This window comes from Gasterosteus aculeatus, chromosome X, assembly GCF_964276395.1.
Source record: "Gasterosteus aculeatus chromosome X, fGasAcu3.hap1.1, whole genome shotgun sequence".
In the NCBI taxonomy this organism is placed as follows: Eukaryota; Metazoa; Chordata; class Actinopteri; order Perciformes; family Gasterosteidae; genus Gasterosteus; species Gasterosteus aculeatus.
The window spans coordinates 16,955,272-17,016,219 of NC_135698.1; the positions used below are offsets into that span (position 1 = coordinate 16,955,272).

At 45.9% G+C, this 60,948-nt stretch overlaps 7 protein-coding genes across 19 annotated transcripts; 5 read left to right on the forward strand and 2 right to left on the reverse strand.

The window, feature by feature from the left end:
* Positions 1 to 3,484: 3,484 nt before the first annotated feature.
* irx5b (iroquois homeobox 5b) lies at positions 3,485 to 8,827 on the forward strand. Its single transcript, XM_040163788.2, has 3 exons — positions 3,485 to 4,296; positions 5,120 to 5,531; positions 6,649 to 8,827. The coding sequence occupies exons 1-3, from the start codon at positions 4,102 to 4,104 to the stop codon at positions 7,173 to 7,175; spliced, it is 1,134 nt and encodes a 377-aa protein (XP_040019722.2). The 5' UTR covers positions 3,485 to 4,101; the 3' UTR covers positions 7,176 to 8,827.
* A 3,959-nt stretch (positions 8,828 to 12,786) lies between these two features.
* rbl2 (retinoblastoma-like 2 (p130)) lies at positions 12,787 to 23,101 on the forward strand. The gene is made up of 20 exons (XM_040162748.2): positions 12,787 to 13,118; positions 13,657 to 13,787; positions 14,332 to 14,532; positions 14,619 to 14,683; positions 14,824 to 14,952; positions 15,464 to 15,624; positions 15,713 to 15,777; positions 16,927 to 17,253; positions 17,390 to 17,502; positions 17,602 to 17,705; positions 17,929 to 18,066; positions 18,141 to 18,305; positions 18,390 to 18,717; positions 18,790 to 18,998; positions 19,292 to 19,468; positions 19,576 to 19,647; positions 19,826 to 19,913; positions 20,236 to 20,459; positions 20,656 to 20,829; positions 22,513 to 23,101. Exons 1-20 carry the CDS (start codon positions 12,981 to 12,983, stop codon positions 22,678 to 22,680), a joined length of 3,177 nt encoding a protein of 1,058 aa, XP_040018682.2. The 5' UTR covers positions 12,787 to 12,980; the 3' UTR covers positions 22,681 to 23,101.
* Positions 23,102 to 23,439: 338 nt separating this feature from the next.
* On the forward strand, positions 23,440 to 26,836 carry snx20 (sorting nexin 20). 8 transcript variants are annotated; one of them, XM_078083145.1, is made up of 5 exons: positions 23,442 to 23,550; positions 23,888 to 24,017; positions 25,454 to 25,520; positions 25,608 to 25,750; positions 25,976 to 26,836. In XM_078083145.1, the coding sequence occupies exons 3-5, from the start codon at positions 25,466 to 25,468 to the stop codon at positions 26,639 to 26,641; spliced, it is 864 nt and encodes a 287-aa protein (XP_077939271.1). In that variant the 5' UTR covers positions 23,442 to 23,550; positions 23,888 to 24,017; positions 25,454 to 25,465; the 3' UTR covers positions 26,642 to 26,836. The 8 variants fall into 8 exon arrangements, with proteins under 8 accessions (XP_040018694.2, XP_040018689.2, XP_077939271.1 ...); XM_040162760.2 differs by lacking the exon at positions 23,888 to 24,017 and having other exon boundaries at positions 23,440 to 23,550; XM_078083143.1 differs by having other exon boundaries at positions 23,467 to 23,550; positions 25,454 to 25,750.
* Positions 26,837 to 27,657: 821 nt separating this feature from the next.
* mphosph6 (M-phase phosphoprotein 6) lies at positions 27,658 to 32,053 on the forward strand. Of its 3 annotated transcripts, none has more exons than XM_040163560.2 (5): positions 27,658 to 27,878; positions 29,374 to 29,486; positions 30,560 to 30,650; positions 31,078 to 31,181; positions 31,261 to 32,053. In XM_040163560.2, the coding sequence occupies exons 1-5, from the start codon at positions 27,831 to 27,833 to the stop codon at positions 31,307 to 31,309; spliced, it is 405 nt and encodes a 134-aa protein (XP_040019494.2). In that variant the 5' UTR covers positions 27,658 to 27,830; the 3' UTR covers positions 31,310 to 32,053. The 3 variants fall into 3 exon arrangements, with proteins under 3 accessions (XP_040019494.2, XP_077939275.1, XP_077939274.1); XM_078083149.1 differs by lacking the exon at positions 27,658 to 27,878 and adding an exon at positions 27,993 to 29,017; XM_078083148.1 differs by lacking the exon at positions 27,658 to 27,878 and adding an exon at positions 28,413 to 28,674.
* Positions 32,054 to 33,107: 1,054 nt separating this feature from the next.
* Positions 33,108 to 42,170, reverse strand: gpia (glucose-6-phosphate isomerase a). Of its 2 annotated transcripts, XM_040163561.2 has the most exons (18): positions 41,208 to 42,170; positions 39,702 to 39,792; positions 38,546 to 38,614; positions 36,564 to 36,683; positions 36,405 to 36,488; positions 36,174 to 36,320; positions 35,837 to 35,908; positions 35,475 to 35,519; positions 35,227 to 35,280; positions 35,057 to 35,117; positions 34,869 to 34,912; positions 34,616 to 34,768; positions 34,315 to 34,444; positions 34,160 to 34,236; positions 33,952 to 34,080; positions 33,749 to 33,824; positions 33,449 to 33,515; positions 33,108 to 33,366 (listed from the first exon to the last, which is right to left on the reverse strand). In XM_040163561.2, the coding sequence occupies exons 1-18, from the start codon at positions 41,324 to 41,326 to the stop codon at positions 33,243 to 33,245; spliced, it is 1,662 nt and encodes a 553-aa protein (XP_040019495.1). In that variant the 5' UTR covers positions 41,327 to 42,170; the 3' UTR covers positions 33,108 to 33,242. The 2 variants fall into 2 exon arrangements, with proteins under 2 accessions (XP_040019495.1, XP_077939272.1); XM_078083146.1 differs by having other exon boundaries at positions 36,174 to 36,488.
* Positions 42,171 to 42,463: 293 nt separating this feature from the next.
* lsm14aa (LSM14A mRNA processing body assembly factor a) lies at positions 42,464 to 49,820 on the reverse strand. Of its 2 annotated transcripts, none has more exons than XM_040163568.2 (9): positions 49,422 to 49,820; positions 48,082 to 48,245; positions 47,857 to 48,010; positions 45,861 to 46,181; positions 45,339 to 45,521; positions 44,922 to 45,084; positions 44,793 to 44,831; positions 44,467 to 44,707; positions 42,464 to 44,215 (listed from the first exon to the last, which is right to left on the reverse strand). In XM_040163568.2, the coding sequence occupies exons 1-9, from the start codon at positions 49,540 to 49,542 to the stop codon at positions 44,195 to 44,197; spliced, it is 1,407 nt and encodes a 468-aa protein (XP_040019502.2). In that variant the 5' UTR covers positions 49,543 to 49,820; the 3' UTR covers positions 42,464 to 44,194. The 2 variants fall into 2 exon arrangements, with proteins under 2 accessions (XP_040019502.2, XP_040019501.2); XM_040163567.2 differs by having other exon boundaries at positions 42,464 to 44,218.
* Positions 49,821 to 49,914: 94 nt separating this feature from the next.
* On the forward strand, positions 49,915 to 60,458 carry LOC120809620 (transcription initiation factor TFIID subunit 4). 2 transcript variants are annotated; one of them, XM_040163562.2, is made up of 15 exons: positions 49,915 to 51,315; positions 51,669 to 51,835; positions 51,944 to 52,018; positions 52,204 to 52,383; positions 52,472 to 52,594; positions 53,840 to 53,929; positions 54,315 to 54,491; positions 56,103 to 56,169; positions 56,251 to 56,356; positions 56,805 to 56,974; positions 57,087 to 57,217; positions 57,309 to 57,434; positions 57,799 to 57,855; positions 58,732 to 58,854; positions 59,247 to 60,458. In XM_040163562.2, exons 1-15 carry the CDS (start codon positions 50,313 to 50,315, stop codon positions 59,421 to 59,423), a joined length of 2,772 nt encoding a protein of 923 aa, XP_040019496.1. In that variant the 5' UTR covers positions 49,915 to 50,312; the 3' UTR covers positions 59,424 to 60,458. The 2 variants fall into 2 exon arrangements, with proteins under 2 accessions (XP_040019496.1, XP_040019497.1); XM_040163563.2 differs by having other exon boundaries at positions 52,207 to 52,383.
* The last annotated feature ends 490 nt before the right edge of the window (positions 60,459 to 60,948 follow it).

The following is a 60,948-nucleotide window of genomic DNA, read 5'->3' on the forward strand; positions in this document are numbered from 1 at the left end:
GCCGTGATGCCAGTAACAGTAATGCTATCCCCTCACCCCGAAGAAACACTGGAAGTTTTTTTTTCGTGTTTACAATTGTCCACTCCTCGCTGCGCGCATACACACAAGCAGGCAGGGAGCGAGTGTCCCTCTTGGTTTAATGCACTTATTATAATTCGTTAAACAAACACAGGACTTTCACCCAGGAGGCCGATGACAAGACGTATGTCATCAGGTTGGTAGACAGAGCAGAAGAGCATTAGTGTTATTGGTAAGGTTTCTCCCTAAGGAGCAGATCTAAATGCACCTTGTCTCGGTGCGATGACCTCCAGTAGCCCCCACTCCCCCACTCCCCCACTCCCCTTTCAGTGCAAACTCAGGCCTGTAAATTTGTGTTCATCAGCCACTAATACAGAAGCCTAATATTTGCATTCATATTAGTCCCCCCCCCCCCCCCCCACGGTGTGAGCCGAAGACTTATTTGAATCCTTCTTAGGGGTAAATAACATTATGCATGGTGTCTGTATCTTCATAATTCACATCACTAAAGTCAATTTGGTTTATGTGCTGCTCCAGAGATGTCTGGGAGAGAACGAGTTGGATGGCTGAAACAAGGAGAGAGACTCTCATACTGCATTTCATAATGTTTCTACTTCCTGCTTTGCAATTGGAATATTACATACAATCATACATCTCATATATATATATATAGTATATACATGTGTATTTAAATATATATACATGCACTTTATTTTTTTATATTTTTTAACTTTAACTAACTTTAACTTTATTCTTATTTTATACTAACCCATAGCCTTATTCTACTAACCCATTGCATTAGCATTTCATTTTATTTTATTACTTGTGCACTGCTGTCTTGTTGTCTATTGTTACACTGTCTACTGTCACGCACAAACCGCCAAGTCAGATTCCTTGTATGTTTGACATATTTTGGCAATAAATGTTTCCTGATCCTGATTCCTGATATATATATATATATATATATATATGTATGTATGTATATAATATATATGTATGTCGCTGGTTTCTGACAGAGAAGAAGAAAGTGTGCAGAACAAAGAGGGTATCTCTGGTTCTGCTGCTTCCATTTAAATCTGTTAAAAACTGTCCATCAACTCCATTTTTTTGATTATTAAATAATCAGATCATAATTCTTACTTGCCCAGAACTCAAAGACATTCAGAAGACTGAGATATGAAACGATGGAGAAGCTGGAAGCAGCAGATGTGTTTGTTTTTTCATGATGAAAATGAAGTGAGTTCCAGCATGAAAAGGTGCTGATGAGAGATGAAAGGAGAGGAGAGATTTAAAATGCAGGAGGTTTGTGATAAAAGTGATCGTTTCTCCTCTCATCGCTCACAACACATTCTTTCTAGGAAGTAGGAATATTTAAAACAGTTCACAGTGAAGAAACCGACGTCTCTGGAAAACCTCCGAGTGACGTGAGGAATAATTACCTCTCTAAACCCACAGACCCGGAGCGCCGTCAGAAAAATAAAGAAGGGTTTTGAAGAAGCAAAGAAAAGAGAAAAGGTGTCAGTGTTATGAAAAAGAAGCTGTCAGGACATTGTCTTTGAACCTGATCAGAGACATCATTTACTCACATAACACAGGAGACGAGACAAAGGGAGCAGGACTCCTCCATCTGTCTCTGCACCCGCCTCCGCCTTCGCCTCCGTGAAGGCCGGGACCCCGCCACTGGACTCCCCCGCTGCCTCCTCGCTGGCTGTATGAAGGTCCTTGTCCGGATTCTGCTACTGTTTCTGGCAATGGTACTGGACCTGGTCCTGTATTAGTTTCTGGTCCCGGCATCTGGTACTGGTCTTTTACCTGATCCTGATCCTGTATTGGGTCCGAGTCCTGTATCTGGTCCAGGTGGGCAAAGGTGTTTCCCTGATTCTGGACTCTTTCCATTTTCTGAGGTGAAGCTTGGTAAAATCAAATCAAAAACAAGAATACTTTACAATCTAAACAAATCAAAGTTGAAAGAATGAGTCTTAGTAATGTGTTTTCAGTGTTATTAACAGATTATTAAGACTGTTCATTTGTCTAATTGTCCAATGTATTCACCCCCCTCAATGACAAATTCTTGCTCCACCATACTTGGAAATAAATGGTTCTGTTTCTTATTCTGATTTTGATTAATAATAGTAACAATCACACAGAGTTGGTAACAAAGTAGGCCAGATAAAACATGTTTATTCGTTGAGTCTAATCATGAAAGATCCTCAATTCCACTTTAAAAGTTCAATTCCACTGTAAAAACAGACCTTTATTTTGAAAATCCATTCTTAAACATCCGCTCACCTCTGGTTCTGAGTAATACAAATATTCCCTCTACAGTCTAAACACAATCACCTCTGGCCCTGGACCTGATTCCAGCCCAGGCTCTGCTGAGTTTGTGACAAATCCTCAACTGAAGCCCTGCTACATCCTGCTGGATTCTGGTCTGCTCTCTGACCCTCTAGCAGGTCCGGAGGTGGAACTTGAGCTTGATCCTGGTCTCGACGAGAGAGAAAATCCAGTTTGGTAATCTGACGATCCTGGTGTCTGTACAAGTTAAGGTCTTGTATCGAATGCATATCTTCACCATTGGAGCACTGAAGCACGTCGTCCAGAGAAGATTCAGGTAAATCTTCCTCCATTGTATTGTGGTCTTCCTCAGTGTTCTTCATCTGCAGTCTTGCTACATAGTCTTCTGTTCTGTTGTCTTCTTTCCTGTCTTTTCTACTGTGTTTCTATTATAAAGATAATAAAGTTATCCACCCTTTGATGCAGCCTGGATGTTGCCTGTGATTATTGATTATTTATTTGTTATTGATTATTGTGACAGTAAAGGGTTGTTTCTGGTAGAATAGAATAACTTCTGTCCCTGTGAATTCTCTGCACGTCTCGATGTCCCACAGGTGTTAATTACAGACAACGTGGATCGCATTTAATGCGATTTTCCAATCAGTTACACATATCGTCTTTCGGGGACCTCCGGACATTCGTGCTAAGCTAACTCACAAGCTACCAAACGAGCGCTCCATTTATCTGGAAACCTTCACAAAAAAGGAGGAGAACATCTTCCTAAACATTCTACTTTGCTAATTGTTAACATTGGTTTTTGATATGATGAAATTATCTGCTTCTGCTTTGCCCTCCCGGCGGTCTCAACTTCCTTGGAACAGGAGGAATAACCCTTTATCTGAAGTCTATACAAAATGCCTGGGAACACAGGAGAGCAGGATTCTGCAATGAAGACATGGAACAAAGACAGAACGAAGACAACAGGAACAAAGACCACATAAAGAGACTAAGTACCCGGCCAGGAGACCAGAGACAAAAATGTTTCAATACAGTGAGGAGGACAGGTGATTACAGTAAACACAATAGGACACTCCTACTTCTCCTCTTATCTTCCTCTTTTCCTCCTCTCCCTCCTCCATCTCCTTCTCCTCTTCCTGCTCCATCCTCCTCTATCTTTCTCTTCCTCCTCCTCTCCATCCTCTTCCTTCTTCCTTCCCTGCTCCCTCCTCCTCTTATCTTCCTCATCTCCCCCTCCTTCTCTCCCTCCTCCTCCTCCTCTCCCTGCTTCCCCCTCTTCTTATCTTCCTCTACTTCCTCCTCCTCCTCTCCATTATCCTCCTCCTTACCTGCTCCCTCCTCCTCTTATCTTCCTCTCTCTCTTCCTCCTCCTCTCATCTCCCTCATCTCCTCTCCCTCTTCCACCCCATCCTCTCCTCCTTCTCTCCCTGCTCCCTCCTCCTCTTATCTCCCTCATCTCCTCTCCCTCTTCCTCCCCATCCTCCCCCTTCTCCTCTCCCGTCTCCCCCTCCTCTTATCTCCCTCATCTCCTCTCCCTCTTCCACCCCATCCTCTCCTCCTTCTCTCCCTGCTCCCTCCTCCTCTTATCTCCCTCATCTCCTCTCCCTCTTCCACCCCATCCTCTCCTCCTTCTCTCTTTGTACTCCTTCTCCTCTCCGTCCTCCGTTCTCTAACCCCCCCCCCCCCCCCCCCCCCCCCCCACACCCCTCCCTCCCCCATCCCGTCTCCCGTAGTTGCCCGCCTTGTCTGTCCGGTGTGAGTTGGTCCGTGCGTAATACTCTGCGCGCTGTCATGTCTTTTCGGGGTTTCATTTTCCCGCCGTCCGTGTCTCTTTCTCTGAGCCCGCCCTTCGGTACCGGAGTTCTGTTGGGACCAAGGCCGGAAGAGCTGGGTCGGTCCTCTTCGGGATCAGCCTTCGCTCCGTACTCCGGATCCGGGTCCTCTCCCGGTTTCAGCTCGCACCTCCCGTACGGCAGCTCCTTTGTGGTGAGTGACCGGAACGGGACCGGAACCCGGAGTAGATGGATCGGTCCGGAACTGGGACCAGGCCAGCTGCTCCGGGTCGGAGACTCACCCGAACACACTTCTGGTGCCTTTGAGGTTTACCTGGGAGCCGCTTGACGAGTTTTATCTTCGGACGTTTGGGTGAAAACATTTTTTTTTCTTTACTTACTTAAAAAAAATGAATCCAGGATATAACAAGGATTTAAATTAAATGAGAATGTATGTTAAAGTGAATTAAAGAATTAAAGAAAGTCATAAAAATAACGAAATGTGAATTTAAGAGAAACACAATAATAATAAAAATGATAATAATTGTAATGGGAATGATAATAATAATGACCTAATCCTTATTAATATTATTATCATTATTTTGTTAATAACAATGGAAATTATAATAATGATATTAGCTGAATTAAGGAATCTCACACCACAAATTAAAGCTGCACCAGTAACTTTCACTTACCAGTCACTTTAGATTTAATTAGATTTAATTGTTTTGGGTAATGGGTGAATAAATTATAAATAGACATTTAGTAAAATCTTTGTTTCTACAATAAATTTATTTTACTCTGAGGAATATAATAATAACAAATAACAAACTAACAAAACTGGAAGCTTTCTTTCTGGTTGTGGATTTACAGCTACTATTTTTAGATGAAATTCTATTTGTGTGTTTTAATGAAACCTTTATGTACCCGGAGTGTCCTTAACCGGATGAAGATGAAGATAGAGAGATTAAGATTAGGAATCAGAGGTGCACAAACAGCCATGAGGTCTCAGCCGTTCTCTTCTTCCGGTCTTTCAGAGTCCCGGTTACAATCCGTCCTCGGGGGTCTCGGGCTCTTTGGACTACCACCCGTCCACCACCCTTGGGGCCCTGGGGCCCTACGCCTACGGAGAACCCTCTTACCGGAAGAATGCCACGCGGGATGCCACAGCGACGCTGAAGGCCTGGCTCAATGAGCACCGGAAGAACCCCTACCCCACCAAGGGGGAGAAGATCATGCTGGCCATCATCACCAAGATGACGCTCACTCAGGTCTCCACCTGGTTCGCTAACGCACGCCGGAGGCTGAAGAAGGAGAACAAGGTGACCTGGACCCCCCGGAATAGGAGCGAGGACGAGGAGGAAGAGGACCACGTCGAGCTGGAGAGGAACGACGAAGACAAGGAGACCGTCAAGGTCAGCGAGGAGCCCGAGACTGGGAGCCAGGCCGGTGAGTGGGAGGAGTCAGATCAAATTGATCATATTGATTATTGATTAATATGTTAATTCATTTTTGAATTTGATTTATCGGTCGTTTGTCATTATATCAGAAAAAGATTCAACTTTTTATTGAAAAAACCCCAAATGATTTTATATTATTCGATCAATTAATGAACAATTAGTCTTAATAGTTTTATTTGGTTTCTGTGTTGTTATTTCTATTGATTATTGTTAATTAATCATCACAATACTGTAATCATCGGTGGCAGCCGTACGCATGTGTGTAGCTGCCCGTCTACCAGCCTCCGTAGGACCTCTTGTGTGTTGTGTGGTTGTTCGTTGTATAAGGGTGTATTTGTTTGTGTGTGTATCTTTGGGCGTGTTCACATGTGTACGTGTATTTATGTGTGTGTGTTCCTGCTGCACACATGTTCGTTGTGTGTGTGTTTATGTACAGTAGATGACCTATAATGTGTGTGGTTTTGCGTGTATGTTTAATTGTTTGTGTTTAATTGTGTGTATTTGTTTGTGTATAATCCTGCTGCTGACCTGTATGTATTCTATATCTGTATGTCTGTGTGTTCTTCTTCTTGAGGCAAGAAAAAAAGATGATTAATCATTACAGGTCATTTAGCTGACGCTTTTATCCAAAGTGACTTACAATGCATTTTTAACTCATCGCTTTTTTTTTTACATTTTGGCCCATTGAGCAATTAGGGGTTAGGGGTCTTGCTCAGGGACACAGTGCAGCCAGGGCTCGGACCGCCAACCTTGCGGTTCCCGGCATACCCTCTCTACTCCATGCGCCACCATCGACCCTAAACGTCAAATCCTAATCGTCTTCCAGAATATAGTAGGCCTTTTACCCTGAGGCCGGTGGGGAACTGCGTCTGGGGTAGAACCACCCGTCCAAGACTATGCCTCTCGATGGCCTCCGTTTGGCTGCACTTAGCCATGTGGGGCACTGCTCGCCGGCTGGGCCATCACACTGTGTGTTTGTGTGTTATCTGTGTTTTTGTGTGTGTTCCTGCTGCTGACCTATGTATTCTGTGTGTGTTTGGTGTGTGTTTATGTGTGTGTGTTTCTGCTGCTGACCTGTGTGTGAGTGTGTGTATCTCATCTACCAGCCTCTCTGGGGACCCCCTGCGTTTTGCTGTATCGTGAGGACAGCGGAAGCAGCAGTGACACGGACCGAAGCTTCACCGATCCAGACTTCAAGAACTCGGGGAACCAGAGGCTGGCCCTCGTCCCGGGCCCCGCTTCTACAGCTCACCCCCCCCAGACATCACCTATAGGGTCATTTGTAGGGCCACAGCAGGAGCATAAAGAACCCGTAGACTTGATTCGGGGATCAAACCCTAAACCCAAACTCTGGTCTCTGGCTGAGATCGCCACCTCTTCCGATAAGCAAAAAAGACCCAGTGACACATCTCAGACCCAGTTCCCACACAGCCCCGTCCTGGCCCGAAATCTCTACACCACCTCCTCCTTCCTCCCTAGGTACCCCGGCTTTGGCTCCCTGGGGGCCCCCCAGGGCGGCTCACACCTGAATGGATTACACCACACGATGCTGCAGAGGGCCGAGGCCGCGGCCAGAGCCTCAATAGTCCAGAACCATAACCTGCTGGACCTGCATGAGCTGAACAGAAGCTGAAACTCTTTTGTCTTTGCTGCTGGACTCATCCGGATATCAAAACTCTGACGCGAACGCTCAAGTACTGGAGAGGGTTTTATATGTTCATGAAACTGTCATGAATTAAAGGATAGTAAGACAGAACCAGATGTTACACTCTCATTCACCTAACACCGATGCTGAGGGAAACATGTGGATGAGCAGAATAAAATGGTCCAAAAATACAGACAATTAAAAGAACTATGTAGGGAGAGAACATTAGAGTTATCACATTTAATTAGAATTGTGACCTCAAATACCAATGTCATGATTAATAATGTGGATTCATATTTAAATGAATGGTTTTAAATTGTTTATCAAACATTTTAATTAATTTTGACATCAGCTTACATTTATTGCCAATTGCAAACTCTATATATATATATACAGTATATATATGGATTAATTGGAAAGATTATTAATTACCTAATGAAAATAAATAAATTAAAATTCATTTAAAGTTAATATCTGCTGGTTCCGGATATACAGTATCTACAAATGCATATAAACAGTATTTTACAGTAAAAGAACATGAGAAGTCATGTCAAAGGTGTTTTTCCTGTTCCTGCTGATTTTATTATTATATATGACGATCATATTCTAAAAACATCTTAGAGCACCATTTCAACAGAACTCAACGTCTCTTAAAAAGATTTTTGAAAGTGATAAAATTATTTTTTCAATTCTAAAAACATCACTGTGTTGTAAAATATGAAACCAGCAGCGTGGTGTTCACACAGGTTGAAACAACTTTTCCAGTCATTTAAAAGAGACTTCAAGGACTTACCCATAACCCGAGCGCTCACTGCTCATCTTCATTGTCCTGACGGCAGGCTAATGGCCCATTAGCCTGTTGGCTCGTTAGCTGATTCAAATCACATTTTAATAAAAACTCAAAATTTTAGTTTTTCTAAAATCAGTCTGGTGCGATGTGGACGATTGAATATCCTGATCCTGTAGAGCCCCAGGTTCAATGAGATAAGATAAAAAATAGCCTAATACAACTAACTTTGTTTTTTTAGGGAGGTGTTATGGTTATGGTCTTTTATAATTGTTGATGATGCTCACAACCAATAAATATTGTTATTTTTGTTTTTGCTTTTTGCTCCAACGGATTTTTGTTTTCACAACTGTCCCGAAAAAGTTTAAAACATTCCCACACTAAAAGTGTTGCACTTTCCTTCATCATCTGGTTGTCATTTGCATCATCTCATCTCATCTTCAACTGCTTATCCGGGGTCGGGTCGCGGGGCAGCAGCTCTGACTGGCGTTTCCAGGCCAGTGTAGAGATATAATATCTCCACCTAGTCCCGGGTCTTCTTCCCAGCTGGCAATGTCTGGAACACCCCCCTAGGGAGGTCTTTAAGACCTTTAGGATCTTATGAGCGGAGCAGTTCTTTATTTTCACGTCAGTATTAGTTTAGTTTAGCTTCTCTTTTGATTGAAATGTACTCCAGAAGAGTACTGGGGTATTATACAAAGCATTAATGCTTTAAATGTACTCTAGAGGAGTACACATAAAGTGTTTATATGTGGGACAATTTTCCTTGTCTACATTTAACTGGAATTATTAGTTTTATTTTCATATGTTATAATTAAAATATGTGATAATAAAATAAAAAACAGTCTTTTAATCCAAAGCTTTTTTATTACGTTATACATCTGATATCTAATGTCTTATATGAGTTTTCTAAATGTATTTTATATATTTTTTAGGAATTTTGTGTATTTTTTGTTCTTTAATAGTATTTAATATTTTGAAGTATTTTATTTGTTTTTATGTTGAAAATGGGCGGGACGTAGTTAAGGTGACATCAAGTATTTATATGTAGATGCTCAGAATGATCACATTTTATAAACTGTCATAATACGTCCTTATGAAAAGAAGCAAATCTTCAAGGATGACAGACCCCCCACCCTGCTTTCAGCAGCGTGTTACTACCAGATACACTGCCAAGGGGCCGGGCCGCCACCCCCCACTATAGGCTCACTCAAAAGTCAACATGCAGTGTCCCCAGAGAAGCTGGGAATTTGACCCGCTGGTCCTACAGCCTGACATTTACATTACATTACATGTCATTTAGCGGACGCTTTTATCCAAAGCAACTTACAATAACTGCATTTCAACCATCAGGGTACAAACCCAGAAGAACAAGAAAGTGCAATTTCATCAAATAAGCCGATTTACAACTTGCTATAGATAAGAGCCATTATAAGTTACTATTTGTTTAGTGATTTTTAGTCGAGGTAGAGTCTGAAGAGGTGTGTCTTCAGTCTGAAGATGTGAAGGCTCTCTGCGGTCCTGGTGTCTTCAGAGAGCTTGTTCCACCATTTCGGAGCAAGGACAGCAAAGAGTCGTGATCTAGTCGAGTGTTTTGCTCTCAGTGAGAGAGGGACGAGCAGTTTTGCAGATGCAGAGCGGAGAGTGCGGGTCGGGATGTCGGGTTTGACCATGTCCTGGATGTAAGCTGGACCCGATCCATTCACAGCATGGTACGGGAGCACCAATGTTTTGAACTGGATGCGGGCATCCACCGGTAGCCAGTGAAGAGAGTGAGGAGTGGAGTAGTGTGGGAGAATTTAGGAAGGTTAAAGACCAGTCGAGCTGCTGCATTCTGGATGAGCTGCAGAGGTCGAATGGCGGTGGCAGGGAGACCTGCCAGGAGGGAGTTGCAGTAGTCCAGGCGGGAGATGACAAGAGCCTGAATCAGTACCTGCGCTGAGTGATAACGGGACGTATTCTCCTGATGTTGTAGAGCGTGTATCTACAGGATCGCGTTGTCGCGGTGATGTTGGGAGTCAGGGAGAGTTGGCTGTCGATTGTTAAGCCGAGGTTCCTAGCGGTTATAGTGGGCGTTAACACGGAGTTGCCAAAGTTGACAGTCAAGTCCTGGGTCGGAGAGTCTTTTCCTGGAAAGAGAAGTAGTTCAGTCTTGTCAGGGTTGATTTTCAGATGGTGGGCGGACATTCACTGAGAGATGTCAGTCAGACAGGCAGAGATCCGTGCCGCCACCTGGGTGTCCGAGGGAGGGAAGGAGAGAATTAGTTGGGTGTCATCGGCATAACTGTGGTAGGAGAAGCCATGCGAGCAAATGACAGCGCCGAGAGAGTTGGTGTAGAGCGAGAAGAGAAGGGGACCCAGGACGGAACCCTGAGGAACTCCAGTAGTAAGAGGACAAGGTTCCAACACAGATCCTCGCCAGGTTACCCGGTAGGTGCGGCCGTCGAGGTAGGACGAGAGAAGGGAGAGAGCAGAGCCTGAGCCACCAAGTTCCTGAAGGGAGGAAATAAGGATCTGGTGGTTGACTGTGTCAAATGCAGCAGAGAGGTCCAGAAGGATGAGGACAGAGGAGAGAGAGGCGGCTCTAGCAGTGTGGAGTTGCTCTGAGACAGCAAGGAGAGCAGTCTCTGTGGAATGGCCTGCCTTGCAGCCTGACTGGTGGGGGTAAAGGAGGTTGCATTAGCAGGTTGGATAACGCCATGAACTAGGGTGTGTGTATCTGTCTGTGGTGTGTGTGCCTGTATGTTTGTGTATGTGTGGATGGGAGTATGTGTGTGTGTGGTGTCAGACTAAATGAATCTGGTAGAAAATGCATTTTTCTTTTTAAGGATTCTTGTACTTTTATACTTCTCCCCCTCCTCCCTAGCCCTCCCACCCCCTCCTCCTTCTCCTCCTCCTGGAGACAGATGGTGCCATTAGCTCTCCTTCCTCAGGTGATTCTCACTGTTTAATATCAAACAGCGGAAAGCTGCTCCTTATGTTTGAGTCGGTTTCCATGGAAACTGATTTTCAAGCTGATCACATGTAATGAATAACTATAATAAAACATCAATACAAATCTGGATCAAACCGATCACACAGGAAGAGAAAGATAATGATTTGATGTAAAGCGTTAATTACTTTTATCAACAAGTCTTCCAATTAACTAAATTACCCAAGTTAAGTTATAAGAGGATCACTTATATATAAATCCTTCATTATACAGATATTTATTTAGTTATTTAGTTCTTCAGTCTATATCTCAAAGCCACATATAGATTATTGATCTGCAGTAAGCATCAATAAGGGAAGACTGCAGATCCAAAGGTAGAACCCAAGAGACAATGGTAAGATACATAATAAGTATCAAGTTAACCTATAAACCATCAATAGAAGTTACACAATGTCTTAACAATAAGTCGTCCACATAAGCTATTCTATGATGTCATAACCATAACTCCTCCCCAGAAGACATTTTATGATGTAACTAGCTATTCTATGATGTCTTATATAAACAGCTTCCTCCAGCCACACACTGGTATCGAGGACGTCGCCCCCCCCGCAGGGCGACCTTCCCCACAGCAGACGGCTAAGGCCTCCTGCTCCACCTGAGTCAGCCAGATGCATGCTGGGAACAACATGTCAACAACATGATGTCAGAGTGCAAACATCAACACCTCCACAGTCTCTAACATTACTGATACCACCATGTACAAATATTATGTTATAGCTAAAGTACTAATACTAATACTCTGTTAGTTACTGTTCACGTAGATATGATCATTTATAGTGTTAACACACAGATGTATGACGTTAGTATTGATATTGAAAGCTCCGATGGGACCAGCAAACCAGTACATATGTAGAATAAATAAACAATAATATATATATATATATATATATATATATATATATATATATATATATATATATATACATACTAATATTTAGAACCAGTCAAAATTCACTGTAACATTTCTATCGGAAGATATTCAAGTGTATACTATTACTTATATTTAAAAGTGAACTCCCACTTTCCCCACTGCTGCTCACTTGTCTCCATCCAGAAGAAAATACCATCTTCATTGACCCGCAATGCATGATGGAATATGCTAGGCTGCATGGGATAGATCAGATGTGTACTCTGGTAACAGTCCGCATTAGCAGGTTGGATAACGTAATGATCTGACTCCATAATAGTGGTCATGCTCCTCAGGTGTACCACTATCCACTGCTGCCCCCTCCTGGCTCGTGGTGGATTTGTCTGAGCACTGTACCACCTAACTACCAGGACTCCTCCTGTGAATCACATAATCACAATATCCCGATGATCATCAAATCCCCCAAAACCACAAACAACTAAGTCGGTAACAGGTGGAGCAATGGCGAGACACCGCTGCTCCTTTGTCCTGCGAAAGCGCTGCTTCGCCACAATCCGGCAATGATGGCTCCACTGTGCCTTAATCCACGAAATCGATCACTCTCTGGAAAATCCTGGTACCTGAAATCCATTAGACTCTGACTGCATCTACCTGTCTGCACACTTCAGGTAGACTAATGACATAATACCTCACACAGGTAGACTAATAACATAATACCTCACACAGGTAGAATAATATAATAATACCTAACAAAGGTATAATAATGTAATAATACCTTAGACAGGAAGACTAATAGCATAATACCTCACACAAGTAGACCGACAAGATGACCTGTGAAGACTGGACCTGGTATTTATTGAGAAATGGACATATTTCTGGACAAGTTTCAAGTAGTATTTTGAACTTTAGTGAGTGGGCGGGAGCCGCTATTCCCTACGTAGAGTTACGCAAAAAGTGACGTATGACGCCGCGGCGAGTAGCTGTCAGTGAAAGGACCTTTAAATGGCCGCAAAGCACGGAGCCTCCGATTCGGTAATAACCGGTAATGACGCTTTTACGAAGGTATACGGTTAATGCATGAACGCCGTATTTGATTTGTCCAAACCAATATTTTAACCATTTTATTTGTTGTAAAAAATACCTAAAATGGGCGACGAGGACGAGTCTGTGCGGAAAGCTAGAAGCGGGTTTGAGGACTTGTGTCGGGCTTTAAATATGGACGAAGAGGCGAGGGACGATGCGTGGAGAAGCTACGAGATAGCGAGCAGGAACTTTACGTTAGAGGTGAGACCTGTCTGCCTGTCTGTCTGCCTGTCTGCCTGTATGTCTGCCTGTCTTTCATATGAAACCTGACACCTGTGTTTATGCTGCTTTATAACCGGAACCTCACTAGCAGCAGTTAGCTAACGTTAGCTTCATCTACCGCTGCTAACCATACTAACGCCTCTGTAGCTGCCCGTCTCCGTGTGGCTCTGTGTCTCTGTGTGTGTCTGTGTCTCTGTGTGTTTGAGTGTGTTTAAGTGTGTGTCTTTATGTGGTCCCGTGTGTGTGTGTGTGTGTGTGTGTGTGTGTGTGTGTGTGTGTGTGTGTGTGTGTGTGTGTGTGTGTGTGTGTGTGCGTGTGTGTCTGTGTGCGTGTCGGTCTATCTGTCTCTCTGTCAGTCAATAATTCACATTGTTATAATAAAAAATCCTAATAATAATTATGATAATTACAAGTAGCACATAGAAGTAGGATTCTCAACATGGCACATTCAAACTGACACCAGCAGGCTGACTAATGCTCACTTTCTGCTTATTTGATGTGTTTATTCATGTTCCAGGGCAGTGACCTCCACTGGTTGGCCTGCTCTCTGTACGTGGCCTGCAGGTCTTCAGTGCCGACGGGGGGTAAAGGAACCTCTGGGGGGAACTATGTCTCCCTGACCAGAATCCTGCACTGCTCAGAGATGAGGTAGGCCCACAATGTACCTGTGCTCTCACCTGAATCTCCATCTGGTGACCGGTCTACGTGGGCCTCCGTTTTATACCCAGAGGTGGAGGAGCTACTCTGATCTTCTACTTCAGTTAGAGTAGGAATACTTCAAGTTACAGGGAAGTAAGACGGTAGAGGAGTGTGTCTCCTCATGGGGTTCTTTAATGAAGTAGAAGTGTGTGTGTGTGTGTGTGTGTGTGTGTGTGTGTCTTCATGTTTTTTTTAATGAGGTAGAGATGTGTGTGTCTCTTCATGTGGTTCTTTAAGGAGATAGAGGCGCTTTTTAACTGCTTCTACACGTTCATTTGGGTATCAGGCATGTCTACCGACCCCAAAACTCTGGAAAAAAACGTCCTTAATATTGTGTCGTCACAATGTAATGGTAATCTCTCTTACATGGCCTTTAAATGATCCTTGTGGTATACAGACATTTCATTAAGACCCCAAGGAACCATATCAACTTGTGATAGAATGGGCATATGATGGGTCCTTTAATGAAGTTGAGATGTGTGTCTCCTCACAGCCTGATAGTGTTCTTTAATAAGATGAAGAAGTGGCAGGACATGGCCGACCTGCCTCAGGACTTCCGTCAGAGCACCAACAAGCTGGAGAGGAACTTCACTGTGTCGGCAGTCATCTTCAAGAAGTACGTCCCTATCTTCAAAACCATCTTCAGGGCCCCGTCGGAGGATCCACCCCGAGTTCACCGCAGCCGCAAACAGAGGTGACCTTTGACCCCTCCCGAGGTTCAATTATGTCTGAATATTGTTGTTTAATAAAGGTAACTCTCCTGCGGCCCTCTGTCTCCAGACGTCATCCCTGCTCTGTGACCGAGGTCTTCAACTTCTGCTGGGTTCTGTTTGTCCACGCTAAAGGTAAGCGGCTCGTTTTGTAAAACACAAGAGAAAAGTAATCTGTTTGTAAATAGAAAATTAGAGGAACAAACAGGTGGAGCTCTGAAGTGCCTTTCTCAAAGGAGGGGAAGAGTTTCATGTCTTGTCTTACGTCTTTCCAGGGAACTTCCCGATGATTAGTGATGACCTGGTGAACTCCTATCACCTGCTGCTGTGTGCGCTGGACCTGGTCTTCACCAACGCTCTGCTGTGCAACGCCAGGAAGGACCTGCTCAACCCGAACTTTAGAGGTTGAACCTTCACCCCCCTCACACTGAAGCACATCATACCAAACACACATGCGCTTTTAAGGTCCTACCACTGTGAAGGAAGCTTGCTTATCGGCTCTGTGCTGCTCTACATCAACTACAGCACATGAGTGAACCTGTCTTCCTGTTGACACCTGGTGTTTCCTCTGCTCCACCCGCCTCCACCTCCCTCTCCTGGCATGTAGCTGAGAGGAAACGGCTGCATCCACTCAAGAAACAAGCGCCTTCCTCCTCTAAACTCCTGTTCGAACCACTAGATCACACCGGAGAAGTTAAAGGGACAGTAGTGGTGTTTGTGTACGGTTCTCCTCCACAGTCATGATTTCACTACAGCAGATGGAGCAATGAACTTTAATACTGAACCCTGATAACGTATAACGTTACACCAGATTTATCTCCCTTTGAGATTGAGAAAGTTTCTTCGAAGGAACCAGAATGTTTGATCAGTTCATTGCAGCCGTTGTTGACAGTGACTGTGTGCATCGTCCTCCAGGTCTACCAGAGGACTTCAGCAGTAAAGACTTCAGGCCGTCCTCGGGGCCGTACTGCTTCATGGAGCAGCTGTGTGAGCTGCATGATGGTCTGGTGCTGGAAGCCAAAGGGGTCAAAGAGCACTTCTGGAAACCCTTCATCAAGAAGCTCTTCCATAAGAGGGTGAGACAGGCTATAGACTCATTACAAAGGTCTTCTACCAGAGAGTGAGACAGGCTATAGACTCATTATAAACCTGTCTCTTCTACAGATTGTCAGAGGAAAAGAAGACGCTCTGACTGGCTTTCTGGACCCGATGAACTTTGGAGACAGTTTGTGAGTGTTGACTGTTACTGATCATAGGGTTAGGGTCATGGTATGTATCGGATGTACTATACCTACTCTACTATACCCCACACTACCCTAATATATTATACTGTACTCTATTCACGTGGTCTCCGCACGGCATGTTCTAAAAATATCCCTGGTCACCACGAAGCTCTAAAATATTTTGTTGTCAGTCTTTTTAACTCAAAACACTTAATGTCTGTAGACATTAAAATGACAATATTTAATATAAATGTTAAAAACGAAAATGTTTTATCTAGATGAACTCTGACAAAGTCAAAGTTCAATCTCGTGTGCATGTCAAACCGACAACATGTCAGGAAAGCGAAAGAAAACGTACTATTTTTTTTTACTACAGTTAAAGATAAATGTGTGTGTCTCATTTGGGGGGCAAGTGTTGCGACGGCGAAGCGGCACAATGTGGAAAGACGCTTCAAAACGTGTCACCAAAGCTACGATGCTAGCTACCATGCTAGTTACCCTCCTGGCAGCGCACCGCGGACAGAAAAGGCCCGTGACCTGAAAACAGCTTTGGGACAACAACAGTCTTTTTTCACGAGGCCGCTGATAAAATCACAAAAGGCGACTGAAGCTTCGTTTACAGCCGCACATTTTTAAAATGAAGAACAAGAAAGCCTTTTCTGACGGGAAGGTCTTGAAAGAAACAATGATGCTAGTTGCAAACACTGTGTTTAAAGAGTGTTTAAAAAAAAAAAAAGTGCAGCACATTCCCTCCAGTCCGTGTTGAATGAGAATGCTCCTGCATCTGGGGCTGTTGACAAAGCTGTAGAAATGTACTCTCAAGTCATAAACAGACTAGGGCAGGAGTTTGAGAACAGCAAAGTTGCTACATATTTGATTATTAGTAATAATGTATGTATAAAAGAGATATGATACCTCTGACTTTCAAATATTGAAATAGATTAACAGAAATACATGTTCTACGTTTAAATATACCTGTGTTTCCTACTATCATTGTTGTGGAAATTATTGTTAATAATTATTGTGGGGAACATTTAACATTGATATAACAAGTAGCCCTTCGTAGTACTCGGTATCGTAAAAGTACGGTAGCTCTTGAGTTTCAGAAAGGTTGGTGACCCCTGCTCTATTACATTCTACTCTCCTCTCCTCTAGTCTGTCTCTCACTCGGGTGTATGAGGAACACGTTCTGGCCACCGGGGGTCTGGATGAGAGGATCTTCACCGGGGAGGGGGCGAGTGAAGACATCGGTACCCCGGGACCCAGTGTGTGTGGTGGTTTGGAGAACCAGGACAAGGCCGCCTACAGGCTCCACGCCGCCTCTGCCTTGAAGGTGTCCACCCCTCTGACCGGGAGGAGGTACGTCCAGGAGAACATCAGGTCGTCTCCTGTCTCGTCCGCCATGAGGAGCGTCGGCCGTCTCCACACTCTGCTGTCAGGGACCAGACAAGGGCCGAGCGCAAAGCTGGCCAAGACTCTCAGGTGTGTTCTGTAAAACTGCTGACCTGTGTCACCAAAAAGTCAGATGTGAGCATCATCTCAAGCACAAGTCACATTTTAGCAGAAAGTCCCACCCCTTTCTACATGATGATGTTTACAACCAATGGTTTTCATGCAGGAGCTGTGCCAGAGACCCCAGTGATGTCATCAGCAAGCGCCTGAAGGACATGTTTGAGCTCCTGTGTCGCCATTACGAGGCCGGCAGGGCGGAAGGTCACTCGATGGAGAGAGGTACACACACACACAAATGAGAATCATAAGAAGTCATGCCTAAGAGGTATCCCAAGGAGCTTGACATGATAGACTAACTCCTCTCTGAACCCCCTGTAGACATGGCAGTGAAGTACTTCCACCTGGCCGAGGCGCTCTACTACCGGATGCTGGAGTCCATCATCGAGAGGGAGAAGATGATCCTGGGAGACGCAGACTTGTCCGTGAGTGTTCTGATATTATGCGTGAATGTCTTAAAGGGACAGTAGCGATGTTTAGCTTCTCCTTCATGTTCAGTGTTTTATTAGCAGGCGAGCAAATCCCTCTGTGCTCTCTTCAAAGACACCAGACACAAAAGCAGTTGCGTCCTTTACCTCCTTAATTTTCAATAAAGATGAGCATGAAGCGCAGGAAGTAAATGTGCACGCGCGTGTGTGTGTGTGTCAGTGTATCCTAGAGCAAGACGTCTTCCATCGCTCATTGCTCGTCTGCTGTCTGGAGATCGTCATCTTCTCTAACAGACCTCCAGGAGATTTCCCCAACCTGATGACCATCTTCCAGCTCCCTGCGTATCACTTCTACAAGGTATGAAGCTACTGATCACCTCTTTATCTACGTACCCGTGGACCTGAGAAGCTCAGATCTACATACTTGTGCAGGTGATCGAGGTGCTGGTGCGGTCGGAGCAGGGTCTGTATCGGGAGGTGGTGAAGCACCTGAACCAGGTGGAGGAGCAGGTCCTGGAGAGCCTGGCGTGGACTAGCGACTCCCCGCTGTGGGAGATCCTACATGGGGCCAAAGACCAGGTCCCCGCCTGCAAGCAGGTCTGTGAACCACAACACATGTAATTTCTGTTTGTAACTGGTCTGGTCTTGATGTGGTCTCTTTTTGATCTGGCTGTGGTTCAGGTGATGCCTCCTCAGTATTTGGAGCAGAGCGATGAGAGCAGTGGTGTTCCCCAGACAACCGTCAACCTGGGACCAGAACCTTCGGCCGTGTCCCCCTCCCCCCCCACCTTGTTGGACCGGTACAGCTCCCCCCCCACCGGCCCGTTCCGCCGCCGTCTTTTTATCGACTCGGTGGACAGAGAGCCTCGGACCGCCACCGCCACAGCGCCGACGGCCATGACCAAGGCCGGCCTGGTTGCTGCAATTGCGGCCGGGCAGACAGTGGTCTCCATGGCGACCGCCACGGTCACAGCCAACAACGGGCAGACGGTCACCATCCCAGTGCAAGGTGAGGTACCGACCAGCTTACACACAGAACGATGAAGACGAGTAACTGATCTCTGACCTCGGACCTCCGCAGGGATAGCCAACGAGACTGGGGGCATCACCTTTTTCCCCGTCCACGTGAGCGTGACCGGAGGAGGCGGAGCCACACTGCAGCCGCTGTCCGCGCAAACCCTTAGCGGCACCCGTGCCGTCCAATCGGCCGCCAACAAACTTGCAAAACCGGCCAAACCGGCGGCTGGAGGGACGCTGAGGAAAGGCTCAGTGTCGCTATTCTTCAGGAAGGTAACACACTCTCTTTTTAGTCCTGCTTTCGTCATGGAGTCATGGATTATCTGGACACTCAGTTCTTCAGAAACTAATAAATAATAGTACTATCGGCCGTTGTTTAGTCCGACTCCTTCAAAATAAAGCCAAATGTTTTTACTGTGAACCTTCAGTAGCAGAAAATATTTAGTTTGTATTAGCAGTGAGTTCTTCATGGGGAAAGTGTTCCAGATTATACTGAATATACCAGCTGTCTAAATAGGTTTGGTACCTGTGCAGATCTTCTCTCGCTCACCTTGCCTCCTTGTCAGGTGTACCACCTGGCCAGCGTGCGTCTCAGAGACCTTTGTTCCAAACTGGACATCTCTTCAGGTCTGAGGAGAAAGATCTGGACGTGTTTCGAACATTCTGTAGTTCACTGCAGCAACCTGATGATGGACCGCCACCTGGACCAGCTGCTCATGTGTGCTGTGTACGTCATGGCCAAGGTGTGTGTGTACTGCATGTACTCTGTGTAGTACACGCTGTGTGTGGTGTGCACTGTGTGTGTACTGTGTGTATTTCAATCTAAAATAAACCGACCGGTTTCTTTCAGGTGACCAAAGAAGACAAATCCTTCCAGACCATAATGAAGTGTTATAGAACGCAGCATCAGGCCAACAGCAACGTAAGAAAAACAGGCAGTAAACATGAAACACAAAGTAAACACAAAATAAAGGAAGACAACATGAAACTCAGGAAGTAAACATGAAATAGGAAGTAAACATGAAAAACAAGAAGTAGGCGTTGCATGTAGTGGTAAAACATGGAAACACAAAAAGTAAACCTGCGTGTTTGTGTTTCAGGTATACAGGAGTGTGTTGATCTCCGGGAGGAAACGCCACAACGACGCCAACAAACTCAACTCACCTGAAGAAATCATGCAGGATCCAGGTAAGAAAACAGCTGCTGGATTTAAGTTATTATTTTAGTATTTAGTTGAGTAAGGGAATAAAATATATAGTTCAACAGAGTTTCATAAGTTTTAATTTTGTTATAGACAGTTTGTCTCTTTTTATCCTTTTTTATTATCTGTTTTTTACTGCAGATACTTAAATAACTCTCAGTCTGATTGATCTTTAGTGTGTGTGTTAGCTGTGCAGTTAACACAAAAACACACACTCTTCCTGTCAGTTAGAGTTAATGTTAGCTGCAAACTGGAGTTATGAATCATGACTGAAAAGGTGAGGGTTCCTTTTTCTTCGTCTCCTCCCAGCCGGAGACATCAGTCCACTTCCTTTTCACTCCAGCAGCCACTTGGCCCCCTCACAGCCCAGTAGTGCTCCCTCCACCCCGAGCACCTCCTCGCCTACCACCCCCTCCACTGTGGGCGCCGGTGAAGAGGAGCGAGGAGACCTGATCCACTTCTACAACCACGTCTACATCAAACAGATGAGGCTCTTTGCCCTGAGATACTCAGCCGGCTCTCCATCAGCAGCGGTTTGTCTTTTTCTTCTTCCACTTTTTCTTCTTCTCTCTCCGATTCTGGTCAGTGTGAGTGTGGCTGTAGATTTCAATGTTGAAATATGTTACTCTGATGATGCAGAATCATTTATATTATTACTTCATTAATCACTTTACAGGTGGAGCTCATAATTTTCTCTCTGTCTGTCTCTCTGCCTGTCTGTCTTAACAGCTGGAGACCCCCCCCCTGTGTCCGTACCCCTCCCTGAGGACCGGCTCCCCCCGTCGGATGCTCCTCTCCAGCAAACACTCCATCTACATCTCACCTCACAAGACAAGCCCCGCCCCCACTGAATTGACTCCACAGGACAAGATCTCCTACTACATCTCTAGCAGCCCCACCAACGTGAGACCCCCTACACACACACACACACACACACACACTACTACTAAACTCTACTACCGTACATCTCAATCCCAACTGAATGTAAAAAACATCCATGAAACAGAATGTCAGGAAGTGATGTCAGCTCATCACATTTACAGTTTTTCTCAGTCGCTTTGGTACATTTCTCCGATTAGAATTGAAATTCTCAATCTTCCCCTCATTGTGTCACTTGTGCACATCAAAAAAGCAGTTTCTTATTTCTTTGAACAAGTTTCTAATGCTTTGGTATATCCATGCAAATGATTATGTACAATTCTCTGCTGTTTCCTACATTATCAATTGCTTATGTCATGTTGATCAAAATGTATTATAATGGCTCTCTGTTGAATAGTCTCAACCCCAAAACCTTTAGGCATTAGTTCATCGCATAAGTCTTTACATGCAAAATTTTTGAACAGGTTGTCATGATATGTCAAGCATTTTTCTATACATTTTATACATTTTCAATTCATTTCCCTTCATTTTATTTCGTATAGGCCCCAAATTACAAATTTGCCTCAGAGGGCTTTACAGCCTGTACACATGCGACATCCTCTGCCCCGAAACCCTCACATTGGCACAGGAAAAACCCCTCAAAAAATGAAAACCCTTCCATGGGGAAAAAGGGAAGACACCTTAGGGAGAACGTCAGAGGAGGCTCCTGGGATGGACAGACTACAATGTCATGTGTACAGAATGAACAATGTAAAAGATGTACAATGCATTCAATTCCTATAACAGACATTATTCAAATAATACAGAGTAGTAAGCAGGTGTACAATCACCATCAGATAGAACCACACATGTTGGTTTATGATGACAGTAATTAGTATGTAAGGTGATTAATATTTATAATAATGATGATGATGATTATGATAGCTGCAGCAGGTGTCAGCAGGGCCACGGTAGGAGTCCAGATAGAACCATGATCCATGGAAACCTGTGAGGCGAGAAAGCACAAATACTCCGTGGAAGTAGCAATGTTTAATTGTCCAATAGTTTCCATCGTGCCAACATCATCAGGCAATAGATTGCTACCCACAACAGGATGCTGATGGAAGTACTCTCACTCCAGCCACATACACAGATGAACCTTCTGGCTCCCATGCAGTGTGCAATGACATCACAGCAGGTGCCTGCAGAGGCTGGATAAGACACGCTTTTTCATGCTGCATCGCAAGAGAAGATATTTGTTGTGATGCGGATGAAAATCTGTGGCCCAACCGACAGGATCATCAGGAGGTGTTGAGACTGCACTGTAATTCCTACAGCACTGCATCTCCAGCTTTCCCTCTACAGGAGATCTATGTTCCCATGTTGCCGGTCCTTGTGTAACTTACAATTGTCATCAAAACTTTAGCCATAGTTTACATCAGAAAAGAACCTCCACCCTGTTATATGGACAACACGACTAAGGAATTTGCCGGTCTGATCCGTACACAATGACACAGATATTTACTTTTGAGAGATGAAGAGACTGGCTTCTGCAGGTAATCCGTGGTGTTTTGCTATTTGTACAAATTGTTTTGGGAAATGTACATGCTGTTTTGCAAATGTTGAAGATGATTTGAGAAATGTACCAAAGCAACTGAGAAACACTGTAAAGTGATTGATCCCAGGTGAAGCTGTGCAACAATGTAAGCTGTGACCTTTGACCCCTAGCGTCTGCAGGAGATCAACAGTATGATCCGGACCGGAGAGACTCCGACCAGGAAGCGGAGTCGACCTCTGGAGGAGCAGACGTCCCCCAAGAGGGTCTGTCAGGAGAACCAATCTGCCCTGTTGCGCCGCCTACAGGCAGTGGCCAACGACCGAGGGGCCTCCCACTAACGCTAACACACACACAGACACACACACACTCCTTCAACTTCCTGCAGCTCGTGGGCCTGACATCATCCGCCTGGTCATTGGCTGGTATTCAACTAAAAAAACAACAACTCTTTGACACTAAAGTCTGATTTTTGTAATAATCATAAAACAAACAATATTGAAACTATACTATTCAATGAGATCGATCGGTTTTTAAACGATTTTAACCGTATTTACTTTTTTTAATCAGCATGTTTTTTGTGTTTGGTGTGTTCGGTGTGTTTGTTTATGTTTATATTTTATATCATAAAGGTAAATGCTTTATGTGCTGTAAATATTTGTAAAAATAGAGAAAATATATTATGGATTTAAGTGCCTTTATTTTACTAATTTTACCTTCAAAAGATGTTATGTCTGAGGTAATAAAATGATTTAAAGTGTGTTTTCTGATTTCTTTCTTTTCATGGAGAATTCATTATTTTGTTTCTCAATGAACCAACTGAATCAACTTCCTGAACCTCCATCCCCTCCATGGACCTCCATCACCTCGAACCTTTATTCCCTCCCTGAACCTCCATCACTGCAATGAACCTCCATTCCCCCCCCCCCATCGCCTCCATGAACCTCCATCACTTTCTTGAACCACTATGAACCTCCATCATCTCATCCCCTCCATCCCAGAGAGAAGAGAAGGAGCTAAATTGCAGATTATTGTAGTGTTACTTTTGGTTCAGTCGGTTTGTTTTCAGTTTCACTTCCTGCTTTCTGTTAAGAATTGAACTATAGAGAAACTTCCTGTTTGCAAATACACACACACACACACTCACAGACACACACACATAGACTATTTGTTACTTCTTCTTTTCAGCAGAAATCTGAACTTCAGTGACGGTAAGATGTTTCATTTTTCTGATTCCGTGTTTAATTAAATCCCGCAAATAATCTGAATACATTTACAAAGTATTAAGTACTGAGTATAGAGTTTACTTGCACTTAACTTGAATACTTCATGAGTCCAGAGACTCAGGTGAACAAGAGGACCACGAACTCCTCCAGAGACACTTACTCTTATTGAGTACAAACCGTTGTCTGGCTCCTAAATGGTGGAATGAGCTCCCCAATTACATCAGCACAGCAGAAAGCCCCCCCAGGCGTGTATACATGCTTGACAACGTCGCGGCATGCTCCTAATGAGACAACAATGGTGTCTTGCGGGATGTCCTCCCAGATCTGTTTAAGCTCCTGTAAAGTCTGGGGAGCAACCTGGTGCCGTCTGATGGACCCAAACATAATGTACCAGAGGTGTTCTATCCGGTTTAGGTCAGGTGACCTGAGGTATCAACTCCTTCATCCTCCAGGTACTGCCTGCATACTCTTGCCTCTGTAATTCACTCTTAACTAGAATCACTGGCAAGAAGATCCTGAAACTACAATACATCCAAAACAACGCTGCCAGGATCCTGATCCGGAAGTATGAGCACATCTTACACTCACTACACTGGCTCCCTGTCATTCCGGATTGACTACTCACTCATAAATGCATAAATGGACATGCACCACCTGAAAGAACTATAATAATAATACTTTTTATAGCGTTTTTCAGGGTACCCAAAGATGCTTTACAATCTAAGTATAAGTAAGGGAAACGTACAGACAGGAGAATTAGATAGAAACACAATAAAAAAGATAGAACTGAAAATTGAAGGAGTCGTGTAGGGGTTGGGGAGGGCATTCCAGAGGGGAGGTGCCGACTGCCGCCCCGGCCACCTGAACATCCTCCGGAGTTCCCCCGGCTGGCCGACCATCGTCCCATGGTCCTCTCCCTCCCACCCCTTTGTCTGTTCTCTGCCTGTCCCGCCCGCCCTTGTGTGTCTTGGGGCGTCTGGGATCCGTCCCATGAGAGGGGGGTACTGTCATGGTTTGGGTTTGTTTCCTGTGTTATTTTGTAGTTCCCTGCCTCTCGTGTCCCTGGTTTAGCTTCACTTCCTTCCCTGTCGTGTCACCCCCTGTAATTGTCTCCTGTGTCCCTGATTGTTTCCACCTGTGTCCAATCACCTGCGCCTTCCCAGTGTATTTAAGCCGTGTGTGTCTTTTGCCCGCTGTTGAGTCGAATGTCGTTACCCTGTTTGTGAGTGCCGGATCGCCGGCCTTAATTAAAGTACTTTTTGTTTGCAAGTCTGTGGTTGTGCCCTGCTTCCGCCGCCTTGACAGACATCAGTCCTGCTGACGGGTTGAGGACCTTCTATGGCCCTGTCCAGCTCTCAGTAACTGCCTGTCTCCCAGAATTTACTTCACGTTCTGAAGATTGTGTGGGGAGACACATCATATCTCCTTGCAACGGCAGCATGGATGTTCCATCCTGGAGGAGTTGGGCAATCTGTGCAACTCCTATAGGGTTAAGAAATTGCCTCATGCTCCCAGTGGTGGTGATGACTCTAGCTAAAGCAAAAACTTCGAGTCCAGTTCCAAGAGATCAACAGGGACAAACTTGCCTCCACATGCAAAACCAGTCCTGTTTGGTTGGGTCGTCTCATTGTGCATTTGTTATTTATTTCATCAACACCAATGCAGCTGAAACTGATTAACAACCCCCTTGCTACTTACCTGAACAGATCATATCAGAAGTGCAATTGAATTCATGCCCTAACCCTGATATAAGATTGCTCCTTTAATTGTTTTGAGCAGTGTAAACACACCTCTACCTACTATACCTGGACTAGGTAGCACTTTATTTGCTCTTACTTACAGCACTTTGTAGTTTGGCTTTCTTGAAGAAATGCTTCATGTCTTGCAGGCTGTGGATCAGATGTTTGTTATGGCAGAACCTGAAGACCAGACTGAGAAGAACCAGAAGTCTCCAGGTTCAGATTTTTACATCACCTTTTCCGCTATTTCTTCTTCTCCTTATCTTTCATCTCCTTCTACTTCTCGTGTGTGTGTGTGTGTAGATGGACCTCCCAGTTGTTCATGTCTGACCACTAAGGAGCTGCAGCAGAACCTGAAAGCCGTGAAGAGGAACGATCAACCTGTCAAGCTTCTGTTTGAAATCCCGTCAACTCGGATCATCGAAAAAGTTCTGTCCAAATACGTGGTGAGACTCCCCTGCAGTATACCTGTACTATAGTCGTTCACACCTTAACACCAGGTGAACATACCTGACCCAAAACAGCAACCCTAGCTCAGCATAATGGGAGTCAACGGAGGGAAACGGATAGCTTAGCTTAGCTTAAGGACTGTGAACACAGGGCGACAGCTAGCATCGCTCTGTTCAGACATTATAATTCTGGGTACAAGTGAGCATGCCGTTTGTCAACAGGTGTACGAGGTTGTGGTGATGCGGTCTGGTACCTTCGATTTGCGTCGCGTGTCCGTGGAGCGCCGCTACAGCGACTTCCTCCGCCTCCACCGAGATCTGCTGGAGGAGTTCCAAGAGGAGCTGGAGGATGTGGTCCTCCCACGAAAGCTGCTGAGCCGGAACTTCTGCCCAGAGGCCATCGCGGGGCGCCGCCTCGCCCTCCAGGACTACTTGGCAGACCTCTACGCCACACGCTGCGTGCGCCATTCGCCTCATTTCCACCGGTTCCTCACCCAGCCGGAGCAGAGGCGGGCCCACGGCCTGCTAAGAGCAGGACGGTTCCTTCTTGCCGTGCAGCAGCTGCATGACGTCCTGGAGATTGAGGAGAAGCTGCTGCCCTGGCAGAACCCCACCCTGACTGTGCCGACCCTCTCCGCCCTGGCGGTCTGCTACCGTGACCTGAAGGAACCAGAGAGGGCCTTCGCTGCGGCACAGAGAGCGCTGCCACCCACGAGACGCTACGGACTGAACCGTTACCGGGCCTCACTGCTGGAGCTGCTGGTGGACTTGGGTTATCAGCTAGGATGTCCTGTGGCTCAGCTACAGGAGGAGCTGAGCCTGCTGAGGGAGAGGGGGGAGGTGAACTCCCACTCCCTGAAGGAGTTAGTGGTCCACGAGTTCACCTGAGTCTCTGGACTCATGAAGTATTCAATGTACTTTTAAACTCACATGACATAGCTTCACAGTTTGATGCTTTTGGAGGAATTAAGATATTACAATTAACAATCTGATGGTCGATGAGTTGTAGAAAATGTGTTGACTACTTTGAGATTTTAAGATGCAGGTGTTTATGTCTGCTTATGTTAATGTTCACATACTTGCACGTATGTGTACACATTAGGGAGTTTAAAGACTCTGCTCTGTTAAATGGATCAGACATGGGCGGTTTGGTAGACATGAAGTTTTGTCAAGAGAATGAGGAAGAGTTGAGCGGAAGGGGAATGAGACTCGAGACAAACATGTGAATAGCAACAAACGAACAAGAACTTGCAACGACAGTACAGACAGTGAGAGAAGGAAGTGAGCGAGTTCAGAGGATAAGACCTGATGCATATATTGTCATAATAAGGTTTATGTTTAAGTTCAACTTGTTTGTGCTCACATCAACTCTGGCAAGTGAGATAAGGGAGATATTATCTGCCAGGGTGCTAAATGATAAACTTAAACCAGTGGTTCTCAAACCTTTTCTGTTGGGGCCCAACAAAAATGTAACAAAATGGTCCATGCTGAATTTTGATTGAAATCATGACAATTTGTGACTCCATGTGTGCTTTTATTAATAATAGAATAGAAAATGTAAGTCACTTTCATGTAAACCAGATTGCTCCATCAGACAAAAACAAATAAAATGTGCTATCACTTTATTGGAACAATGCAATTAAAGTTGTGCAAAAAAATAACTAGTATTTGTCATTTTACAGTGCGGTTCGTGTTCTCTCGTTTGCATGTCTCAGTGTCCTTGAGCAAGACACTGAAGCTCCAGTGCTTCGCTTGCTTCAATTTCCCCATGTGGGATTAATAAAGGTTTTTATATATATATATATATTTTATATATATGTTTTATATATAGAGATTATTTTTATTTTGGGAGGGAGGGGTATTTTGGCAGAAAGAGAGGAAATGTATTGTCTGATCCACACTCCGGGCAGAAGGTGGCGGTAATGCACCCATAAGATGGATACCAACTCCCATTATCAAACCAACAAAAGAAGGAAAAGTAGCAGGCACCGCATTGATAGCTAAGAGCAGCGGCTCGACTGCTCCTCTCTGACTTCTCTCCTATAGTTTAGCTCCTTCTCTGGTGAGCTGAATAAGGATGGCGGACGACAACATGAAACTCTCCAAGAACCTTTTACGCATGAAGGTAAGCGAAGCTACTAGCCGTATTTTAGGTAGCGTCAGCTAGCAGCGTAAAACGTGTGCGTGTGTTGCAGAGCAATTCACCGCCAGAACAACAGGTGGAGTAACGTGTTTTGTTGAAGACGACCTAGAGAGTCACGTCTTTGTTTGTGGAAGTCGTTGGTTTGTTTATTTATTTATCATAGACTTTATTGCCTCGTGCATCACCACTGCTGCTTTTCATCGTGGACACATTTGTCCCGTATTTTCCTCCACAACTTTGTTCCCCTCGACCGGCAAACCGACGTTTGCAGTGATCTCCCTCCGCAAATCAGAGGCCATCCGCGCGTCCTTATAGTCCGCCAATGACGGCTTGTATAAGCGGTCATATTTGCGCATTTCTTCCAACAAAAGTTCTTAAATCTGCTCCGTTCTCTCGTAAACATTCTTCGTTTTAATAGTGGCGGTATCGGGCTATGAAAGCGGAAATGTGAGACTCCGTAAAGGACGTAGTTAGCGGACCAATCGCAGCCTGGTGCGCTGCGGGAGGGACGCAAGCCTAGAAAAATGGGTCGACTGACGCAAGGAGGTGTGAAAAGGCACGCAAGGGTTTCCTTGTAGCTCTGAAAAATGCAGAAGCATAAACTATAGGGGTGTAACGATTCACTGAATCGATTAATCGATTTATATTCCTGCGATCCAACTGAATCGATCTGTGCTCCGCAAATCGGCATTCCGGACGACATATATCGATTGAAATGGTACATAATCGATTGGTATCGATACTTGGAAACTGCACATTGGATTGAAGTACAAAAATGGTATGGATGTGTATTTGTTTGTTTGTCTGCCTGTCTGTGACGTCATCAGTACGCAGCGGCAGCCGCGCGAAACTCTGAACAACAACAAAACACAGCGTGGAGGAGACGACTGCGAGCGAGACATTTACAAACCAACTTATCGATCCAGCGCGTCGAAACATTTTGGCTTTTGCAAACACGGAGGTGTTCTAAATAAGTCGGTCGCTGTTTGTAGAAAATGTAGAAGCCAAATAAAACACACGGAAACACGACGAATCTTTCCGGCCATCTACTAAGGCGCCGTGGGATTAAACAACGCCGACAGTCAGGACCTCTAGCAGCGTCACCGCTGCAGCAGCAGCAGGTAACTCCAGCTCTGCAGACACTTCAGGCCTCACCAGCACCAAACTCAACATCACAGTAACAATTGTTTATCTGTAAAGACATGCGACCCTACAATGTGGTTGAAAATCCGGGGTTCTGTGAATTGATCCAAACATTGTGTAATTATTGTATCATTGAATCGAATAAATTAACTCAGATCGTCCATGAATTGAATCGGCAACCATGAATCGCGATTCGAATCGTTGTTAAAATGAATCGTTACACCCCTAATAAACTAGGCCTTTTGTGACGTCAGCAGATGCATCTTCTATTATAATCTGATCATGTCTCCCCTGTCTCCCTCCTGCCTGTCTCTCTGTCCCACTCCTGTCCCAGTTCATGCAGAGGGGTCTGGATGATGAGATGAAAAAGCAGCTGGAGGAAGATGAGAAGAGGATCATCAGTGATGAGCATTGGTACCTCGACCTGCCGGAGCTCAAAGCCAAAGAGTACGTCAACCACTTGCCCACAATGTATCCCTCCGCTGACACAAGTTATCATGTAGGAGTACGTTACATGTCGTCTAGCTGACGCTTTTATCCAAAACTACTTGCAATAAGTCCATTTCAACCATAAGGACACAAACCCAGAAGAACAAAAAATCAGGAAAGTGCAATTTGATCAAATAAGCAGATTTACAACTTGCTATAGATATGAGCCATTATAAGTACAATTAAAGTGCTACAATTTGTTTAGCGTGTTTTAGTTCGGGTATAGTCTGAAGAGGTGTGTCTTAGAGTAAGGAGCTGGAGAGAAGATCCCTCTCTTCTGGTCTTTAAATCAGCAGCAGGAAGTGGTTTATTTAAGCAATAAGGTACTCGAGGCAGTACTTTATGTCAATAACGTTCCATTTTGAGGGTGTTGTTACAAACTCTTGAACTGTAACATTGTCGATGATAAAGTACTGTCTTGAGTACTGTTTTTATAGCTTAATTTTATTTATATGTAATATAATAAAGCTATAAATGCCTCCAGTACCTTTTGTTGTTTCTATAATACGGTCACCAGCGGCATTGTAAATAGAAAGTAAATAGCTTTCAGCACTAAAAAGTTGTAGCCACCAAACGTGTGTCGCATTCCAGTAGCCTGGAGAAAATAGTTGTCATTTACACGGGTTAGGGACTAACGTTAACTTGTGGAAGTTGCGTTTGTAATGAAAGGCAATTCCGCGAGTTGAGAACAGCAGCGTGTGTCTCGTTTATTATTACCATAACAACACTCAAGATGGCGCAGCCCTGTAACCTCACAAGCAAGGGACTCTACGTCACAACATAACAAAACATTTAAAGGGACCGTGATCCCGGAACAGACGCAATTGCGTGTACCACGAAACAAGAACAAAGGTGAATTATGCAGTCACATTCACTACAAACTGTTCTTTTGCGTGCTCACTGATATGGAACGCTCAGGTTAATGTACAGGTACTGTACATTTTGGCTTAATCCTGCACACAATCTCAACCGATCAGAACGCTGGATGTCATCCACCTGTATTATAATATCTCTTCTTCGGCTCCTCTCAGGAACTTCATCATCGAGGAGAAGAGTTTCGTTCCCTGTGAAGGACTAAAGTTTGGTCGGATCTCCTTTAAAGGGTTTAATCCAGAAGTGGAGGTTTGTTGATGAATAATGGGTATTATTGTATTGCCAATACTTCATGAGGTGTCTGACCTTTGACCTCAGGAAGCAGCCTGTGTGATGTCATGTGACCACATGCGTGGTCAGACACTTTGAGCCCTTCATGAACCTGAGGAAATGTCATTGCAACGGGACATTAAACACAGGGTAAAGAATGTAGCATGAGAGTTCAGCTTGGAGTATAAAAATATATACAAACATTTATTCATCTATTAGAACTTAGATCACTTAGATGACCTTGTCTTGTGAGACCACCTGGAAAAGTAAAAGGCTTAAAATAAACACAATGGACCATAGTATTTGATACATTTTAATACATGGATACATTTGTTTACCTGAACATATCCCCTCCACCGAAAAAAACGTGAATGAACTGGTTGCCGCGATTATGTGTCGCTCACAGAGACTGATGCTGTTAATGAATCCACAAGTTGACGAGGAGGAGGAGGAGGAAGAAGAAACAAGCCGGATGCCAGCGGACGTCACAGACGAGGAGATGGCTCGCAGGTTCCTTATGTTATTGCTAGAACTAGACGTCATGTTCTATGTATCTGTCAACAAGACCCTGATTCCGTTTCTTCTGCAGGTACGAGAGTCTGGTGAGCAGCATGAAGAAGAAGTTCAGTACGAAGTGACAGAGCTCAGGAAGACCACCCGACCAGGACCAAGAGGGTCATGGTGGAGGACTGATGGCGCTTTACATTTAAATTTTTACCCACATAGCCGGGGGGTCAGCTGGATGTTATACATCTTTTTTTTTTTTACGTGTAATTAAACACGTGGCCCCACGTTTATGCATCCTGGGAATTATGGAAATGTTTATATCTTAATCTACAATCTGATAAAAGTAAGACAATGAAATGTGGGGCATAAGACTCAATATAAATGTTATATGCAGACATGGCACCTCACCTTCAGGAAAAAGGTAGTGTTGGGGGGAAATTGTTGAGCCTGCGTAGGGTGAAGCTGTGGATAGCTTTTTTTTTTTTATTTAACAACTTTGTTACTGCCAAAACATTATCTTTGAAAAAGTTATTGCATGAATGTACATGAATTTCTCTCAATGTTTGAAAAAGTGACATGTGAATATTGTCGTGCTTTTTTGTTCATATGATAATGCTAAATGTGGAAAAACTGCGCAGGATTTTGGAACTGCAACATTTTACAAACGGCGCAACATAGGTGTGACCTAAAGCCTAGTTTATGCTTCTGCGTTTTCAGAGCGACGGAGAGGCAAGACCTCCTTGCGTCCTTGCGTGTGTCGAGATATTTTTCTAGCACCAGGCTGCGATTGGTCCGCTAACTACGTCCTTCACGGAGTCTCACATTTCCGCTTTCATAGCCCGATACCGCCACTATTAAAACGAATGTTTACGAGAGAACGGAGCAGATTTAAGAACTTTTGTCGGAAGAAATGCGTAAATATGACCGCGTATACAAGCCGTCATTGGCGGGTTGTATAAGCGGGTTGGATTCACGGAGGGAGATCGCCGCAGACGCCGGTTTGCCGGTCGAGAGGAACAAAGTTGTGGAGGAAAATACGGGACAAATGTGTCCGCGATGAAAAGCAGCAATGGCGATGCACGGGGCAATAAAGTCTATGATAAATAAATAGACGTGACTCTCTAGGTCGTCTTCAACAAAACACGTTACTCCACCTGTTCTGGCGGTGAATTGCTCTGCAACACACGCAGAACCATGAATTGAAACGAGTGCGTCGACGCAGACGCAGAAGCATGCGCCGGCCTTAAGGCTGTCCAGGGTGAGCCAAGACACAGATGGAACCATACGTGCCCTGATTGACTGGGTCCATTAAGGGATGGTCACGGTGTCACCCCTACGTCGTCTGGTACTTTTCCAAACACTCTTTGAGGGGTGTGCTCTCCTGTGCTGAGGCAGCACAAACATCCTTGAAGTGTAGAAAACCTCCTGTTCTCCTTTAACTTGGTCAGATCTTCCTGTCCCTTTTCAGCTGAATAATCATTTGACTTCTGGCTGCACTTACGGCCTGTGTTGCTTTCTGTATTTATCGTTTTTCTATATTCTAATAAATTAAATCCCAAAGCAAGCTCAAGGTACTTTTGAAGGGCTAAATCCACAAATTTCCACCACAGTTAATACAACCCTGCTAAGTACACTTTGTATCGCAGTGTTCAGTGAGCGGGACGTACAATGAACCCTGACCGCCAGAGGACCGGCTCACCTGCAAGGGTGTCTGATCCTCAAATCACCACGCACGCCTTCCTGGAGCACGTACTAATCACAGTGTACTTTAGTATTGTGGGTATGCAATTAATAAAAATACCTGGTTTAAACATAAGAAATGTCCCTGTATGCTTCTCTAATCTGTCATACACATTAAAAGAGGCACTTATGACAGGTTGATAACAGAACAGACCATTCTATACAAACAATCACAACCAGACACCAGGATTCAGTGACAAACAAGACTTTTATTTTGAAAGTCAGTGCTCCCTATGTTGGAGGCTTCACAGACAGTGATGGAGGACTACTACTAAGGGGCTGTGGGGACTACAACAGGACTGCGGCGCGGGGGTGGGGGGGGGTTCAGGCGAAGTTCTTCTTCAGGAAGTGGATGAGACCGTTTGTGGACGAGTCGTGGGAGGAGACCTCACAGCCGTCCTGCAGCTCCGGCTCGATCTTCTTCGCCAGCTGCTTCCCGAGCTCCACGCTGAGGGAGGCAGGGCGTAGATTAATCCACAGTGTGTGTGTGAGATAGAGATAGATATACGTGTGTGTGTGTGTGTCCTCACCCCCACTGGTCGTAGCTGTTGACCCCCCACATGACACCCTGAACGAAGATCTTGTGCTCGTACATCGCTGGAAGAGAAATCAGGATAAAAATAAACAATTCATCCCTAAATGATTCATAATGGATACAAACAGATGGTTTATATTAAAGATCGGTGTTCAACTCAACAGGAAACTTGAGAAAAACTGCATTAGTTTTACTAATAAACTGGAATTATGAATATTTACAGTAACTGGTTCACGTTTAAATCTGATTTTTCACTACGCTCAGTTGACCAGCTGCTGCAGCTCCCAGTACTCACCAATCAGAGCTCCCAGCACGAATGGGCTGAGCTTCTTGAAGACGATGGAGTTACTCGGCTTGTTCCCTTCAAAGACCTTCAGATAAAAACAGACCTCAGTTTGAACAGTGTTGACCGTAATTTAAAAAAAGAAAAGAAATCAGGAATCCCAGTGGAACGATCAATTATAAGAGCTAAACAAACATGGTCACATGACGGATTACCTTATGCGGCAGCAGCTGCAGCAGAGCGTCTCCCTTCAGGCCGCCGGCCTCCAGCTCGGCTCGAGCCTCCTCAGAGTTCTTCCCCTTCATCAGAGCTTCTGTCTGAGCCAGGAAGTTGGCCGCCAGGATCTGAGGACGGCAGCAGGTCAACAGGTGAGGTCAATGGCTCAAACTACAGGTGAGGTGTCTGAAGCGGAGTGGGCGTTACCTTGTGGTGGAGGTTGTCTCTGATTGGATGCTGAGACTGAGCAGGAATGAGGAAGTCCGCTGGAATCATACGAGTACCTGGGGATAAAACAAAGAGTAAGTCAGTTCAAAGGGCAAAAAGGTTTGTCCCTGTGTGTGTGCGGGGGGAAAGAGGACCTTGGTGGATCAGCTGGTAAAAGGCATGCTGGCCATTGGTCCCTGGTTCTCCCCAAACGATTGGTCCAGTGTGATAGTTGACTCTGACTCCATCTTTGGTGATGTATTTACCGTTAGACTCCATGTCGCCCTGACAACCACATGCATACATCATTATAAATCAATAACTCAACAGGTTATGCTCTCCTGATCGGGAGACATTCCCCACCAATATCCAATACAAATTCCTCCCTCCGCGGTCACACTGGTTCAGTCCCTCATTGACAGACCTCCATGTGTCGTGTGTCTCCGTCGCACTGACCTGCTGGAAGTAGGCAGCGAAGCGGTGCATGTACTGGTCGTAGGGCAGCATGGCCTGAGTTTCGGCTTGGAAGAAGTTGATGTACCACACCCCAAGGACAGCCAGCAGGACGGGGACATTTTGCTCCAGAGGGACGCTACGGAAGTGGTTGTCCTGAAGAGGAGACACCAGTCTGGTTAATGGGAAACTTTGTCCACCAGAGGAGACGCTAGTCTGGTTAATGTTCAATGAATAGAGACAAAGACGGTCCTACCATCCAGTGAGCTCCGGACAGAAGCTGCTCAAAGTTCTCAAACCCTGAAACACAGAGGTCAAAGATGACACTAAAGGTGCTGGTCACATGACTTTGCGACAAACATGTTCATTCCATAACTGTGTCAGTGTGAGCTTCTCATCAGGCTGAGTAAAGGTCAAAGGTCGCGGGGATGCTAGCAGACGTACCAATGTGCAGCGCGATGGACAGACCGATGGCCGACCACAGAGAGTAACGACCTCCGACCCACTGAGGAGCAAACATGACATCATATTCACCACCAATCAGAGCCTAGAGAACAAAGTCCCGCCCACTCTTTTTCATATGAAATAAAATCAGAACACGACGACAGACTTACATCCCAGAACTCAAACATGTTGGCCGGGTCGATACCGAAGTCCTTCACTTTGACCTGCAGGAGGAAAAATGATGTATTAAGTATTGATACTAACTAATCAAACTAAACCGTTTAACATTACTTTACACACCAGACAAGCAGTTTCTGTTGTACTTTAGAGACATTACGGTGTACATGGTATACTACAGTGTATTCACACTGCAGCGTGGAATAGTGTCGTCATGGCAACAGAAGACTCAAGTACTCACCGCGTTGGTCGACAGAGCCACAAAATGCTTGGCCACAGCAGATTTCTATGGAGGACAAGAGAAATATTAATAGGATAAAGTATTTCATCACAGCAGGAATCCATATATGGATATGTAATATGCATGCCCGGACTACTGAATGTTTAGATATTTCAATGCAGTCGGTTCATTTGTACCTAAACGAGTCATTTCCCAATAAGGGATAAAGATCCCTACGTGGACAAGAGCAAACGTCTTCCTCCAACTTCTACGGTTACATGGATTTTATTTCATTAAACTATAGATTGGACGATGGAAGCTGATGATTGGAGATGGCAGACCACAACCACAACCAATCAGCTGGCAGGAAACTTAGGACTCACATCATTGGCTGTCTGCAGGAACCAATCCCTGGCCGACTCTGCGTTGGTGATGGTCTCCTGAGTGGTGAAGGTCTGTGAGAGGAACAAAGAGCACATGACAGGATGCGAACATGAACCCCCATACGTTTACCTAATGGAAAAGAATGCAAAAGTATTGACCCCCTCTGCCCATTTTGTTCTGTTACAAACTGGAATTCAAAGAGACTTAAACAGACTCTCTTTCTCCCTCCAACTTCGTCCTTGAGCGGTTTGGTGAGCTCCTTGGTCTTCGTGATGCGCTTTGTTCAGTAATGCTCTCTGTGTGTGTGTGTGTGTGTGTGTGTGTGTGTGTGCTCACCTTGGAGGCGATGATGAACAAGGTGCTCTCTGCGTTCAGAGGAGCCAGAGTTTTGGCCAAGTGAGTCCCGTCGATGTTTGAGACAAACCAAACCTTCGGTCCTCCTGAGGAGTACGGCTTCAGAGCCTCAGTCACCATCAGAGGTCCCTGAACGGACCACGACCAACACACACACAGATTAGAGAGACGGAGACAGAGACAGAGCGACAGAGACGGAGACACACAGCTCACCAGGTCGGATCCTCCGATGCCGATGTTCACCACATCAGTGATGCTTTTCCCGCTGAAGCCTTTCCATTCACCGCTACGCACCCTCTGTGGACACAACGCAGGTCACCACCCCCACGTCTCCACGTCTCCACCCCCCACCCCGGGCTCCAGGGTACCTACGTGGCAGAAGGTCTTCATCTTGTCCAGAACGCGGTTCACCTCGGGCATCACGTCCTGTCCGTCCACTTTGATGGGTGTGTTGGAGCGGTTACGCAGAGCGACGTGGAGCACGGCACGGCCCTGAACGCACCACAGCCGGGGAAAGGTCCTTTAGCTTAGCTTGTTAGCAGCTAACGAGTAGACCGGCTATAGTAAAAGTTATGACACTTCTTCCAGAATGATGAAACGCTTCATCACAAACCTGGTTTCAGATGCGTGTGTGTGTGTGTGTACACATCACGTTTACTATGTAAACACTATGCTATCGGCAAATAGTCCCACTGCCTAGTGGGTCAGCCTCTTGAGGAAAGGCTTAAGGAGCAGACCCAGATAGAAAAGAAAAGCACTGGCGGTGCCTGAACCGAGCCAGGACGGGTCGTCCTGGGCTCACCCATGCCACCAGATTTACCTCACCACGACGAAGATAGTGCTAACTCTAAATAATCTCTCTGACCACGGTGTATACTCTTGAAGGCAACTGGCGACAGGAGCAGGTTTGAATAGACTGGGAGCTTCTAGTCAGAGCCCTGCACGACAGCGGCACAGGGTATCGCTCGCTATCAGCTGGGACTGAGTGGCAGCTGATCTCAGCAGCACCCCGTGTGACTGAGCAGCCCCTGTTTAGGGACCACACTGCTCACCTCAACCTGACGAGGGGCCTAGAAAAGGTGGCCCTTAAAAATGCCCACTCAACTCACACCTGGACAGGATACCGCACCTATCGGGTCATTCCACTCCTGCGGTTGAAAAAGAAGAAATAAATCCCAAAGCCTAAAACCGGCAACATGAGAACTCTCCTGGACTCCCATGGGAGGGCCGGAAGACCTCACAGAGGAACAGCACTGATTGGGGGGGGGGGGCTGAGGTGTTACAACATCGACACCGCCGCACTTAGCGAGACCAGGCTTCTTGATGAAGGGTCGCTAATAGAGGAAGGGTCTGGGTACGCTTCTTCCCCCAGGTGGACAACATGATGTGGGACTGGCCATCAAGAACACACTGAAGACTCACTGAAACACCTGTGGGCATCACAGAAAGACTGAGGACCTTTTGTATCCCCCTGGCAAAGAACCGCTTTGCTACACTTCTTAGTGTGTACGTGCCAACCTTGCTATTCGACATTCTACCAGTCACTGGACGAGGCTTTCCACTGGATCCCAAAGACCGACTAGATCGTCCTTCTTGGGGACTTCAATGCTCGTGTAGGGCAGAGTGAAAGGATATGGAAACGAGTGCTCGGCAGGCATGGTGTTGGTCAGGCCAACTCAAATGACATACTTACCCTCTGCGCTTAGCACAACCTGACTATAACAAACACCATTTTCCAGCAAAAGACCAAATACTAAACATCATGGATGTATCCATACATGAAACATTAGCACCTGATTGACTGTCATCGTGAGACGTTATCAGAGATCAGATGGTCAAGTCCACATGAGCCGAGAGAGAACCTGACCACAGACCAGCAGTGGACCACCATCAGCTCAGCCCTTCGTGAAGCAGCAGCCCACTCAATCGGCTGCAAGACCATGAACCACCAGGACTGGTTTGACAACACCTCAGACACCATCCGTAACTCTGAACGCCGTGCACAAAGCACACCAGGCAACCATGAAAACCACCGGTAGAGCAAGATGTGCAAAGGACCCTGGGGACCACGCAAAATAAACGGTGGACCAAGAGGGCACAAGAAATCCAGTATTTCGCTGATAGAAATGATATGCATTACTTTTACAATGCAGCCAAATCGATCTACGGTCAAAGAAATCACTGCATCACTCCCCTGAAAACGGCAGATGGGCTCAGAGTCCTAAAAGATCAGAGCAGCGTACTGGAGAGGTGGGCTGAACATTTTAATAACCTGCTTAATCAGGACTCTGAAACAGACAACTGAAAACGAAAGCAAGTGTGTGTCCGTCTGGGTGTGTGTTGCGTTCAATGACCTCGGTAAAGTTGATCTTCTCTCCAGAGAACATCTGGTCTCTGGCCTCCTCCACTCCCCTCGACTTGGCCTGTGAACACACAGTTACACAACACGTTACTACACGTTGTTGCAGCAGAGTGAATGTGACATCACTTCCCGTGTGACCACATTCCCTCAGGGACAAAGATGAGATAGGACGCCTTTTCACAATACATTTGTTGTGTTGAAATATTCCCGTTGGAGATTCATTGTTCTCGCACGAACAGGAAGTTAAAAAAAAAAAAACTAAAAAAAAACGTTTTGTTCTGCAACACCAGCGGACCTTAAATAAAACATCCAGGTACCAGATATTAAACCTTCCATGTACCCAATATTTAACCATATACGGTGTTGTGCGGTGACGTCAGTAAGAGGCACGGAGTCATGAAAGCCAGATTACCTCATTTGTCGTTTAGGCTAACAAGTTAAAAGCAAACGTTACGTACAAGTGCGGCGCACGGTCGATAAAAAAAATTTAAGACATTGTGTACAACGCTCTCGCAAACACATACACTAGTAGTTAATGTCCAGCATCAGTATGCAACCATCTCTTAATAAATAAATAAAATGATTATATATATATATATATATATATATATATATATATATATATACATATACACAAAAAAAAAATTGACACCAATGAATTAATATTACTTGGGCTTCGGGCGCCGAACGCAGAAAAAGGCCGGAAACATCGTCCGTTTGGGGCAGTGCTAACATTTGCTTTCGCAACCGATTGTAACATTATTGACGACAAAGTCCGGCCTCTGGGACCATATTGCTTAATTATTGCACAACAGCCAAAGTCAGTGAGCAACAATGAAAACACACACTGCTGAATATAAAGGCAAATGGCTTGTAGTCTGCATTAGGCCTGTCACGATAAGCAATATATTGACTTATCGCAAAATATATGAAAATGAGTGTGATGAATTGTTGGTGGTGCAATATTCATTTTACATATTAACGAACGTCACCAACTTTTTGGTTGATCGTGCGGTCCTCTGGTCTGCTTTCATTGTCGAAAGGGAACATTTTGGCTTTAAGCCGATTGAGAGAGGAGCCAACAACATGAATGAGAACAGTAAAAACCTTCTCCACATGCTGTGTGTGTGTGTGTGTGTGTGTGTTACCATGGCGAGCAGCATGGCCATCACTTCCTGGTTGATGAGATTCTTGGAGTAGTCCAGCAGGATCTCTCCATCCTCAGTCTGCAGGGTGGTGCTGTTAGAATTACGTGTACATATGGATTCATTTATACACCGTCTGACATCACTGATACCACACGGCGCCTTGTTAACGATGGCTGTGGAGTCGGTCTGACACACACACAAAGGCCTGGGGCTTGAGATATGCCCACTGATGAGACTAAAAACAGAAGCAGCCAAGCGGCGCAAACAGCTTTGTCTGAGCTGCTTCCTCGTCACGATGTCAGAGACTAGCATAGGGGACCAATTGAGGCCTTTTGTCCCTGTCCGGTCCCATCGTCCCACATATGGCCGTCACCAGAGACAAGGCAGTGCTCTGAGCTTGATCTAATGGTCACATCCATTTCGGAGTAAAGGGCGTATTGTGAACCTTTTAACCACAGCTGATTGAACCGAGCGGACACTGGAAGTCACATCCTGCCTCTTCTCATCTCGCTGCCCGTACAAAGGGCTTCCTAGTGGGCAACGCGAGGCCATGTCTTTAGCATTTTTCAAGCGCTGGCTGGTGGTGCACGACTGGTCTTCTTTTAGCCCCCGTCTCACAATAGAGATCATTTCGGTCTTTCTCGCGCACTCTTTTTAGAACATTGTATCATGAATAACAGATCAAATCTGTAAGATGAATAGTATTACAAGAGAATATTTATTCCCCAGGGAGAGGCCCTGCGTGATCAACGCCTCCGCCTCGAGCCCGTGTTCTTGGTTCTGCGCGTACAAACGGAAGCAGAGCTGCGGAGTGGGACGTCAAGCATCCATTATCGGACGCTCCTCTGCCCTCACGCAGCTCATCCCGAGCTGATCGGATGACGCCAACAGTTTTTTGGGCTTAGCATTAGCATTAGCTAGCTAGTCTGCAATAACAAATGACTGTCGTGAATGACCGATATTCTGCAACATGTCACCTCTATAAATGATACATTGTGTTATTGTGATTTAAAATCACTAGTGTCAGTTGTAAATAAAAACATGCATTTAAAAACACATAAATACATGTTGCTCATGACGTCAAGGAGCTTTTATTAAACATTTCATCCGCTTGTGAAGATAAATGGCTAGCTGTCCGGTTATGGACGCTGTGACATTAGCATGCCCTAGCAAGCGCCTCAGGAAGCCTGTCGCTCCTCAGACGCGTTACGACGGACGCGTGGTCGGTTCACCAGCCGTGTGAGGACAGGTGGGCCCAGGACAGGTGGGCCCAGTTCCATTTAGGAAACCAACGCGGATTAGTGCCGATACGAAACGCTGACCTTGTGGCTTTAACAGCGGAGGAGTTGTCACAGATTTACACGTACGCACACACGCACATTTACCCGAACACGCACGCGTATTTAGAAACGGACCCAAACGCTGCAGTGCTGCTGGAGGTCCCGCTCGGTCAGCACCACGCCCACCTCCACCCAGCCTCCGCCTGCACCAGGTGTCCTGACCCACCTGAACGTGGAGAACCGATCCTGGTCACGCTGGAACATGTCCCTCATGACGAGGCTCCCTCCGTTAGCTTTGTACCACTGCTCCAGCTTCTTGTAGTTGGGATCGTTGGTGAGCGCCATGGTTCTCCTGGTTCTTCTAACAGAGAGCTGACCTTAGACGTGACGGACTGGTCTGCGTGTGCTGATATTAACGAAGAGGAGACGAAGACACTGACAGCAGGAAGTTGTGGCATCCGTGTTCACCAATGAGGCTTTGCACCACCGGTTTAAACTCCTCCCCCTAACACGGAATATATATGAAGCATTGGTGCCAGTAAAACAGACCAATCATAAAGCCTTACCCTGTATGGAGAGACATTGGTGCCAGTAAAACAGACCAATCATAAAGCCTTACCCTGTATGGAGAGACATTGGTGCCAGTAAAACAGACCAATCATAAAGCCTTGCCCTGTATGGAGAGACATTAGTGCCTGTAAAACAGACCAGTAGTCTGTGCTGATTCAAGGACATCACAAGGCTGTATAAAATATGGAGGCACATAAGTGCCCATACAACGTGCTGTGATATATCAAGCACCAATCATAAGGCTGTTAGTGCCGGTAAAACAGAGCTGAATAATAACACACTTTTACAATGTTTCATTACAATCAATTCAATCATTGATCAGTCTTTAAAACTACTTTATAAATTAATTTAATGTAAATGAATCCCAGACTGAAACAACCACATTCACAATTTCATCATTCTGTATTTAAAGGATCAGTTATTTATTTTATGCTTTGGTTTCTTAGTAGTAAACGTTTTATATCAAACTTCTCTCAAACTCAAACCTTTACATTAATGTGAAGGAACAAAATCTTAAAAAGTATTTGATGTGTTGTCTTTTATTCTGGAGCCTTAAACCCACAATGTATCTACATATACCTATATGTATACCCATTTAAGTATAGTAGTCTACGTATCCGGAGTACACTAAAGTACTTTGAAGGTAGATTAAAGGTCAGAAACGTCTCATGGGAAGTTATATTTTATGGTCGTGGTTTATAACAGGAATGTGGCGTTTGACTGAAACAAAACATCTTATACATCAAATAATAAACTAGTGTCTCATGAAGCAGCTGGTGGACTCACGACTGGACGGGATGAACATCTGGACTCGAGCACACTGTATAACACCTGTACTTGATATATGGATAAAAACATGTGGATTGAGGCGTAATATCTAGACTGGGTTACAACATCTGGATTAAGGCACAATCAAATCTGGAACAGTTTATTAGAAAAATGCACCATCAGCTACAGAAGATTTGAAATCCCCAAATAAAACAAATGTGAAAAAGAAAACGTGAAATATAAAACATGTATTTTCTTTATCATCAGGAAACACGTTAAGGACAATTATTATTCTATTCTTCACAAATCCATCCATCCATTTTCAACCGCTTATCTGGGGTCGGGTCGCGGGGGCAACAGCTCCAGCAGGGGAACCCAAACTTCCCTTTCCCGGGCCACGTCTACCAGCTCTGACTGGGGGATCCCAAGGCGTTCCCAGGCCAGTGCAGAGATATAATCTCTCCACCTAGTCCTGGGTCTTCCCCGGGGCCTCTTCCCAGCTGGCCGTGCCTGGAACACCTCCCTAGGGAGGCGCCCAGGGGGCGTCCTCACCAGATGCCCAAACCACCTAAACTGGCTCCTTTCGACGCAAAGGAGCAGCGGCTTTACTCCGAGCTCCTCGCGAATGGCTGAGCTTCTCACCCTATCCCTAAGGGAGACGCCAGCCACTGTCCTGAGGAAACCCATTTCGGCCGCTTGTACCTGTGACCTAGTTCTTTCGGTCATGACCCATCCTTCATGACCATAGGTGAGGGTAGGAACGAAGATTGACCGGTAGATCGAGAGCTTTGCCTTCCGGCTCAGCTCTCTTTTCGTCACAACGGTGCGGTAAAGCCCTGTAGACCCTCCTCCCCCCGACTACGCCTCGATATCCTGTCCATGAAAATCAAAAACAAGATTGGTGACAAGGCGCAGCCCTGGCGAAGGCCAACCCCCACTGGAAACGCCTTCGGCTTACTGCCGAGCACCCGAACGCAGCTCTCGCTTTAGGCGTACAAGGATTGGATGGCCCCAAGCAAGGACCCTTCACAAATGTTGAGGAAATATTTTATAAAGTTGATTTGGAACTTGTTATTTCTTAATTACTTATTTCTCACATTTAACTCAGGTTTATTTATTGGCAGGTGTGAAATATTAATAAAGTTCACCATTTTGTTTGGAGGTAAAAACTGACAGGTTATTGTTAAATACGTTTAATAATTGTCCTTTGACATTTTATGCAAACAAAGAAACACAACAGCTTGACTTAATTTGTTTTACTTGAGGCGTTTTCAATCTTCTGTATTTTATATTTATGTTTCTGCCGGTAAAGATGTGCTCCGTTTGGCTTTTTAATTCCAGAACCATAGCAATAAAGTGGGAAATATAGCCAGTGACCGGTGACCATTCTGCTACCCAGAAACCACGACGACAAGCACAGCAGACCTGTTAACAGCCAATCAGCAGCTCCCTGCGCAGCCCTTAAAGGGACAATACGCGTAGGGAGCTTTAAAGAATGAGTGGTGAGTTGGAAGAGAACAATATTATTCCGATTATATCTGATATGCATTGTTGCTTTGCTTGATCTGCTGAATAAAAACACTAACCATCGCACCTGCCCCTTTTTCAAGTGAAACATCGCCTAGGAACAGTTTAGAAAGAGGAAGCCAAGAACTGACGGAGAACCCCCCCGCCGTCCCCCCAATAAAGCTATGTGTCAGTGAAACAGAAGGTCGGGTTTAGGAGAGAATTCATTGAAAAACAAACTAGAACATTTATACATTATTGGAACTTATTCAGAGATGTTGAGTCGTCTGTCCTCAGTGCTGGTGACAAATGTACAACAAGAAGACGTCTTCATAATTTCAGTCAACAGAAGAGAAGTCCGCAGGGGGCCTACGCCGACACCTTGTTGTCCTTCTGGAAAAAAAGACAGTGTCCTCAGAAAGACAATACTTTAGGTTTTAACGGTTATACAGTATCATGTTTATTTAACTCGCATAGTAAGATAATAACATCATGAAGATAAACATGCGTGGTGATGAGGATGATAACAACAACAACAAAAAACAACATGCTTAATGATGATTATAAACATGATGATGATGATGATAAACATGTAAACAAGTAAACATCAAACAAGTAAACCATGTGACTAGTGGGCTCACCCTGTATGCTGATAGGTCGGCAAACTCCCGGCCGGCCTGGTTGCCTCGGTAACCTCCTCTGAAGCCGCCCCCACCCTGCGGCGGCCCAAAGGAGCCCCGGCTGGCGGAGCGCCCCCGCCCTCCTCTGAAGCCCATCCCTCCACGTCCCCGGTAACCTCCACGTCCCCGGCCGTGACGGAGAGGGAGGCCGAAGGTCTCTGCGTTCATCCTCCTCTCCTCCGCCCAGGTCTGCCTCCGCTCCCTGCAGGAGGTGAAGAGGAGGTGACGAAGAGCAGACGCACTAGGAACACTAGAACTTCTGGAGCTTGTGGACCAGAACCACTTACCTGGGGAACCCGGAGACTCCGGACTTCTCATTGGCTTTCCTGAAGAGACAAGAGACTGGTCATGGGACTTCATTCAATACCTCACGCATGGAGTCTGGTGAGGACATGGAAGCAGAGGACAGAGGGTACCTGGTGTCATCACAGGAGATGTTGTCAAAGAAGGACTTGGACTTGTCGTAGTAAACGTTGTGGCCCAGTGTGTCCTCCTCCTCAGCCGGTCCGTCGCTTGTCTGGTTCTCTACTCCGGAGTCGGCCTTCTCCTCTCCATTCACCTCTTTCTCCGTCTTCTCATCTGAGAGACCAGAGGAGGAAATGGAATGAAGCTACACGCATTAGCAGCACCGCTAACGGCTAACCAAGCAGGTTCGAGGAGGGTCACGCCCCACAGTTTGAGAACCACTGACTTATATGAAAGATATTATCGATGCATAATCTCTATATTATAATACAGCATTAAATATAAGGACCAACGCAATATTGGTCTGTACTGCCGTCCCATTATGGCTGAGCCGTATCCATGGAGACCACCAGCAGACCTCCAGCTACCTTTCAGCTTCAGTTTGCTCTGGAACTCCCGGTCAATCTCCTCCTTGTTGAACTGCGCATTGGCGCTCTCAAAGTCAAAGTCCTTCTCAAACTTCATCGGTCCGTCCCGTCGGACGTTGAAGCGTCCTCTGCCGCGGTGTCCGCCCCCTCGACCGCGGCGGTTAGCTGGAGCGCCGGCAGTCGCTGAAAACACAGAAGAAAGCAAAACATCAGACGCCGGAATTAGAAACTTTAAAAAAAAGTCAAAGTCAGGAAGCTGTGAAGAACCAGCTAATTAGCATTAGAGTCCAGAAGTCACATCAACCGATCAACTTCTCAGGATGACACCATGGACAAGGAGCCGTCCAAAACCCCTGAATTCCTTAAAACCCCTTCTAAAAAGGGGTCCTTTAATGGTGGGACCTCTGGAACCAAATGGAAACATCACACTGATCTGAACCAAACTTCTGAGGCACCAGGTCATCAACACGTGTTCAGCTTGGAGGTCCAGTGGGTCCTGAGAGGAGGGGGTCTGACTCTCACCTGGGTGGCTGAAGACCGAGTGGCTGAGTCCTGCAGGAGGAGCTCTGTCCACAGCGCTTATGTGGGAGGATGAGATGGTTCTGGGTGCAGACCAGCCGTGAGTGGTGCCGCGGCCACCCCTGATGGTCTCACCCTTCCTAGGATCCATGCCGTCCTGGTGCGTGAGCTTCTGAGTGGGGGGGGCCGTGCGAGCGTGGGTGGGGCTTCTGCGCCCCAGCCCGGGGGCCGGAGCTGTGGCCGTGGCAGCCAAGGGGGCGCTCTGGACCACCTGCTCCAGGGTGGGGCTCTTCCTTAGAGGGTCCAGGCTTGGGCTGCTGCGTCCTAGGCAAAATGGGGAACCAGAACCGGGTTATGATGCTCACAGACGTCTTGAATACATGTATGAACAAGATTAAAAAACACAACCTCTAAGGCCGCAGAATAAGAGGGTGAACCGTTTCTAGTTCTGGACCAGATGGACACGGATACAGCTATGAAGGTTCTCTGGGGACATCTGCTCACTGAACGGTTCTCAACACAAGGAGAACGAGGGGGAGCAATACCTCGTAGGGTTGTCACGATACCGAAATGAGGACTTTGATAGTATAAGCACTAGGGCTGCTTAATCAATTTTAAAAATAATCGTTAGTTAGAGCCCTAATAACCACCAGAAGTATGATGATACTATACTGGTATATTCATTAGGGATGTCAAAGTAAACGCGCTAATCTGAGATTATTGTCTCAGCAGGTACGAAGATGGTAGCTGACGATAGAGAGCTTTTTGCATTGGAAGTAAAACAAACTGCAGAGGAATTCCTCCACGTGTCAAACAGAAGGGGGACGAGTGGCAAAGGGACCACTTTAAGACTGATGGCACCCAGAACGTGTTGCTAGCTGCTAGGCTACTTCCATCTCAACATCTACCCTGCAGAGGACCACTGCTGTGTCCCTAAACGGCCGTGCTTTGAAAACATCCTGGCTTGACGTGGGGAAAATGTTGGCACTTAACCGTCAAATGATGAGTTGAGAGCAAAATTAATTGAATCTTCTTGTATAGCGCTTTTCTAGTCTTCAAACCACTCAAAGCGCCTGAAAAACACCACATGACATCATTCACCCCCATTCAAACACTGATGACAGGCAGGAGCTGCCACACACAGAGCCACCTGCCCATCAGTCACTAACATTCACACACTGTTACAGGAGTAATGTTGGGTTAAGTGTCTTGCCCAAGGATACATCGACATGCAGGTTAGCCAGGCCTGGGATCGAACCGACAACCCTCTGATTGGAGGACGACTGTGCTCCCCACTCACCCACAGTCGTCCCACCCCAAAGCGCACAAGGACAGCAGGAAGAAAAACTAACTTTTAAATGTGATTAATCTATTAACGCATTTCAAAGTGTGGGGACTGCTTAATGTAATGTGTTAGTTAGCTGTTGTGGCTGCTAGTATCGCAATACAAGCGCCTCGACCAACTTTGCAACAAAATGTTTTACGTCGGATTTTTCAAAACCAAAAACCCTCCAGACAGACAGCTCAGTTGATGCATCGAGCAACGGAGTTGCTTCTTGTTGCGGTAGCGGGCAAGCCGTACCCGGCTGGCTAATTTTATAAATGTACAATTATTCTAAACGTTACAAATTGTTTATGTAATTACTATACCGCACAGCCCTACTGGACGTCTCCCACTTGTAGGACACGCTGGGGGATTATATGTCCCAGCTGGTTTGGACGCCCCAAAATGAGAGTGTGTGTGTGTGTGTGTGGGGGGGTGGGATTCAGGGTCAAACTGCGGGGCCGGCCGTCACCACGACTGACCCTGGATAAGAGGAGACAACTGGATGGATGGACAACAAAAAAAAAGACGCAGAGCTTCAAACATCCAAATAATAACAACAAATTGTCACATGGTAGATAAACGATATGCTCTCAAGCCTAATGCAGCTTTTCACGTGACGTGACACGTGAATGCATGCGTGTCGCTATGCATTACGTGGTATCAGGAACTTACCTATGCCCACAGGTCCGAACTGGGGGGAGACCAGCGGGCTGCTGCTGAACTGGTCGTAGGCCGGGCCCCGGTTGAAGAGCCCGTAGGACCCGGCCGACTGGAACGGGGTCGGAGCGGCGGCAGCAGAGGAAGACGAGCTGGAGCTCATGGAGGACTGAGGAAGGAGACGGTTACTGTCACACTGAAGATGCCGGTACTCCGTCAGGTGCTCGGGTGGAGGTCTACCTGCACAATGGCCGGGTCCTGAGGGAGAGAACACGAAGGTTTGGGTGGCTCGCACACCGTCAGGTCCTTGATGTCGCTGCCCCGGAAGATGATGTACTCAAAGGTGTCATCGCGGGGGGGGATGGGCCGGTCAGTGGGGCGGTCCTCAGTGCCAAAGGAGCGCACTAAGGAAGAGGAAGGAGGAGGAATAAAGAAAGGGGGAGGAGGGAGAGATGGACAAGGAGGAGGAAGGGGAAGAAAGAGCTCAATCAGAATACTGCAGGTTTACTTAGTTTGACAATATGATTTGTCATCACAGTTATTATTAATGCCCTCTGTAAGTTTGTGATATTTTTTCAAAATGTCAACATTTATGAAACCATTGTCATCAGTGTTCTTTCATTCATCTTTAGTGAGCCTGAGACGTTACACTTAATTTTATGTTTATGAAGTGTGTCACGTTCAGAATGACATTCTAATACGCAAAACTAAGTCATTATGTTGCGATTCTAGATCAAGTCGCATAACAGAGTTAAAGTGTAAAATGACTACACCATTACACGTTGTATATTACTTAATAACCTTAAATAAACATGTTTCCAATACTACTATCCATAAACTACAATACATAAGATTAAGGTAATTTCATGGGAACGGGGTCGTCGTGGCGCAGGGGTTCGAGAAGGTGTGCTGGGAAGCACAAGGTTGTTGGTTCGAGTCCAGGCTGCCCCATGTTCCATGTCGAAGTGTCCCTGAGCAAGACACCTAACCCCCAATTGCTCCCCGGGCAAAATGTGAAAAAGCCATGGGTTTAAAGTGTAATGTAAGTCGCTTTGGATAAAAGCGTCTGCTAAATGACCTGTAATGTAATGTAATGGGAAAAGAGCTTGTCAATCAAATCTGACTGCATTCAAATGATTAACTAAATATGGAAAAGTGAAGCTAGCCAACATGCTGACGCTAACTGGCATGTTGTATAGCCGACTCACGTTGCAAACAGATTAAAGTGTATTTATTACACGTTTATTTACATGCGGATCAGACCTGTTTAATGACGTCATGACATCGTTTTTCTCATTGATGTAATTTCAGTTACCATTTACTTCTCATGTTTAGCATCCTAGCGTTGCTTGGTTGATAACACTGACATTTGATAGCTTTAGCTCAGCTAAGGCTAGCAGCCTGGGTTGTATCGCTAACGTTAATTGACAATGTCCCTGACAATCGACAACCCGTCGACTCCAGATGGATACACGTCGGTCTGACACTGAACCCCACAGTGGGGCGGACATTAAAATAACAATAGTGAACACCCGCTTAGAGTGCACCAGCAGCTGTCGTTAGCATTAGCCGAATGCTACCTTTAGCCAGAGCCACGGTGGAGTTCTCGGTGTCGATGGTGTATAGGATTCCTTCGTAGCGGATAGCGGCTTTGGAGATCAAGCTGATCTTGCTGCCCAAGTAGGGCGTCCCGCCGCTCATGGTGTCCACTCCGGGGTCTGAAGTCCGAACGGAATGGACGGCCCTCCGAGCCGTGTGGTCGGCGGTAACGGATCTGCGGCAAGTTTCTCCGGGTTGCACTTTTCTCTCCACCGTCACCGCTACGACAACATGGCTCCCTTATCCTCCATGGGAGGACTGTGAGCGCGGGGGCTAACGAGAAGACCGTAATATCGCGCGATTACGCTGCGCCGTGAGATCCAGATTTTCGGTGGATAGAAGAGCGATGCATAAGAAACATTTCTCAGTGCATTTATTGTATCACATACAAATACATTCATCCAGTTCGTTCTCTCTTATCTAATAATGATCATTGACAAGTTAACGATTTTTCGTAAATAACAGGATATTTTATTCCTGATCTTGATTGTCTTTCATTGTGTGACCCTTTGCTTTAACTGTGCTCAGGATAAAAATGTTGTAATGTAAATGTAAATATAAATGTATTTTTAATGTATTAAGTGTTGTAACTTTACTGTATTTACTGCACTTACTTTACTGTATTAAGCTTTTATTCCATTTCGGTTAATTTGTTATCAAACTTTTTTTATGTCCCTTTTATATTTTTATCTATTCGTAAGTTATTATTGTATCATTCTGAACAAGTCACCTGTAGTACACACACCAAATCGCAATGTCAACATCTAACACGGATAATCTATTCCTCCCAGTTCTATGCTGAAAAAAGACTCAGATCCTTCGCGCATGCGCATGTTCTAAAATACGATTTGCACAACGGTCCGATATCAAAGATGGCGGGAGCCTCCGACCCGCTGGAGGACATGCTCTTCAATGAAGTGGACGAGAAAGCTGTTAGCGACTTAGTTGGCTCTCTGGAATCACAGCTCGGAGACAGAGAAGCTCCCGCCGCTTCGTATTCTGCCGGTAAACTGGAGGGAGCTCCGCCAACCACCGGTCAGTTCTCAGGGAAAGTGCGCGATCCGGTGGGTCCGTTGGAGCAGCCCCAACAAGGGCAACCAGAACCGGAACCCGTTAAAGTGCTGCCCTCCTCCGTAACCGCCGCGTCCGTGGTAACCGCCGGAGCCACAGCACCCCCCACTATCTCCCCGGTACCGGGACCCGTAACTTTGACCACTCGGTCCGCCCCTGTTGGCTTCCACCGGGCAGCTCCCGGCGGCGGCCCCGTGGTGGAGGCGAACCGAACCGCTTCCCCCGGAAGTTTAAATGATGCCGTGAAGTTGGTGAACTCGGTCCCCGCAGCAACGGCGGTGTCGGCACCGGTGACCGGCTCGGTAATCAGCGCCGTCAGCACCGCGGGATCCACGATCATCGCCTCCATGGCCGCTCAGCCTCACTTCCCTCAGTCGCCCGGTGTCCCGCTGCAGAGACTCCCGGTGCCGGTGTCCGGTGTGGCCCTGAATGGAGTGGATCCCAAGGGCGCTGTCCCGTCCGCCTCCGCCCCCCCGGTGGTGAACCACGTCGCTCCCTTGATGCAGACCAAGGTGCTGGTTCCCAGTCAGCCCGTCTCCGGGAACTCCGTCATTCTCACCGGAACCCCCCAACCCGCCGTGACCGGGACCGGCACAGCCGCCGTCGTCCTGAAGCCGGCGGTGAATGGAGTGGGTCAGCTCACCATGGCTCGGCCGCCGGGAACCCCCGTGATGACCACGTCCATCCAGCAGCAGAGACCCGGCCTGGTAGCGAGTTCCCCCCGAGCCGCCGCTCCTCAGCTGGCCGTCCGGCCTCAACAGCAGACCACCATCCAGCTGCCCCCCGGCTTCTCCATGCCGCCAGGTGAGCACACCTGAGCCCTCACCTGGTGTCCCGTCACGGACAGGTTGTGTAGAGACAGACAGGTTTGAGTGTCACTTGTTGGTAGAACATAAACCTAAAATGCGGTTTGTCCTAGTTTATTAAAATGTTTGAAGCGTTAGATATGTCGTAGCAAGTTGTCATGACGACGTCTGTTTTTAATAAAAACTTATCAAAGTCACTAAAAAGACTCTCAGCCATCAGAGAAACGAAAGGAGCAAATTCAAATTCAAGTCCGTTGACATGAACTTAATATCTGCTGAAGGGCTTCTGACCCATCAATAACGTCACACGTCTCCATCAGGAGTGACCATGATGCTTCCTGTCTTCCTCAGGTATGGTTCTGGTCCGTACCGAGACGGGTCAGCTGGTTATGGTCCCTCAGCAGGTACTGGCTCAGGCTCAGGCCAAGACCCAGCAGAGCCAAGTGGGGGCCAACATCAGCCAGAGACCTCCCACCCCGACCGCCGCCACCGCCATCCGGGTCAGCGCCCCCCCCACGGTACGAGTGGACCTGTCCGGGTCAGAGGTCACCATCCATGGACAAACTGGAAACCACAAACGCATGTAAAACTTTTAAGCCCCTCCTCTTCCTCCTTGTCGTCTTCAGGCTCCTCAGACCGTCCGCCTGGCCGCCCCAAACCAGACCAGGATGGTTCAGTCTCCGTCCTCCACGACTATACAGGTGTGTCTTCTGTCCTCACCCTGTATCCTCCCTCTTCCTTTGTCCTCATCCGCCATACTGTCGCTTTCTCTGTCCTGTCTCTTTGTCTTTCTTCACCCTCTGTCCTCTTGTCTCTTCCTCTCTTCTCACCCTGTTCACATCAATGATGGAAACCTGTATTTATGTGACCATGTGACGTGTTTCAGAAGACCATCACGGTGTCCCCTGGCGGCGCAGCGGTGTCAGTGAAGATGCCCCCGGCTCAGAAGGCACAGACCGTGATCACAGCGGGGGGGACGCCGGTGTCAAAGCCCGTCTGTGTCCCGTCCAGCACCACGCACACCCCCGCCCCCACTCAGACTAACCGAGTCACTGTGGTGTCCCAGGTCTGTCGTCCGCCCTCCTCCTTTGTCCTCTTATTGCACACGGGACACCTGTGTGACCACCTGCTGTTCTTTGTTACCATGCCAACAGGAGATGCAGGAAAACGTGAAGAAGTGTAAAAACTTCCTGGCAACGCTCATCAAGCTGGCGTCTCACAACTCTCCCTCACCGGACACCTCCAAGAATGTGAAGGCCCTGGTGCAGGACCTGCTCGTAAGTAGGCCTGTCGCCATATGTAATATACTTACTTATCGCACAATATATGAAAATGAGTGTGATTATTTTTGGTGGTGCGATATTCGTTTTACATATGAATGAACGTCACCAACATTTTAGTCGAGCGTGCGTCCCTTTGCGTCTGCTTCCATTGTCGGAGGCGGGACTTAGGCAGCAAGTACAAAGTAAGACTGAAGAAGATCAATTCACGTTTTTAAACGTTGTTTTGGTTCGCACAACATCGCATTAAGACGGGGACAAACGCTATTAATAACGTGCTTTTAAATACGTTTTAAAAAATTGTCAACTGAGTATGTGCAAGCCAGTTAGACATAGCTAAGAGAAATGCTAAGTGAAATGTTTTAGTTTAGCTATAGAATATTCAAATTTCGCGGTCAAAGTCAAATATATTAGTTTTTTACTTTCATGATGATGTCATCATGTCCTGCTCTCGCATAGAAAACGTGAGCGGGGAGCAAAGCTGTTGCTTCACTGAATAGGCCTATATGCTTAATCAATTATTTGAAGTCATGAGAGGTGTAGAGTAGCCTGTAAGCCAAATACACTGTAAACATATCTGAAAAAAAACATGCTGTATAGGCTATTTAAGATGACATAGTGAGTGTTCCGTTAACTTATGTTGTCAGTGTAATTGACAGGCTGCTTAACTGGTGTTCTCAGCCCCACAACTCTTAAATTCAACATATTTTTTCAGGCAGTGATAGGACAGGCAATGATGCAGAGAGCACAGGGAGAGCAGAAACACCAGGTCCAATAGAGAGAGGAGAAGGGCTGATGAGAGAACAAAATCATGACAGTGGAGAACCAAAGAGTGGAGGGAAGAGGGAAAGAGGGAAGAGGAAAGGGGAGGAAATGAAAGAAGACCAACAGAGAATGAAGAAACAGAGAAAGGGGAGACAGAGAAAGATGACATAGAGGGAGGAGATGAAGAAACAGGTAGTAAGAGAGGAGTAAGTGAAGAAACAGGGGCAGGAGAGATGGAGAGTGGAGAATCTGAATTAGAATCTGAAGTAGAGGGAGACACAGAGGAAAAAGAATCTGAGACTGAAGACACAGTGAGAGGAGAAATAGTGTCGCGTTGCATCGTGTCGCAACGCTTTGTGTTGCGTTGCATCGCATCGCGTCGAGGTCTGTATGATCACAAAATTCAGAGTTTACCCACCTCTAATTTTACCACTACAGCACTGATTGTATATTCACTGGAGTTATGTGTTTATTCAGGATGCAAAAATTGAGCCTGAAGAATTCACAAGTCGACTGCAGGCTGAGCTGAAGTCTTCTCCTCAACCCTACCTCATCCCCTTCCTCAAGGTATTACTACTACTACTACTACTGTTGTACTGGTACGATACTATTACCACCGAATTATATTTTGATGCCAGTTATTGTACACTCATAATACATAATTATGCATAAATGTCTACATATTTCTTCTTCGTAATTGGCAAACGTGACGTAGTTGACATTCTTGAAGTGTTTTTTGTTTTTGAGGTTGTTACAGTTGTTATTGTTGCTGTTGTCGATGTTACTGTTGTTGGTGACGTTGTTACTGTTGTTTTTATCATTGTTACTGTTGTTGTTGATGACGTTGTTACTGTTGTTTTTTTATTGTTGTTACTGTTGTTGACGTTGTTACTGTAAGGTTATTGATGTTCACGTTTTTGTAACTGTTGTTATTGTTGTTGTCCCTCCTCAGAAAAGCCTCCCCGCCCTGCGCCAGTCTCTCCTCAGCAGCCAGCAGTCCATTGTGACTCCTGGTACCTCGGCCCCCCACCCGGTAGCCCCCGGCTCAGTCACCACTATCAGGTCCCGGATGCCCATCACCCCGGTAGGGGGCAACGTCAGGATGACCCCCCCCCTCACCAACACCATGGTAGGTCCGCCGGGCTCTCTGATTCTGTTCTTCTGTTGTTGTTCTCTTGGTTAAGGGCCCCGTTCCTCGTACGTGGCTGAGTTAGCTGGCTCATTTTCAGGATAAGATTACATAAATCAGGCTTGTCGGTTCCACCAAGGAAGTTTGACAAAATCACCATAGTAACGCATCTAAAAACTTCCGTCAGCTGGATAAACTCTTCCCACTTCCCCGGAAAAAATGTCCCTTCCTCAGAGATCCATTCGATGAGCGATATCAGTTAAATTAACGTTTTATAGAGAAAGAGTTCTCAGAGATCACAAGAGAGTTATGACAGCACTTCCTGTACAAGTGCTATCAATGCCAATTATTTATTTACAAGAAGACCTTTTGAAGCCGTAACGTTACATGAACACCACACACTGCATCAACTGTCCAACACAGTCTTTCATACTGTCCCTCACACTGTCCCACACACACTCGCAGACCGTCTCACGGACTGTATGCATAGCCTTGCATGTATGATAGATGGATAGAGATAGATACTTTATTGATCCCTCAAGAGGGAAATTTTGGTATCACAGCAGCATATACAGGGAAGAAAATAGAATAAAAAGATACACATTATATACAATATAATAAGATAGAAATATGAAATAAAATAAAATAAACTAAAACTGAAACAAAAGAATAACCTTCCAAAAGAGACAATAATAATAATTTGTAAAAGGAGAAGAGGAAGAGCAGCAACATCACAGCAGTACAGGGTTATTATTGTCATTATCGCATCTTGCTATGCGCGCCGTGTGCAGCGAGTGCAGCAGTTGTGTACGCTCTCTTGCGTTGCATTAATATCCCAGCACACTTGAGTCACTTTTTTGCTCCAACCAGCCGCTAAGTGCAGAGTTGGTTTACAGGCGTAATCTGTCTGCATACAGGACGTAGCGTCCTCATAACACACCCTGTGTCATAGCTGCCAAGGAAAATAAACCATGTAAGCCAACTGTTGATTAGCATCCTACAGACCAACTCACCATTTGAGACAGTGTGCGGCGGACTGACATTATGACACTACGGGGCCCCCACGTGACTGCCTGTCTCTGTAAGACTGCCTGTCTCTGTCCCTGTTTTTTTTGTGCTGATTGCAAATGGAATCATTGGTCTCGTTACACGATGAGTGGATCATTTTAGAAGTGGAAAAAAAATTCCAGACTTTCTTGGAGGGGGCAGGGCACCCCCATCGTTCAATGGTAACAGAAACATTGCTGATGAATGAATTCTGGTTCCAAGATCGAGGAACGGGCCCCTGACCTGTTGTTGTTGTTGTCCTGGTCCAATGTTCTCTTGGTTCCTGGTTATGCCTGTCTTAATAAACAATATATTGACTAATTGCACGGTATATGGAAATGAGCGCGATAATTTATGGTGCTACGACATATTATGAGAGACAAGATCCTCCTTGTGGCAGTGGCAATCGCCAGAAATCAGTAGCAAGTCCACAACGGCGAGCTGAGTGGGCAGAGCCAAATTTCCCAGAACGGCCGTTGTTTGTACAACAGGTCAGCTGCATAAATCAGTTTTTTGATTTTAGTTAAGACCCCTAAACCGAGAATGTTATTTCTGTTTCTTTAGGCTGTGGGCAGAACAAACATCCAGAGCAGAACACCTGTAGTCTTCAGTCAGACGCTCAGACCTCAAGGTGAATTCATTATATTTTTCTCCTATTGATCTATTATTATTATGTGTGATTATTATTATTGATGTGAAACATTCTCCTCAGGTACACTTGTCAGAGGACCGACAACGATAATCGGTAAAAGTCCTCTGAACTTGGCCGCTCAAGCCAATCAGAGGAAGCTCAGCGACCCAGGGGGCGGGACATTCAGGTAGGGTCGAATCACATTGGCCAAAATGTATTTTTACAGAAAATCCATTTTGTTTGAAAAGCAGCAAAGTTTCAATGATTTTTACAGGAGATTAAATACTAATCAAAGTCAAATAAAATCAGTCGAAATTGAATGAAATATTATGATAGTATTATTATTTACCTGGTATTTAACCAGAAGCCCTAATCCTGACCCCAAATTGTTATAGAGGGATTTTATATCTGCTGATATTTCTATGATCTTTATTTATATCTTCATTTCTCTTATGGTTTCTCAGTCTGAACTGAAGCATCTTAACGTAATCTGTTTGGTTCATACTCATCACTTCATGGTGTCGGTGGCCCGTTTGTAGCTTAGATAGCAGCCAGCAGGGGGCAGCATGAGATCACACTAACACCACCTCGAGTGTTCACCTTACCTCTCACCTCTGCACTGTGCTCGACCTCAGAGATGACGACGACATTAACGACGTGGCGTCCATGGCCGGCGTCAACCTTAATGAGGAGAACGCCCGTATCCTAGCAACCAGCTCGGACTTTGTGGGCACGAAAATACGCTCCTGCAAGGACGAAGCCTTCCTGCCCACCGGCCTGCTACACCGCCGTATCTTGGACACAGGTGCTGTCACCGTCTCCTGTCATTTCTTGTCACTTGTCCGGTGTGTCTCTAAATAGGGGCTACCAATAGTCAGTAGAGAAGACGTCCATCTTGTTGCTCCTCTCGTCCTCAGCTAAGAAGCTGGGAGTTACTGAGGTTCCTCTGGAGGTGGTGAACCTTGTGTCTCATGCCACTCAGTCCAGACTACGTTCCCTCCTGGAGATGGTCTCGGCCGTTGCGCAACATCGGACGGACGGAGGGAAGGCAAGGACTGTTTGTCTCACTCTGTGTCGCTCTGATCCAGAGACACGTTTTCCTGATTCTAAAGCCATTGATGTTTTCTCCACTGAACCAGGAAGAAGAGCAACACGAACAGACGTCAGATGTTCGCTCTCAGCTTCGCTTCTTTGAGCAGCTGGAACGAATGGAGAAGCAGAGGAAGGACGAGCAGGAGAGGGAGATCCTGCTGAAGGCTGCCAAGGTACATGTGTGTGTATATCGAACATACGTACATGGATGTATGTGTATATATTAGGGCTGTCAATAGATTTAGAAAAATAAATAATCTGAAATAATTAGTTTTTCCTCCTAAAGCCTAAATCTTGTATATTAACGAGTAATCACTTTAGAAAGTGTGTATTTTAGACGCTCTTGTTTAATTGTATTTTAAACACAAACTGCACACAGTGGACATACACATGTGTGTACATAGATATATATTAAAAACAGACTCGATACTTGTTCACATTTGTTTCTATAACTTCTCCTCATTGTCTATGTTAATGTTTTTCTATTATCTGCACTTGATAAACATTATTAATCAGAAGTTTCTTTTTTTCTTTCAGAGTCGAGCGAGACAAGAAGATCCTGAACAAGCTCGGCTGAAGCAGAAAGCTAAAGAGGTAAACCAGATGCCCAAATATGGGCACGTCTATTTTTTTAAGCGCAATTGGACAAACTCCCAGAACCAACCTACGTCGTCATGACGACCACTTCTTAGCTTCAGCCCCAAACGGTCCTCGCAAGTATAGACAGACAACCCTTTTGTTCCTTCTTTCTCTTGTCATTCAGATGTGACCTTAGTCCTAGTCCACGAGACACTACGAGAGAGATTATCTTTAGTTAAAATACCCGTGGATGAAATCCAGCATTCTGACTGGTTGACAGTGAGTCACGTGGTGTGCTGTATTGAGCCACAATGTACAGTACTGATTACATTGACCTGAGCGTTCCATATCACTGCGCACTCAAAATAATAGTTTGATTTAGCGCGACCACTTGTTGTTATGTATTATTTTTAGCTCTGTGGCGATCGCCGAAAACAGACCGGAAACACCTCAAATGATCAGTTTATGGCAATGCGAGCTTTGGCAACCGGACAATTAAGGTGGACGTCATGAGTGATGTGAATAAATGAGACTGTACGAGATCTTGCACGGAGACCCGATGCTGTTTACATGCACGTACAGCAGGGGTCTCGAACTCTGGCAAAACATCCTCGAACTGTTACATTATTGGACGGTAAGGTACAGCCTCTCGTACCTTATTGCTTAAATATTAAGTTATATCATTGTTATCATTTCATCACTGTGACAGAAGCTGATCTCCGATCAGACCAAATGGAAACTCACTACCTCCATGGGGATGTCGTGCTTCCTGTAGTTCCTCCCCTTTGGTGCATGAACAGTAGATGTGTCGTCCACAGATGCATTGTGGGGGCTGTAGTCTCTCCCTATGAGGAGGTGAATGTATGTTAACAGTAGATGTGTCGTCCACAGATGCAGCAGCAGGAACTGGCTCAGATGAGACAACGAGACGCAAATCTCACAGCGCTCGCCGCCATCGGACCGCGCAGGAAACGCCGGATGGACTCACCGGGAGGCTCATCGTCTGGACCCGAGGTGACACTTACTTTACTGGCAGTACTGCAGGATAAACGCTGATGTTCTACTACTTCTGTTTCATTTGATGCTCATAGTCTATTCTCCGTCAGAAAACAAACTGTGTGCGTGCGGTGTAGGATGTAGAAAGAGGAAAAAATGTACAAACAGGAGGTTGGTAGAGTCCCCACCAAAGCCACGACCCCCCTAAGCTCCACCCACAACACAAAGCTGCAGGCAGACAGTGACCTGCATCACTCAACTGTGGTTATTGACAAGAGGGGGGGTCCACGCACGCGCGCACACAAACACGTTCACACGGCTCTTGTTCTCTGAATGGAGCCTGCATCAGAGCTGTAGTTCCATAATGCTGTCGACCCCCCACGCTGACACTGCCCTGACTCCTCCCACAGGTGACCCCATGCTCCGGTACAGGCTCTTCCCCTGGCTCCTCTTCCTCCTCCTCCTCCTCCCGCCAGCAGCTTCGCCAGCGCATCACACGAGTCAATCTCAGGGACTTCATCTTCTGCCTGGAACAGGACCGCTCCACCTCCCGTTCCATGACGCTCTACAAGGCTTTGCTGAAGTGAGGAGAAGGGGGAGAAAGGGGAGGAGGAGGAGGAGGGATTCCTCCTCCTCCTAAATAAAACCGTATCAAAGGTGACGCAATAAGAGCCAGAGCCACATATTCACATGGGAACATGTTGGACTTTGATCGCATCCTACTTTTAACAGTGTGACTCAAACTAAAGGCTTCAGAACCATTTTTACCGGACTCTAACTCAGACCAGTGGAACCACGTCCTCCTCCTACATTACCCACAATGCACTGTGTGTAGAGGTCTACTCGGCTCCCTTTTTATCTCATGTTAAAATTCTTTCGTGTGTGTGTGTGTGTGTGTGTGTGTGTGTGTGTGTGTGTGTGTGTGTGTGTGTGTGTGTGTGTGTGTGTGTGTGTGTGTGTGTGTGTGTGTGTGTGTGTGTGTGTGTGTGAGAAACAGAGATTTAAAGGAACAGTTCCATAAATCCTCAGATTCCAGTCTCAGCTTGTTAGCTTAGCATTAAGACTTCATCAGAGGGAAATGTTTCAGAGCTGCTGGGATGTGGATCTGGTCTTAATGCTAAACTACTAGATGTGGGAGGATTTAAATGTTGCACTATCCCTTTAACACAAGTGATTGACAGTCGTAAATCTCCACAGGGAGCTGGTTCTCCTCCAGTTAGAACTCACTCAGGCTAACCGATAAACATTCCTCTAGCTCCTCCCTTCATGTAATTTTTACTTTTAGCGCAGCAGTAGAACTCATCGACCTTGTGCTGTTGAACATTTTCATCTGTTAGTTGTTAAAATACAGTTTTGCTGTTTTTTTAGGAGGCTTTTTGGAAAGTGTGTTGTGTTCATTGAAGGTTTTTAAGGCTTTAAATGTCTCTTCCCTCATATCGGGCATTTGGTTCGTATGGTCCAGAGCTCTAGAGGTTCAGCCGATTCATCTTTAAGAAGGACAAAATATTTGCAACTATTTATATTTCCTACACGAGTTCAACCCTGGCACGTTTCAGGCAATGCAATTTTACAGTTGTTTGTACCTTTGCAAAAAAAATGAAATAAAGAAAATGAAAAAGGAACCAGAAGTCAGATTTTGTTTTTTTTATCAACAGATGTGTACTTTTTTTTTTTTTTAAGTGTCTTTGTACTAGTTTGACTTTTGTTGCATCATCATCAAACGGAAACGATGCAGAGGTCAAATGTCTGAACCAGAGGTGAACTGCTAGTCCAGAGGTGTCCCAGCACCTGCAGACGTGTAAAGGCGTTGACGTGAGTGTGAGTAGTACAGGCGTAGCACCTTCCTGCAGAGTTCAGCCTGCAGTGCCCATTAAGGGGGAGGCGGATCACATGGGTGTGAGGTCCTGGTTCCAGCCGGCGTTGATGGAGTTAAACGTGACGTCACCGGTCTCGGAAAGACCTCCTCGATGAGGACCTCCTCTCCACTCAGTGCGATCCTCTCAACCAGGTCGGGGGGAGTCGGACCACCAGACACTTGCAGGGCGGCGCCTGTTGGGCCTCCTGCTTCACCTGCCAGCGCTCCAACTCACACCAGCAGAGTCAGGTGGTAGA

Bases quoted from the DNA above. Each gene is read 5' to 3' on its own strand.
- LOC120809620 (XM_040163562.2), top strand. From the start codon at position 50,313: ATGGCGGGAGCCTCCGACCCGCTGGAGGACATGCTCTTCAATGAAGTG. The intron at 52,019-52,203 runs GTGTGTCTTCTG...GACGTGTTTCAG, and splicing joins CGTCCTCCACGACTATACAG to AAGACCATCACGGTGTCCCC. The intron at 56,170-56,250 runs GTGAATTCATTA...CATTCTCCTCAG, and splicing joins TCAGACGCTCAGACCTCAAG to GTACACTTGTCAGAGGACCG.
- gpia (XM_078083146.1), bottom strand. From the start codon at position 41,326: ATGGCGCTCACCAACGATCCCAACTACAAGAAGCTGGAGCAGTGGTAC. The intron at 34,913-35,056 runs GTACGTCTGCTA...TCTGTGTTTCAG, and splicing joins GTCCATCGCGCTGCACATTG to GGTTTGAGAACTTTGAGCAG. The intron at 34,769-34,868 runs GTAGGACCGTCT...TCTCCTCTTCAG, and splicing joins TGTCCGGAGCTCACTGGATG to GACAACCACTTCCGTAGCGT.
- rbl2 (XM_040162748.2), top strand. From the start codon at position 12,981: ATGGGCGACGAGGACGAGTCTGTGCGGAAAGCTAGAAGCGGGTTTGAG. The intron at 19,648-19,825 runs GTAAGAAAAACA...TTTGTGTTTCAG, and splicing joins AGCATCAGGCCAACAGCAAC to GTATACAGGAGTGTGTTGAT. The intron at 20,460-20,655 runs GTTTGTCTTTTT...CTGTCTTAACAG, and splicing joins CCGGCTCTCCATCAGCAGCG to CTGGAGACCCCCCCCCTGTG.
- irx5b (XM_040163788.2), top strand. From the start codon at position 4,102: ATGTCTTTTCGGGGTTTCATTTTCCCGCCGTCCGTGTCTCTTTCTCTG. The intron at 4,297-5,119 runs GTGAGTGACCGG...CCGGTCTTTCAG, and splicing joins CGTACGGCAGCTCCTTTGTG to AGTCCCGGTTACAATCCGTC. The intron at 5,532-6,648 runs GTGAGTGGGAGG...CTCATCTACCAG, and splicing joins CGAGACTGGGAGCCAGGCCG to CCTCTCTGGGGACCCCCTGC.
- snx20 (XM_040162750.2), top strand. From the start codon at position 25,436: ATGCTTCATGTCTTGCAGGCTGTGGATCAGATGTTTGTTATGGCAGAA. The intron at 25,751-25,975 runs GTGAGACTCCCC...GTTTGTCAACAG, and splicing joins AAGTTCTGTCCAAATACGTG to GTGTACGAGGTTGTGGTGAT.
- lsm14aa (XM_040163567.2), bottom strand. From the start codon at position 49,542: ATGAGCGGCGGGACGCCCTACTTGGGCAGCAAGATCAGCTTGATCTCC. The intron at 45,522-45,860 runs GTGAGAGTCAGA...CTGTGTTTTCAG, and splicing joins CTCGGTCTTCAGCCACCCAG to CGACTGCCGGCGCTCCAGCT. The intron at 44,708-44,792 runs GTAAGTGGTTCT...CACCTCCTGCAG, and splicing joins GGAGTCTCCGGGTTCCCCAG to GGAGCGGAGGCAGACCTGGG.
- mphosph6 (XM_040163560.2), top strand. From the start codon at position 27,831: ATGGCGGACGACAACATGAAACTCTCCAAGAACCTTTTACGCATGAAG. The intron at 30,651-31,077 runs GTTTGTTGATGA...TGTCGCTCACAG, and splicing joins GGTTTAATCCAGAAGTGGAG to AGACTGATGCTGTTAATGAA. The intron at 31,182-31,260 runs GTTCCTTATGTT...TTTCTTCTGCAG, and splicing joins GACGAGGAGATGGCTCGCAG to GTACGAGAGTCTGGTGAGCA.